The sequence below is a fragment of the Malurus melanocephalus genome, unplaced genomic scaffold, assembly GCF_030028575.1.
Source record: "Malurus melanocephalus ecotype Western Australia unplaced genomic scaffold, MMel_1.1 scaffold_57, whole genome shotgun sequence".
NCBI lineage: Eukaryota > Metazoa > Chordata > Aves > Passeriformes > Maluridae > Malurus > Malurus melanocephalus.
This window is the reverse complement of record NW_026623289.1, coordinates 1,524,036-1,595,436: the sequence shown is the minus strand read 5'-3', so window position 1 is coordinate 1,595,436 and position 71,401 is coordinate 1,524,036. Positions and strand designations below refer to the sequence as shown.

Below are 71,401 nucleotides of genomic sequence, written 5' to 3'. Positions count from 1 at the left end.
AGTGTCATCCCTACAATATGAAAACAAAGACATCAGTGATTTCATACAGGAACAGGTTGAGAAAATAAAAAGAATTTGTCCATTGTAGGGCTGCCTGGWAGGGAGAAGCTCTGCATCCTGCATCTGGCAGGTGAGATGCGTGTCAGGATGGCCAGGGGGTGCATTAGAGCTCAGCAAGACCATCAGAACCAAACTGATCTCAAGTAAGATGACCCCTGCAGTATCAGCAAAGCCCTTACACGCTGCCTGATCTTTGTGGCTTGCTGTAGTCTCCTTATTGTAGCTTTTGGGCTTTGAGATGCCTCAATCCTGTGTCCCATCTCATGACACTCAGTCCTCATGATATTGTAATAAAAAGGGTCTCAGCTGTTCATACGACCAAAGAAAAGGCCTAATTTTATCTATCTATAAAGTATTAAATATAATCCTAAAAAAAMCCCACATTTTTGCCTTTGAATTGAAGCACTGATGTTACTTTGACTTGTCTCTCCTCATATAGCATTAGGAAAACAAAAAGAGCCAAGTTTTAAAACATTTTCTATTGCAAACTTTTATCACTTCACACAATAATATTGCTAGACAATTTCATGCAATAGTTTACCAATTTGTAAGCTTTTTAATAGTGATCCAAAATTATTGTCTCCCAATATYGCCTGACTTTGGAGGAGCCTTGCCAGTTTCCATCAGCCAGGAAATCTGTTCCTTGGGCTCATTCTCAGAACATTCTGAACATCTTCWGCAAAATATTAGGCTTGAGGAAGAGAAGAAGTTGTCACTCTGAGATAACRCCAAGGTAAGTATATGGGCAGCAGTAAGCAAAATTCTACAGCAAAWTAATTTTCATGGGGTTGCACAGACACCCAAATGTCCACAACCTGACATTTCAGCATCCTCATGCCACTAACACAAAACAAAATGGAAAGACAGTCTTGTTTTCTCACCCCAAGATGCTCTGTTCCAGCTGCCCTTTCATACCAGAGCTTTCAACATCTTGGTGCAAACCCACCCCACTATTTAGCTTTCATTCTCCTTCCCTCTGGCTCTTCCTGCACTTCCAGAGGGACAGAGGAGAATCACCCTGGTCTCCAGAAGGTCCAAGAAGCATCACCCACGAGGCAACAAGCAGCATCACAGCTCGCCTCATTCTAACACTATCACAAAGCACAAAAAACAAGGCATCGGAGGTTCCTCTTGGCTGGTTTGCTTTACTAACGCTGTACACAATGAGAAAACAGCAGTGCCACCATCCACCATAGCTAAGGAGTTTTGTTGGTTCACATATTTCATGTAAATCATCAGCTGATCAGAACTATTTACTTATCATTAGCACCAATTAAAAAACAACACTAAGGAGCTCTTAGTGACACACACCAAAAAAAAACGTTGTGAAGGGGATTTCAATTGCTCTATATCACTTCTCACCTTCCAAAAACAATGTGGCCTTAATGCATCTGTTCAGTGGGGCCTTTTGCTGCCCACTGCCAGTTACATTCTGTTTTTCTACAGATGGCCCATACAAAGAGAAGGATGATTTCTTGCTCAGACAAGCGTCCGTCTCCATCCCCCAAGGCCTGACACCTCCCTCACCCCCTCCCTCAGCAGTGGATGGGTTCTGGGCACAGCGTGGTTACTTGCGTCTTCTTTCCTGCCTTGTGGAAGGAAAAAAAAAAAATCATGGAATAGAGTCGAGCTTCCTTTTGTTTTCCTCCCCCAGCATCCCTGAGTCACCAGYGGAGGGTGCGTGGTGCCTGCGGTGACACACCGAGCCCCAGCACGGAAACCAGAGCGCAGATCGCACACGAGCGGCGGGAGGAGGCACCACACAAACAAGGCACGATTGTTTYCCTCGCATGACAATGTGATCCTCACAAAAGAAACATAAAGCACGCTCTCCACCTCTCTCTTTCAAGCCCACGTTTTTCTCCAGGTTACCGAATCCACGCCATCGCCCAGTCTGCCGGCAGGGTGCCGAGGCTGTTCCCCGCTCCTGCTCCCCGCTTCCCACGTGCTGGACCCTTGTTCTGCTCTGCACMGGGGGGATCACAAGACAGGACCACCTCACAGACACCTCTGGTGAGGAGTCAGSTACTGGAGAGTTTGCCACCCACGCAAGGTATAAACAGAGCCTCCTCATCCTGCATTTACAGAGCTCATCTGGAAACCTTGAACCAACCCTCAGAAAACCCTGTGTGCCTCACAGTTTCTTTAGAGACTATGAAAAGTAGGAAAAATGTTTGTGCAGTGTCTGCTTTTGGTTTTTGATAGCCTGTTTCTCCAGCACAGACAGAAAGAATAAAAAGAGCTCTATAGGGAAGAGATTGCACTGAGGAATATTTTTAAGTCACTGATCAGTGAAGGAAATAAAGGGCCTTAGAGCTTGTTGCTCACTTAAAGCAAACAAAAAAAAAAAAAGTCATTGATTTTATTGGGATTCCTCTAGGCAAAGCATTTACCTAAAATACAATATCTTTTTATTGTACCACTGGGAGCTGGATGTAAATATTTATAAATCTTCCTTTGAGGAGGTTAGCACTCAGCTGTTCTAAACAGCTTTGTGTGCTATGAAAGTCTTGAAAAGCAGACACTCCTCATATTTAAAAGATGCCTTCTGGGAGGCCAGGGCCCACATTTGGGTAAYACCACATGCCCTCATGGATGAAGCCACCCTCCCTAACAGGAGTCTGAATTACCCCATATCAGACCCGATGATAGTGTGTACACCAGGACCTGCTGGAGCTGGACCAGCCCCAAAAGGGCAGAGCAGAGCTGGGCATCAGTGGAATCCCCAGGACAGGCTGGGGGATGCAGCTCCCCATCCCAGATGCACTGGATGCTGTGCCAGGCAGAAACACAGGGGCTCAAGGATACTGCAGCTGGTGGGGTTGGCTGCTGGCCACTGCTAACATGAGCAGAGGCTGTGAATTTAAAATTCATTCAGGTATCTCTGCACTCACCATGCTCTCTTTGGACTGCAAAGCCAGCACACTGACAGCAAAATGCAGCTGTGCTAAGGCAGTGGCTGCAAGTGGGGTAAAGAGTGCAGGGAGGTGCATCTTCCATTACAAAACCTGATCTGTCTGAAGGACTGGACAAACTCTGGCCCAGAAGGGGTTTGAATATCCTACAACTTGTGGGGTTTTTTTTGTAATTGTGTTAATTTATTGACCCAGGATGGAGCCTGCATGCTGTGGAGAGCACACAGGGCTGGCATGCTGTGGAGAGCACACAGGGCTGGCATGTGACCTGCTTGGTGCTGCTCAGCTGCACTGAATTAAAGTAAGTGTCACTAGGGCAGTATAGCTCATGGTTCAGGCCATGCAGTAATAAATAGTGTCTTTTGAAACTGTTTTCTCCTGTACATTGAGGAAATATTCTCTGTCTCTTCCAGTACAGGAATTAGGGGTAGGAACTGAAATTTGCTTCAAAGTGGAACTCAGCTTCTAAACAAGAAAAAGCAAGTTGTTCTTCAGATGGCAGATGGCCTTATGGGACCCCTTGCTGATGATGTTTTAGATTATAAAAGTCTGCTTGCATTCAAGAGGAAGCTGAAGAAGTTGCTGGAAAAGAAACGTACAGAATGTTGCTACATGCACACTGCAAACCAAGTTTAGCTCAGGAAGCCCCCGAGCCGAAAATGGTTGGAGTCTGGAGGAGTATCTGATGTATCTATTTTCTTTTTACTTTTTTCTGCACTTAACCCATTTATGATGCCCTTCAGAGACAGGGTGCTAGGCTGGATGGACCTATGGCCAGGACTGGTATTGCCAGATTTATGGTGTTTTAATGCAAGCCACYCTGATCCAAGTCATCTTTACACCAGTGTGACAGTGTCTGTACATCGGGACAAAAATAAACTATGTGGGACCCATGAAAAGGAAGAGCTGGGGGATGAAGGAATATAAAACAAGAAGTGAGAAGAGAAGCCAGCTCCCAGGAGCAGCCATGCCACAGAATGCCAAGTTTTCTCTGGATGATGCCCTGGCCCTTTCTTCCCTGGGCCGTGATGAGGACTCCTGGAGCAGGATGGTCACAGCCCCCTCACCAGCCCCCGAAGGGAAGCCATCTGCAGGGACATAAAAACACAGAAAGAAAAGGAACAATTCCATTTTGGTCCAGGGTCTCACCACTCCCTTTCCACATAGACAACATTTTTTTCTTTGCACTGATCATTTTGTCCTTGTATGTCTTGGAGAACCCACCCTGGCTGGAGGAGCAGAGTAGCACAGGTGTGTGGAGTCCAACCTTGCAGCTAATCCTCAGCCATAAACATGGGGAGAAAAAAGTATCAGGCTACTTTTTTTTTTTYCCCCTCCATATTTTGAAAATGGTCACAAGAATTAGTTTCCACTTCTTCTGCCCCCCATGTTGCCCCTGCTTCCTAAGCATCGAGCTCTCCACACCTGGGCACTCCAAGTAGCACATTTGGAGGCACTAAAGGCAGCATTGCTTGGCCAGCATCACTCTGAGGATGTCTGTCCTGCCCAAGGAGGCTCAGCAGCAGCACTGGAGCCTCCTGGCCTGTCCCCATGGGCAGGGAAAGCTCAGGAGCAGGAGTTACTGGGACTGCTGACCATGTTGGAAACAGTTTGACCTTTCAGGAAAGTCTAAGAATAACTGATTACATGTAAACCAGCATGTGGACATGTCCAAACACTGATGGCCTGAAGGGTGTAACAAAGGAAGCCAGCAAAGGTGTGCCTTGATGTCAGAGCAGCACAGCTCTGCCCCTGCACCCCAGTGAGTCTCACCAAGGCCACCGAGCATGAGTGAAGCATGAAACCCATCTGACAACAGGCAGTCAGTCACAAGGAAGCATCTTCCTGGGGGCTGTTGACATTATTATTCTAGATCAAGAAGCAAATCCTACATGTTAGTTACTTAGCAGATGAAGTTACCATGCCAACTCATATGCTACCTTTTTTTTTTTAATTATTATTATTGCAAGAGTAGGCAGCACTCCCTTGAGATTTCACAAAAGGGGAGGAAAAATGTCAAAGTGCCAAGAATATAATGGAATTTCTAGCCTCAACCCTATTTTCCATAGATCTGTTTTTCAGCTTACATCCCGCTCTTTCTCATGTCAGCAGCGAGGCTAAGCCAAGAGACTCTCTGAATGGTAATTTAGTGGCCAGCCCACGATATTGTGGTGCTACACTCCAGTAATCCGCATTTCTCTACCCCCGCTTCACACAATTTTCGGRGAACTAATGCAAGGAGTTGATGCCAAATGATTGCACAGCCTTCCCCCAACCTCTCCTTGACTTCTCTGCATTTCTTTCTTTGTTCACTGTTTCTCTCTGCCTTCCCATCTGTCTTCTTTCCTCTGCTGGAAGGATTTTTATTTCTGACAGCTATTTTTTTTTCCTCTGTTGTTTTTCCCTGTTTTCCTTCACAAAATATATTCCGATCTCTTCCCCCCAATCAGTGCTGCCTTTTCTAATCTCCATCACCTCTAGGGTRTTCTTGCAGAGTGTGGACCCTCCAGGACAGCAGATGTGGGGCCCACCAGTGTGACGCTGGGAAGCAGGGAATTAGCTGTCCACACCAGTAAAAATTTCAAATACACACTGGTTCAGCCTGAACACRAGAAAGCCTTTGCCTAACAGACCTGGTGTGTTAAATCTTCCTGGAGCCAAAAGCCTCCCTAAATTTAGTGCACTTTTTTGTCTCAGGATTAAAAGCCACTCAGTTCCGAAAAGCATGGGTGCTGTAGTCTCTCCCAGGGAAAATCCAGTGATGGAGGATATGTGAAAAGAGAGGGGCTGCAGGGAGGAGGTTGGGGGGAGGATGTGGCTGCCAACTTCCYACACCTCTTTGGGAACCTGCGTAGGATTGGTGTGCTGAGGAACAACAAGGCTCTGGAGCGTCTGCACAAAGAGGTGGATTGAGTTGAGTGCAGCCTCTGCTGGCAGCGCCTGCTGGCACAGCTGCCAGTCCTTGGCACCGCGCTCCGCCGGAGCAGCACGGGAGCCGCTCGTGCCCATACACCGAGCGCTGGTTGTGTCAACATTGCCGTGTGTTGGGACACAGCCATGGGAAGGATTCCTGGCAGAGGCTGTGCAGCTGCTGGGGGGAGGCAGGAGGGCTCTGGGTGCTCGCTATTCCTGCAGCAGAGACAGGCAGGGGGACACCAATTGCCACTGCCAGATCCTGGTCCAGAGCTTATGCCCCTTGTTATAAAAAGACACTGGAACCCAGGTTCCACCTTCATCGGGAGTCAGCTCTTCCTCCTAAGAAGCAGAGCASAGACACTTGCTCTAGTTTCACACCCTATTTTCTTTAAGACCTCTATGTCAACCAGAAAAATGGGGCACAAACCTTTGTCCTAAGTAATCTCTCTTTCATGGCTTTATCCTGCTTATCTGTCCACAGCCCTGTTCAGTAAAGTCCAASGATGTGATATGGGCTGTGACTCAGCAGCTGGCTTGTGGCCAGAACCAAACAGGATGCGTTAATCTGTCCTGGTCAACATTCAAKATCAAGTCCTACCTTTTATCTTACTGGAGGATCTTGGCTATTSACCATTGTATTCAAATGCTGTCAGGTGCACCAGCCATCCAGAGGTGCTCTTCACTTGTTGATGGACAACACAGCAGGTAAATACCAATAATTACTGCAGTTCTAACTTTCTACAWTGTAGTCTGATGCTTGGCTTTGCAAGGTCGGGTTGTATGCATTTATTTGACTTTTTCTGTTGCCACTGGATTCCACAGCATGTGGAAGWCTGACTCAGGACTTCCCAAAAGTGCCCAGTGTCAGCCAGCTGTGCTCCCACCAAAGACAAATCCACACTAACTTCATACCACCAGCACCTCACAGATATAAGAAATACTTTGGAAATATCAATCTGAAGCAGAAGCAACCCTTAGGCTTTGCAGAGGCTGCTCATGGGGATGAGGRCTATCCTCACGTATCAATGCTGCTGAGGGCATGGAGAGATTGGAGGCTGCCATTCAATGAATTACACCAGTGCCATTACTGGTTTGYACATAATGACCTGAGTCATGGCTTGTGGGGGAGATTATTTTCATCTCAGTGCAGTGCCATGGCACCGTGGGTTGTATAAGGTGATGCAGTGTGTAGTAAATCTGAAATCAAACTGCATTTGCAGTGAGTAACTCAGAGCCCACCACTGCTGCTTGTGTGGAGTGTGAATTGAGTGTCAGAATATGAYGGTGAAAAAGAAACAACAAAAGCCCATTAGGGAAGGAACAGAGAAAATTAGTAAGGAAAATCAAAAAGGCTCGTTGGTTATRTTGTTTCAATCTGATAAAAGTCAATAACTTTTATCAGATATTTTATCAATATTAGAGAGAAGTGTTTAATAATCAAAGAAGAGGAGGTGACTGACATTCCTCTGTGATGTGGTACAAAGATAATCACCATGAGGCCAAATTTTCTACATTTTCAATCTAGCAGATGAGGCCAGAGAGTCAATTAAAATACAGGAGATAAAATGTGCTATAGCCACAAAAGCTATACAAATTTGGCTTCATTGTTTATCCTTTGATTTTTAGCAGGCTGGGAAGATACTTGTACTAGGATTTAAAATGTGATTTACTGCTCCCRTTGCTATTTTGCAATCATAAAGAGGGAGGATTTACACACCTTAGTGTCATCTTCTGTCATCCTCATTCACACCTTCCAAGAAAAGGTGTCTCAGGTGGCTGATTAGAAAACAATGCAGAGGAGTGGAGGAATGCCCTTGGAGTTTGGTTAATTTAAACACATCTATGTTTGCTCTTCTGAGGAATTGCTAGATAYGGACCAAAATCCAAATTCCTGCATGAGAGAGGACTGCAGCCTGACTCAGAGCAAAGCTGTGTGGTTCCAGCACGCCTGCCAGGCACTGTCCCAGGAGGATGGTGCCAGTATCCCTTTTGGAGCCAACAAAGCAATCCCTGGTGCAAGGCCAGGCAGCCACCTCTGGCTGGGCAAATTTGTACATTTCTGGCTGAGGGTCTGGCTGCCAGRGTGTGCTTGCATGATGGAGGACACCAAAGAAGACACCAGGCATCACCTGCTACCTCCTGTTGTYCAGTTCTAACCACAGAATGAAAGCAAAAAGTGGAGAGGGCAGGAAAGGTCAGGCAAGATTTCATGTACAACACTTAAAATAAACCCCAAAATAACAAAACAAAACAAAAAAATAGAAAACCTAAAAATTTAGTTGAATCATAATTTGATTTCTCCTTTTCCCTCATCGGATTCCTCAGTGTGGATGTTGGCCTGGGAAACCAGGCAAGAGGGATGTCACACAGCATGGCACCAGCCTGCTCTGGGACTGCCCAGCTCCAAGGTGGAGCATCTGCGTGGCCAAGGCAGAGCTCTGCAGAGCTGCTCAGTGCGTGGGACGAGGGTTTGAAGCAGCTGGGTGCTGAGGAAGGAGCTGCTGTTTCCCTGCAGGGAGAATGGAAAAAGTCTCCCTGTGGGAAGGGATGGTGCTGACAGCCACCAGGAGCCAGGAACTCATGTGGGGCTCCATAGAAACAGGCAGAAAGCTCAACTCACTTCCCTCTGATGACCTCAAAATTACATTTTTAATTGTTATTTCTTTCCTATAGTGGCAGTGGGAAGCCCATCTGGCACTGGCAGTATTGAGAAGCAGCCAAGAGTCCCACACTCCAGGGTGAGGCCCCATCCCTGGGGTGGTGTGGGTGCTGTGCCCACAGCAATGTGCTGGGCAGGGACAGGCACCACTGCAAAGTGCAGGGCTGGCTCCAGGACAGTGCCCAGGCAGTGGGAACAGCACTCCCTGGAGAGCCCAGCTGTGGTGGCACAGCTGAGAGGGCTGCATTGACACAGCACTGAGAGCTCCATCCATCTTCCAGCTTTCCAGCTCACACCAAACTTTCCAGCACATCCTCGGCTCTACAGACACAAATTTGGCTCAGTCCTAGCAGAGATGTAAACTGGAGTTTTCTGCATACCAAAGCTGTGCTGTGACTTGTAGGGCATGGTGTGTCCTCAGAACAGTGTCAGTAATGTCGGGTCAAATTAAACCACATCTTCTGGTGAAAGAAGAGAGGTTGGCAGGGTTTGCCCAGCTGGGAGGTCGTGCAGATGATGCCAATTGCTCAACCTCAGCTGTGCCACAGCATGTTTGATGCTGCAGAAACCCCACAAACATTGCCTGGAGGAATCTTCTGTGGGCCCAGGRGTAAAGTCACAGCTGTGCTGCCTTGAGGTTTGATGGCAGGGAGGTGGGCAAAAGTGGTCCAAGGCAGGTTGTGGGCATGAGGACTAGGAGAGCAGTAGGGTGTGGGCTGACAGGTCCCTGAGGAATGTGGTCTCTTGCAGTTTCTACTTTTTTCTCTCGTTCCTCTGCAAGCACTGGTTTTGATCMCTTTTCCACAGAGCAGAGAGAAAAGTTGAGTTTTAAGTTTGTAGCATGGTTTGCTTCCATTCCTGCAAGATTTGTTGGGTAGAGTCAGATTGACTTTCAGTGACTTTCAGACCCAGAAGGTTTCTCACTGACACGATTCAGAAAGTAAAATAAAAAAGTATTTTGTGCTTTAATCCTCACCCTGCTGGCACTAGAGCATTGCAGAAGGAAAGAAGAAGAGAGAAACACTACAGGAGGGTGAAATGTTCATTGCAAGAGTTGGAATGAAGGCAGATGGGGGTGTCCTGGGGTCCTTTGCTGTCCCCTGCACACACACACACGTGCGTGAACACAACCATCTCTCTGTGCAAGCGSACGCAGGTTACAACTACAGCGTGTATTTGGGAGATGTAGTGGCACGTGGAGATAGAGAAACACCGTGTAAATCTGAAGCCTTTGTTTCTCAAGTTGGAAGAAAGGCAGTTTTGTCTCCCCAGGTCCAACACCGCCTTACTGATTTTAGATGCTGGAGCAGATAGAGGCAATTAAGCAGATCTTTTGCTKTCAGGTTTTGGCTCCAGCACTGCGAGGATTTTGCAAGCGCACCCTGGGAGCCGGGACACCCACACATCCCAGCGGGAGCTCTGCCCTCCCAGCGGCACGAACCCCGCGGCGGAGGGAAGCGCACCCCCAGGCATCTTCTCCTTGTTTCACCCTGGATGAATCCCAGCTTCCCGCTGACATGCAGTCAGCCCAGCACTGCAGAATTACATCTGCTCCACTTGCCTTCTTGTTTTTTTCCCTGGGGAAATGTGATGTATAGGCTTTCTTAAAGGGCCACACGGCACACGCAAAGCCACCGGGGTGTGCGCCGGGGCCCGGGACACCKGCGGGGTTCATCGGCCGGGGAATCTCTGCCGCCGGCTCCCGGTGCCGCTGCCGGAGGAAGGGAAGCACGGCCGGGGATGTGGACACGGGGGCTGAGCGGTTTGAGGGGTGTTTGCCAGAGAAGGGGTGCGGGAAGAGACGTGTGGGAGCCCGTGGGCGAACGGTGGCCGTGAAGCACGGCCAGCGAGGGCAGCGCCAGTGGCCACGCTCCCCGCAAGCAGCCAACTCCTGTTTGGCAGCACGGTGGCCCATGGCCCCAAAAAGCCAGTCCCCACGGGGGTGCCTGCACACGAGAGGGCTGCCCCGGTGCCCCTGCAGCTGGAACTCGATGGAGACGCGGTGGGTGRCTGGCACTGCCACCCTCTCCGGTGCCACATGTGCTGCCGTACACTGCCCTTGCACCCGTTTCTGCGGGAGCCACAAGGAGAGGGACACAGTCTGACAGAGAAATTCAGGGTGTCGCTGTCACCGCTTTAAATCAAATTAGACTCCACAAAAAAGAAGATGGTGTTTTTGCAGCAGCACCTGTTAGGCTGCTACACTTATGGATCCATTATAGCTCCCCACACCAAAAGGTTTGAAAACATSGCTAAATAAATCCCCTTGGACTGGGAGAGAAAAACACTGCCGGTGAAGTGGCCCACTTGAAAGGACAAGCAGGAGTGACAGACACCTCTCGGGGCAGAGTGCTTTGGGGATACTCAAATTATACCCCTGCACCACTTGACTGCCACGATGATATGCAGTGAGCAAGAGCCTTTCCTGCCTTTCTYCTTGGCAGCTGCCCACACTCCTGCTGCTCCAGGGCATTCTGGCACTGTTTTCTACTGGTYTCCAGTTTTCCATAGGGATTATTCATTTATTAAAATAAAGGACAGACTCCTAGGACTGGTTTACAATAGTGTCATTAGGCAAATCGCAGTCAGCCGGAAGAGGTGCTCAGTGTTTTGCAGCAGCAGGAGCAAGGGTTTGCAAACACTCTAATAAAGTGGTTAGGAGMCACTGCCTTTGTTGGCAGCTATGGTTAACTAATAACCAGCTATGGCTTAAACAGTTTACTCTGAACAAAGTCACATCAGGATTTCTGCACCAGCTGCACCCACCACACCATCCACACGCAGAAACAATGCTCAACTCTCWCCACATGATGGGAAAGACTATGAGGGTCAAACTGATGGACTGCATGTGAAATAGTCTGGAGAAAATCAACCAAMCAGAGTGACTGGACTCTAAAATTCCCCCTGCACATGGCTCAGTTATAAAACTTTCAGCTGTCTCATGCCAATGAGGCCCCTCTGCCATCACCAACCACCCACCCTCACAGGGGCAGCTCCTTAAGTGAGTTATCTCCACAATGATGAGCCCCTGCAAACATTCATTAGCACAATAGAATCGAGCAGTTTCAGCAGATTTATGGGTTTAGGGTTTATGGAGTCATTGATATGTGAATTAAGCACTGACTGACTGAGACTAACTCTTCAAAAGGAGTCATTATAATCTCTATAGAAATATAATGATTACAGTGACAACATCTTCAATGAAACTTCAAAAACACTCATTTAAAAAAAATCGTACAGAAATATATATTTAAATAAAGCGCTAGTTCTCAGATTTTCCCATCCACCAAAGGTAAAGAAAAGTCAGCTTTGCAGAGGTCAGGCTTCATCCAGGGGASATGCTGAGTAAAAGTTGCTTCCCACTTCCCTGGGGCATTGCTATGGGCACCACAGATCACACTGGTGTGGGCAATACAAAGGTGTGATGCACGAACCCTTTGACACTGGAAGAAAGCCAGGGACYCATAGTGTTAYACAGATCAGGACCAGCCTGCATCTTTCCCCYCTCCATYGAACCAARCSTGGGATTAACCTGGAGAAAATTCARCTAGAAAAAGGCCAAAGAGGTTTCTTACAAGACTCCACTGGGTTTTTTTCAGGGTCCTTGTGCTTTAGAATGTCCTGCAGCAATGTGGCAAACAAATTTTAGCCTGTCTTTGGTGAATTTTTTTGAGCACTGTGGAGTGGAAATTTTGGTGCAGTAAAGCAAAACCCCGCAAAGAAGCACAAGATCCTGCTTTATMCAACCTCCCAGTCATCTGCAGCAGAGGCAGTGCTGAGCTCCCAGCTCAGKCCTTGGCCTCAATGACACATTTTCAACAGCCGACATCTAGCCGTGTTGACAGGCACAGCAGGCAGGTGCCTTGGCTCCAGAAGTGGTCTGCTCTTAGTCACCTAATTTAAATGACAGAGTAGTCTAACTCTGCTTGAATTGCTCAGCAGGGTTTAATTCCTTCTCAAAGGCTGCTATCCACCGGGAACATTCAGCCCCAGCCAGCTCCAAGGGGAAACTCTCGCTGTTAAGCCTGATGCCCCATCTCCAGGCGATGGGGCGGGTTCTCCCCCTGCTCTTATGGACAGCAGACTCCATCCCACCGAAGCCAGTGGAGTCACACCACAGTGAAAAGCYGTGGCATCAGGCTGGTGTTTTGGCAAAGCGTAAGGTGAATTAAGAGCAGAAGCACAATCACGTAGCTAATCTGCTGTCACTGTCATGCACAAAGTGCTTCTGCTCTCTGAGTTCTGGTTTGGCAGCTCCTGTGATGACAGGGACGAGGGCACCCTGCTCAGTCGGACACAGCAGCTTCTTCCTGAAGCCAATTCGCTGTGACATTTCAGTCTCAGGGCTGGGGTGATGGACTCCACCCTGGCCACACTGATGCTCGCTACAGAATAATGGGCTACGGAGCGCACAGCCTGCACAAAGAGTTTTTAGCAATTACCATCCATCTACTCATCAGCTCACACTGATCACAAACAAGCAGAAGGAAATGCTCAGCAGGCACCACCACAGCGTGTACCTGATGCACCAGMTGAGCATCCCCAGGAGCAGAGCTSCTGCCAGGCTGAGGGAGCACACAGGGACCATCCCAACTTTGGCTGCACCCTGCAGCTCTGGGGCCACTGGGGGCTTCTCTGTGCCTGCTGGCAAAATGTTCTTGTGGGGCTGCTGCAACAGGAATCAGGAGAATGGGGAAGGCTGTCTCCCAGCCACGCCATCCCTGTTGGGCTCATGTGARTTCTGGCATGCTTCGGCACAGCTCCTGGCATAGCACATGGGCTGATGGCTTGCTGAAAGTGTTAAAACATTTTCACTTCAAAAGAAGAAAATCAGTGTGAGAAATCCGGCTCAAAAAGGCCTGTTCTACACCCTTTCTGGGAGGAGAGGAAGGAAAACTTTAATGCTTTTCTTCCAAAAGCACCTAGGGTGAACTTGCACAGCAGTGGCAGCTCTCTTGAAAAATCCTCCTGGTCCACCTTTCTGCAATAAAATGAGCACTGGTGATTTTGTTCTCTGGTGTGGTATATACTAAATCAAGTGGTCTCCTTCCATGGATACACAGAAAGAGTGTAGGACAGCATTCCTAGGTCTGGAGCATCTCTCCCAGATGTGGTAATACTCTTACGTTTGCAGAAATACACCTTCCAAATTCTCCCCCTCAAACCTGGGTGCCAGCATCCCTCCTGMAAAAGCCAGCTTCCAAATCACAACCTGCTTATTCCCTGCAAATGGACTTGTCACCTTAAGGCTCAAACCTCCCACAACCTAAAAGGAGAAAGAAAAATGTTTCAGGTGAAGCAGTGCCTCTCATTTCCCTGCAATCACCCTTGAGGAGAAAATGGCTGCATAGGCACATGCAGCCTCCAAGCACGTCTTTGCCTCATCCATCATCGGCGATGCTGTTAAAAATATCAAGCCTCTGTACTGCAATAAATCCCTGCAGCTCTGGGGTCTCATCCCCACATAGGCTGAGATTTCAGCCCCACCACAGAGCAAATGAAACCTGCAGAAGTGGAGAGGGGTCAGAGCATGCCCCACCAAGGCTGTGCCAGTTGGGTTGCTGAGGCTGTGAGAGGGTATCTGGCGCAGCTTTCTGAATGTGCATGAAAGTAGTGTTCCCCTGGAACCTCAGCAATGTATTTTTCTCCTGACCTTTGGAGCTGATGAAAAAATCCTCGGTGCTGTGAAGGGAATTGCAGGACTCTACCAAATTACTCTCCCTGCCCCTCATCTCTGCCAAGGAGCACTGCACCTCTGGAGTCTCACTGAGCTCTGCAGGTGTTACTGAAGGAAAAGAAAAAGAAGAAAACAACAAATATGAACAAAAGACAGACAAGGGAGGAGGGATCAATTAAAGCCCAAGCCAAATATTTCAAAGGGTCAGGAGGCAAAGCAGCAGTGTGAAAGCCTCAAAGAGGTTGGCGRGTGCAGAGCATTAGGGAGCTGTTAGCCAGTAACACCCTCTGCAGATCTGCACATCCTTCACAATATATCTSAAGAAATCAAAAACTCCTTGAAATATTCCTATAGCAAGAGCTCAAGCAGCGCACCTCCTCCTTACTTGAGGAGGGCAAACTGAATACATGCATTTCACAGACAGAGAAGCTGAGGCAGAGGGCACTCATGTTGCTTCAGAGGTTGTCTGGCTTCACTTGTGCCCATTAAGTATGGATTAAGCCAAAGCAAGGACAAGACAAGCAAGCACAGGGCCTGGGGATGTCTGTGAGTGCAAATACCAGCTGGGAAGAGACCCCTGAGCCCCAGAGGGAGGGAGGGAAGGAGGGAGTAGGGGTCCCATGCATTCCCTTTGGCCACAGCCGGAGGGCCAGTGCTCCATGCATGAGGCAGACAGGGCAGGAATTCTGCACCTGAACTGCTGCTCACAGACACTTGTCTGAATCTGTCCTGAAGATCTCAGACAGAGAAACTCCAATAGGCATAGAACTCTCCCCACTGCAGAGTAGGGGGACAGTTATTCTATTCCTTTTTTCATCAGTCCTTAACATAGCTGACRCATACTGTTTGGCCTCTCTTGAATTAAACAGTCCCAATGCATTCATTTCCTCTTCACAGCCCTTATTTTCTAGACCACTGAAAAGTTGATCTGACCCTCCATAAGACTGTGGCATTTTCTGCACCCCTTCCACCCCACTTCTCTCCAGCCCTATTTATAGCCATTTTTAACGTACCTACAACTTCACAAAACCCTTTGCAAAAGCCAAAACTGAAGAAAACTGGTTAACAACTGCAAAATACAGTGCGTTTTTAAATTCCTATGACTTTCTGTGGACAGACACCTAGAAACAGCATTGCCCTGATGGCATTTCCAGGAGCAGGAGTGCTCYTTGAGAGCTGCTGGGAGAGAGCACCAGCAAGGGTTGTAGGGAGAGAGGTGACCTAGACTGTGGGATTCAGAGCTCCCTCGGAATTGTGTTTATTACTCCCTGCAGGCCCTGGTGCTGGCTGTGTTTTGGGGTAGCTGACAGCTCCCAGAGAGGCCTGGATCAGACCCCATCCATGCTGGACCTGCTCYGGCTGTGCCCCAGTAACAGTGACACACCAGGTAAATATTTTGTGGATGAGGCAGTTACAGCCCRGATGGAGAGAGGTTTAGTTGGACTTTGTGTCCAAAGGGGCTTTCCACCCCTCAGCCTGTGCCTGAATAAATAGCTCATTCCTCTGTTTGTCAGCCTACCAGGTGGCAGAAACGTTATCAGTTATGGTTTTCCCCAGTACAGAAGGGCAGTCTCTGGTTTACACATGACTTTGAAGGGSCCAAGGGCAGAAAGCTCAGCGCTGCACTGCCTGGCTGAGGGAGGTGACAGGCAGGACACCCCTGCACCATGGGACAGCCACAAACGATGCTCTGTCCAGTCCCATCTCACCATCAGGGCAATTTCACACCAGTCCATGCCACCACTCTTCCCTGTTCAGCTGCTCATAATTATTCCCATCCCACACACTTTCCATCTGTTGGACACACAGTCTCTCTCAGAGGTAGAGGAGACTGTTATCTTCTGTTCTGTCCCTCTGTTCTCCTCTGTCTAAATGCCATTTATTGCATCAATCCATCACTAACCTGTCTGATGTCCCTTATCACACTGATAGGTGACATGCTGGCAGGGTCCTACAGCAAAGAAGTGCACACTGCCCATGGCATGGTGGCATCTCCTGATTTATCCCTTTTGCTTTACAGCAGGACCTTGGGCACCTGGGACTGCCTGGTGTGCCCAGCCTGGCAGCCTGACTTGCCTCTGTCTGGGCACTAAAGGAGCCCAAGGGTTAAATAATTTTACACCCCTCAGTGACAAACCAAGTGACTGTGTTTAATGTTGTTTAAACCTTCAAGGCCCCTTTTTTCATGCTTATTTGCTTTGAGTTCCCTCCAAGGTTCCCAAATGCTCTGAGAATGGAGGKATCCAGGGCTAGCAACCCCATGGAAATAAGTGCCTCCAGGGCAAAGYGAGGTTGTGAATATATAAATATTTAACCAGGGGACACAGTGCTCCCTGTCGCTCACTCACGTCTGGCAATCATTAGTGGGACCAGCCACCCGTGACCTGCAGGAAYAGGGCAGAAGGGGGTGAAATGCAGCTATTCCCACACAGCAGCTCTGGGGTTGCATTTGAAGCCCCATACCCAGATAATGTGGGGCTTCAGCCCATCAGGACAGGACCACATCCTGAAATCCTCCTTCCCCCCATTGCCCCAGGCCACCTCAGGGCAGCAGSTCACCCTCAGCCAGAGGTAGGACCTCTGGATCAAGGCTCCATCTCCACCTGAAGGCAATAATTAACTTGGAATGTTTTCCCCACCTCTTCTTTTAAATGCTCAGACATAGTGAAAGTGAAACAGTGCAAACATTTTCCGGAGATCAAACAGGTGAAGGTGCTGGAGCTTTTGGGCAGGTGTGGACAGACATTTTCTTCTACTTTTAACAGCCCTTTTCAGAGGGTAAGGAAGGATGGAGAGCAGCACCATTCCCAGAGGGAGCCCCTCGGCCAGCACATACTTGAGGGATGATGCCCCAGTCAGCTGAGGTGAGGGAGCTGACCTGGACCTCAGTCCTGCAGAGCTGCCCACCTACCGCTGCATCTCCCCTGGATTTTCTGCGGCACGGAGCTRCTCTCACTTTCTGTGGATCACACCTGTGCTATCCCAGCTTGCTGTGGAGGGGATCACTTCTGTCAGTACTGGGGTATGTATTTCTCTCCTCTCCCTCTCCTCTCCCTCTCCTCTCCCTCTCCTCTCCTCTCCTCTCCTCTCCTCTCCCATGGGCTCACACCTTTAGTTCCTTCTTCCCTGCCTCTCTCCAYCACACAGCTCACCCCTTTRACCATTGCTGCTGCTCAGCACTAYCTGCAGAGACCCCATGCGAGTTTGAGCTCAGGTATCAGCCTCCTTCCCCCTGAAATCCCTGGGAAGTGGGGTTCYCTCCTCTCCCTCCCACCCTCTGTATGGGCTGTGAAGGGTGAGATCCTGAGCCAGGCAGTGAGTGGTTAAATATTCCCATGAGAGTGTGTGAAGCAGGGTCTGAGCCCCACTGTGTGAGCAGCTCAGCAAACCCATGGGAAGATGCTGTCCCATAGCTCACAGCCGGTGAAATAACCATGCACAGGAAGCAAAACTCTGATTGAGGAAGGATAGATCTGTTTCCAGAATCCCAACATGTCTATTGGCTGTAATAATTTTTCAGTTCTGCCTTCTGTGAGCTGGACAGACCCGAGACAGGCAGTTCCTGTGTCACCTCAAGCCATAGCTGTTTCTAGGGATTTGAACTGTTCACTCAGCTGCTTCAAGSCTGCTCTGGAGAAATGTGGCATTTTCCATCCTCAGGGCTTTGCAGTGTACAACAGTTCCATGAATGGGCTGTGTCAGCTGGTGGCCTGATGGGAGCCCCTTGCAAGGGAGGGACGGTAAAACCTCTCTCCTCCCCCTTCCGAAGCACCCGGACCTTAGGGTTGGCAGAAGGGAGCTGGCCTTTCTGCAGCACGGCAGGAGCTGAGCGAGTGCAGAGGATGTGACTGCAGCCCAGCAGCACTGACAGGAGCACTTCTGCCAAAATCTGGAATCTCCTGCAGCATCCCCTGCAGCTCGAGCAGGGTTTGCTTACCTTGGAGATGCCCATTCTTGGCATGTTGGGATGCAGTGCTTTGAGGCAGGATGAGTGATGTGARCCCTTCCTGCATTGTACAGCCTTCTGTGCTGTAACCATGACGATTCAGAGTGCAGAGACAGCTGTGGCTGTGATGGAAGGGGCTAGAGCAGAGCTCAGCCACCTGCTGGGAACCACTCACCCCCCGGGCCACCTCCAGCAGCAGCAGCTCAGGGTTTGAGCAGGGCAGAAGTGACAACAAAACCCAAAGTTGTCTTATTTACATCAGAAAGTGGCAACACCCCAGTGAGATTCAGCAAGATTATTATTCCTGCATGRCTGGAAATCCACCTAGAAGAATGGAAAGTAAAACTATATTTGGTTACCCACTGAAACGGTGTGAYTACACAGGTTTCAACATCTCTGACATCTCATGATTCCTTGGTGCTGGAGAAATAGTTGCCACTTKCCTGGTTTAGGGAGTTAAATGAAGCTTTCCAGAGCACCTGGGATGCAGGCCAGCATCTGGTGTTTGTGGGTAGAGAGGTTGTTTCAGCAGCCATAGGCTACACCACCTTGCCCTGTCCTTGTATTTAGTCACTGGAAAGGAATGGGCCAGATTTTCAGAGCAGGACTGATTTTGGAGACACAGAAATACTGTGTTAAGAACACCTTTAATTCTGCTGTTTTATGCATTTCAGTGATTACAATCAACCTGCTTGGTAAACCTCCTGTTGAAAGAGAAGATAAATAGAAATATGGAGTTAGACACAAGGAGTGTGATCTCAGAACCAGCCTCTCTGACCAGTGCAAGGGAGCAAAAGATGGAGGTCATTTCTGAACTGAGCAGCTCAGATTCCCAGAGCAGGGACAGTGGGTTCTTTGAAAGAGGTATTAAAACAATGCTGAGCATCCGGAAGTCAAAACGAAGTTCAAACAAAGAGAGAAGGAAGGAGGATACTGGCACTTGGAAAGCAAAAGCACTTCTGCGAACACTCAAAAACTACGAGGAGAACAAACCCACGGTCTGTAACGGCGTGGAGAAGATTGGTGAAATRTATGAGCCCATTGAAGCAAAACCTCTTTCAGGTAAGACACAAAACTACCARTGTCATTTTCTTGGCTGGATAAATRTAATGTTAATTTACAGTGTGCAARGCTTGGCCCAACAGAGGTGCTAAAGAGTCAGGCATCCCTTTACAAGGGAGAGACAACTGCACCCCTTGCATGRACTCGTTGGATACTACTGACCCAGCCTGGGCAGGCCTCTGGCACTGAACATGCTGCTTGTAGCTCCAYTGCTTTAGTTTAGCCATATCAGCAGCCTATCTATCAACCTGACAGTGTGATGTTGCCCATCATACATTTCAGTCACCAATCTGCTACAATTTGGGAGCTGCTGGTCTGACAGTACCTACAAGTGCAGGGTGCTATTGACTGCACTGCCCCTCTGGGCAATTTCTGCTCTTCACTCTCAGACTGCTGGTCCTCTGACTGTGCTCTGTAGGGTGCTGCAAGGCCTTGAGGGCAAGAAAGTTGGCTTGGCAGTGATCTGGTTTGGAAGCTCCACTTTGGCTCCTAATCTTAGAGATCCTTGTTGCAAAGAAGACTTCCACAGATACTTTGCTCTCTTGCATCTACTTTCTGCCTGTCCTCCTCACAACTGCAGTGCTGCAAGTATTTGTTGTTTGTCTTCCTCAGGCTCGTTACTCTCATGTGTTTTGTCAGCATTATGTAGATATGTCTCAGTCAAATTATGAAAACTCCCTTCAGCTTAGCTCTCACCTTACCCCAGGCATGGGCAGACTGCAATGAACATGGTTTGAGCACTGCTCTCCTCCCCCTTCTCAAGGCAGAGGTGCTACAACGTGTTCACCTGGAGATAGACTGAGGTGGGACAACATGACTTGACCTTTCCTCAGTCTCAATTTCTAGAAAGAAATCCTTGGTATTCTACAGGGTGCCACAGGGATCAGATAGATGGGCTGCCATTGCCTCRCTGCTGGGATGTGCCCTACTGTGCCATGGAGTGATTTACTGCTTTGCACTGATACCTTGTGAGGATGATAAGCTGGATCGGAGCCCATCTCGTAAAGTCTGCTAGTCTGATCCCCAAGGGTCATAGATGAGGAGCAGCAGAAAATGTTATCACAAGCTTTGTGATCTCCTGCAATAAGCAAGCTGAGAAATTGCACRAATAACACCCATTCTCTTCCCAATAGCTTGTGTTTGGCCTGGACTAGAGCAGCTCTGTCAAAAACACARCCCATCCTGAGATAAGTATGGCAAATGATGGAGACTCCACCATGTGCACCATTAAGCTGCAAAATAGTTAATTGCCTTTCAATTGTCTTCCTTCAACCACCAGCTGGCTGATCTTGTATTGCTAAATTAAAGATCCATTTAGCACCCAACATCACCTCCCTGAATAATTATCCTAGATGATGATTAAATGGTGTTTTCTCACTTTGATAAACAGAACAGAATGTATTCCTCTAGTCTCTCACTGCATGCATTTGTGTAAACACAGGTTTTATATTAATTTATCTAGAAGAGACAAAATTAATGGGTGGAATTTGCCTCTCTTCTGAGTGCAGAAGCAACTGTAGCACCATACAGGCATTTAAAGATCTATGTGTTCTCTGATGCATCAATAGTTGCGTTACATAGCACATTTCGGTCTTCATGCATATATTCTTATGCTACAAAGATTACTTGGTACATATGGTATAAAACCTGTGTGCAGACAAGCTATGAACCAGTCCTTCATATCTTTGAGTGCTCTCCACTCTTTCCACATCTTTTTGTGTGTGTATGTCCCAGAAGCAGTGGCCACACRTGCCTAAATGACACCCTTTCCCTTCTCTTTAATATTTGCCTTATACCTGGTATCAGAATGGCATCTTCTTTTCAGAGCATCTGTTACGATGCTGGAGATGGCGAGAGCTTCCTGGGGTCTCTCAAATACTAACRGTGCTCTTGGATCTTCTCAACACATGGCAAATACTTCTTATCTCACTGGTAAACAGGCACTGGTTCTTGCATAAGCAGGACTTTGGAAAATGGGAAACTCAGTAGACCTCAGCTACTTTGGGGGAAGCAGTATTTGGTGACTTTCCCCCCAGCATCAGCCAACACCAGCCAGGTCTGGTAGTGGGTGCCAAAAGCARAGGCACTGGGGAAAACCCACACGAGACCTGAGTGCCTGAAGCACCACAAATCCACGGGTTTTGATGCCCCTCCGATGCCCACAGCTCCCCAAACCCCTCAGGGGCAGCAGTGTTCTGCACTTGGGAAAAAAGCATCACTGGTGCAAGGCTGTGCTTGGCACCTGATTGAAGGCTCATGTACAGGAGGCTCTCTCAGGACCCCAGCATCTCTGAGGATGGGCTCATGGGGAGGCTGGGACAGACACAACCACGGAGTGAGAAATCTGACCCAAGAGCTCAGGACACCCAAAGGGGTCTGTCCTGCTGTGCTCCCTCCCCGTGCTCCAGCCAGAACCTGGGCACTGTGCCTGCCCTCTTGGGCAGCAAACTAAAATGCCATTTCAGACAGAGGTGCCAGGGATGGGCTACACCACCATGGCCAACTCAGCAGCAGAGATGTGCTGAGCACAGGGATGTGCAGGGAAAAAAGACATCCATGCTAAAGGAAATCCTGCTGGTAAGGTATATCCTGAACCATTCCTGCTACCAGTTACACCTCACCTCCACACTAGCAGAGGGGTAGAACCAGAGATGGTTTTACACAGCCTGAGCTTCCAGTGTCCCTCTGTGCAGCCTCGTCAGCCATTGCTTCAGGTCTTCCTGTGGGGCTATCATCAGGATTTTTTTTATATTTTCTGCCTCTGTGACCAGCTGCTTAGGGATGTGGCTCAATTTGCAGCGATTGTTTTCCYTTTGTTTTCCTCTCCGGTCTCAAACAGGAGTTGGAGAGAAGGGAGGCAGGGCTGGGACTGACTTTCTCAGAGGCACTTCTGGGTCCTGACTACTCTGAACAGCCCCTTGCAAGTCTCCCTGTGGGGCAGCTTGTCCTGTTCCCAACCCGTTCATATCCTAATGCCTGCTTTGTCCCTCTTTCCTTCCTCTTTCTGCAGTAATGGAAATCAATGAACTTATTCAGAAACGACAACTTTTAGAAGCATTTGCAAGCATCAAGTTAATGGAAGATGAGACAATCTCTGACTGGGATGCTGAGAAATACAGAGATAACCCCCAGGAGTTTGTACGGAAATCCAAGGATGTGGATTTGCTTTATAACTCCATCTCAAGTGTGATCCWGTCCATAGTGGAGGAAACACTGGAGGATCCCACTTTAGAGCACACCATGCTGACCTCCATGGTGACTTTAATTGCCCGTGAGGAAGCAGCTCATCCCARCACAGACACTTCAGTTTGTCCCGGGTCAGACTTGCTCGGCAGGCCCAGAAGATGGAGGGAGCAGTGGAGGGAAGCTATCAATGAGAGTGCAAGAAAAAGAGTCCTGAAGGCACCCATGGCATCAAGGGAAGAAGCAAACTCTTGGCTTGATCTCCACTTACATTTCCTTCAGGAACGCCTGAGGGAAGATTTACTGAAAATCAAGTTATCAGTTAAAAAATGCTATCCAGAGGAATACCAGGTGTGTGACACTTATGTGGAAGCTTTTCACAATGCCATTGCCTCCCATTTGCAAGAACTCTCCCAGGGACCACTGGACTTCCATGAACTCTACACCTTGCTCAACTGGGTGGCCAACACCTACCACAGGTGAGCTGTTGTGTTTGCCACAGTGCCTCTGCCTCCTCCAGGGAACCACAGGGCCATGGGGCACTCCAGAAGCACCGAGCAATTCTCAGTTTTCCAAGCAAGCGATAGAGGTGCAGTGGAGCCAGATAGCAAATCTGTTAATAGAYGGGGACAAAGATCTGTGGTTAAAGCACTTGGTGCTTTTTACATTATCTACATCACCCCATTTTCCCCTCCCTCTTGCTGCACCCACATGCCAAGAAGCTCCTCCTTGCATTGATAAACCTGCTCTGATAAACCTGCTCCTTTCTGCAGATATTGTGCAAGATCCAACAGCTGTTTAGTAACTTTTCCAGGCACAGGAGGGGCCTGTGGGGGAGGTCTTTTTCCTGTTTAATTAAAACTCTGATGCATTTGGAAACGGGCCATGTTAACCCCCATGCATGGGGTCAGAGCCCTCTTGAGACATCAGTGAGGATGATWAGACACATGAAAACAAAGGCTCTGTCTCAGATGTGTCTGGTAGTTGAATGGGAGGGTTTTAAGATGTCTTACAGCTCCTTGCAGTTCAGGGCTCTGGAAGATAAGCATGTGGAAATAGTTACATCAAAACAAAATTGTGTCTGTCCTGGTAGCTGTATTTGTCCTGGTAGCTGGTTTCCAGGTATAGCCTGAACCAAATGTCCGAGGAAGGGACAAACACAAACCCACTGGCAGCCTTCAAATAAAACAAAGGAGTAAAGGCAGGATTATGAGCACTGAGCCAAACAGTGGGTCAAAATGATCAGAAAGGGGGCAGTGATGGAGCAGGGCAAGCAGCAGCACACTGTTGCCCAGAACACCCCTAGCCTGGGGTAGTTTTTGTGTAAGAAACATTTGCACTGCAGGTGGTCTTTGTTTTGAACAGCCCACAACAGGTTTCTTCTGTGAACTTGTCCAGTTGTTCTTAAAACCCCATCCACAGCGTGGTGACAGTGTGTAACCACTCAGCATCATCAATCCCTGCAGATCTCATGCGAAGGGAAATTCCTGCATGGCCCCACCCCAGCATTGCAGGAGAGCAGGGAAAGAATCAGCTTCAGCAGCCAGGTTCTGCACCAAAGAAAAGTTCCCCCACCATATTTCTCTAAATTGCTGTGAAAGAGTTTATTGAGAGTTTGCAGTTGTTTTGGGCACTGCTTGCAATCACCTGGCTGTTCTAGGCTGTTTCCATTTGATTTTCCCATTCAAAAAACTTAATTGTCTCCTGGGATAAATAAACAAAAAAGAGGTTGACTGACCCAAACTCATTATTGATGTCACAATTCAAACATATAAAAAAAAAACCCAAAAAACAGAAAGGTGGGAATAAGCTCCTTGAGCATAGATTTGAGACAGTCCTTTCAGTTGTGGTGGAGAGTTAGCATTTAAATCTGTGTTATCCTTYAGAAGGAACAGCAGGCTCTGGCAGCAGCTGGGCTGTGCAATGCTCCACATGTGGAGATGTGTCTCTCTGGGAAATCTGAACCATGGCTACGGAAGCATTGACTCCAGGACACTATCAGCAGGCTGAGCTTATTTTCTGCTGAGCAGTCACTCCGCAGCAGCCTGACTTTGTACACTACAATCCTCACTTGTATCTGAGCCTAACTGTTGGTGCAGTGGTGGTGTGGCAGTGGGAACCCCTTTTTGGWGGCTGAGCAAATGCTCAGGCTGTGTGCAGGACATCACAGCCATGTTCCCTGATTAACAAGATGGCAGCTCAAAGCTTAYACCCCACCTTCATCAAGAGCATGAATGCTTTCTTCTTTCTCTTTTCCACCTTCATCATCCTATAAGATGTGGTGCCCCCACGGTCTGTGACAGGTTGCATGAGTAGCACATTCAATTTTACAGGCTAATAACGTTTTTTTGCCCCAGAGACAGTAACACAGGCACTCCCTCCCTTTCTCTGTTTCTATGCTAGTCAGCCGGCCTGATTACATGTCAGTCCGGAGGGAAGTGAGTGGCAAAGTCAGCTGAGCCCTCTTTGGAGCCAGACTCTGTAGCTGGACCCCCAYCCACCCCTTCCATCTGCGGGGGAGMATCGTTCGTGTCCCAGACACGGGAGCCCCTTCCAGGTCCTGCTCTGCCACCTCCCCTGGCTCGGGACAAGGCAAGAGAAAAATCTGACAGGAAAAAAAGGCACAGAGAAAAATCTGACAGGCTGACAGGAGCTGTGATGTGACACTGCAGAGGAGGCAGGGAGATGGGCTAACTCCAGAGCAACCTGCTACTACAGGAATTACCCTGAAAGGCATTTTGTGAGCTCAAATGAATCAGCTTCATGTTGTTTATTTTAAAAAGTAAATTCTCATAGCACTTTTCGTGTCCAAACAACTCAGAAGTCTCATGATTTCTGAAGTGGGCTGGAACCTTAGATCATTTTGGGTTTGAATAATTARGATTTTGAATAGAAAGGAAAGATTTTCTTGTTAAACCTTGAAAACAGGCAGCACAATTTAAGCTTTAAGTATATTTCTCATGGCTTAATAATTATGTAGCTCATGCTGCATGAATATTCCATCAGTTTATTCACACTCTGAGGCATTAWAATTTGTTCATTTGATTCTTTCCAGTGAACTCTTTCTGGGTCATCCTGACCTCAAACCTGAAGTYAAGACAGAAAATCTGTCCCTGCTGTTAACACCAACTGATTGGGAGAAACTGAAAAGCGACTACATTGCTTCAGCAAAGGTGAGAGTTTTGACCTAGTCCCCAGGTGCCCCCCAGGGAAGGTACAGGAGCCCCAGCCTCRCAGACAGAGATCTTGGATGACTGCACTGTCGTTTCCACCCCCACCAGGTACTGGGTGCTACTGGCCCCACACATAGTGGCCTGTAATCTAAAGCAAAAMATTTCTGAACACCAACTCAGGGACCCAAGCCGAGCCAACAGCCCCACTCAGTGTGGCAGAGATTTACTGAAAGGTCATAGCTGGGCTTCACCAGATTGAACACATTGCAAAGTTAGGGGTAAAAGCATGTTAACTGCTGCTGTCACTGTGTGGGATCCCCTCCAGCATGTTTGAGGTTTGCTATTGGCAGACTTTTGGAATCCCCACCAGAGGACACACTCATGGTTTACGTCCTCTGATAAAGCCACTTCCCAGTTTTTTTGCTGCAGTCCTTGTCTGGCACCCTGTTTAAGACTTTCCTGGCTCTTTGCTGGGCTCAGACATTTTCTTGGAAATCATTTCTGAATCAGGGCCCAGCTCAAGGTGAGCTCAAGGTGTCCAGCTGAATGAACTCAGTATTGCTCCACCATGCTGGTGAAAGATCACTTTGTTTCACTGGCAACAAACTGATTTATCAGCTGGGACTGAACAATACTGCCAGCTTACCTGTGTGCACCACCAGAGAGGGCTGGTTTGATCTTTAATCCTGACCCAGTGCATTCCTTGTGCTGGAGGATTTTGCAATCAAACACCTGACCCACTGTTTCCCTGCCAGGGGAATGACTCTCCTTTGTTTTGGGAGTACCTCGCCGACACACAGCACAGCTCCTGACTTCTCTTGGGGTTCTGTTTAGATGCACAGGTCAGGAGCAAGGCCTGTGCCTGCTCAACTTTCCATGCTGTGTGTGTTGGACACACATACCTGCTGATGGAGCAAAACACAGCGAGGTGCTGAGCTCCTGTTTGCTTCATTATCCTGAGCTGCACGTTTCCTTTCTCTGTTCAACATTTAGGGGAAAATCAAAAGTTATTTTGGAAACATCCTGAGACTGGAGGTCACGGAGAAGTGGGAGAAGGAAGTTCATTCAGAAGAGAAGGAAAACCTCTACCACGCCTCACTCTCTTTTGATATTCAAACGGTATTTAATAAGCTGGGGGAAAGGAGGGGGGTTCWCTGTGGCTCCAGGGAAACTGGATTGTTACCTTCTGGGGTGGAGGTACCGCCTCCTGCGATAATTTATGTAAGTCACGCACTGGCAGAATACATTAGAGCAGAAAATGCCGTTTATTACAAATTTTAGCTCTCCCGCTTGCCCTCTAGCTGCAAATTAAACCCGCTGTCAATTGTGTCAGCAACATAATAGACAACTGATTTTAAAGTCCTTAAAGCTCTTTGATTAGGAAGAAGAAAGAGAATGGGGAAAAAGGTGGAAACAAAAGGTTTATTTGAAAAAGCCTTTGGCTTAAAGAGCAACTTTGTCCCAGGGCTGTGGAAGCCAGGGAAAGGCCGTAGGCAGTGACAGCCACTACAATTTAAACAGTACAAAAAACAAAAGCTCCTACTAGCTTTAGGGACTACAGGGTAATAAATGAAGGAGGGATTTGGATTCATTCTCATCACTCAATTGGTTGAGTCACCTCCATTAAGTAATGCTAACAAAAAAAGAGAGGGAGAGAGAAAGAAATAAAATCAAAGAGTTTTGCCTGCTGACGTGACTCTTTTTCCATAGAGGAATATTACACATTTTGTGATCACAGGGAAGGCAGGTCTGAATTGAATTAGCAGATGGATAGGATGCCTTGGGAAGTACCAGAATRGGACTGTAACACTCCTCACTCCAGAAGCACAGCTGGGGTTGTGGGAATGGGAATATGGGAGGAGTTCCAGTGCAATCAAGAGTTCAGGATGATGGCTGACCCTCTGTGCTGCCCTGGTATCACTTCTGAGAAGGGGGCATGTGTGRACCTTCAGGGATGGGGCTTATAATCACCTTCATCATGGGGGCATACCTGGGAACAGCTCAGCTCCCCTTGGGATTTGGGCTGGGGATTGATCCCTCCCCCAATTCCCCCCAAAAGAGGAGGATGACACCAGGACACCTTGGGACTCCACCCAACACCACCTATAACTCACACTCAGACAGCAGAAAGGCTGGAGGCCATTAGGAATGAACTATTCTATTGCAAATCATTTGATGCTTCTTGGCCCATTCTGCATTATAATTTTTAAAACTTCCAGAGGTTAATGAAAACCTCCTGGCAACAAGTCAGCTGTTTGCCCCTTTGCTAGGTGAGCTATTCTCACTGACCAAAGCTGCATGAGACCCTTGTGAAGGATGTTTCACCCGTGCTTGTCCCACTCACTGGAGTATTTTCATTTTCTAGATCATTGGGGAGCACATGAAGTTATCTGGAGCTATCAGCAGAAGCCTGGAAACAAAAATGCTTGAGTTGTGCATGGCAGAGCTGCTCRAATTCATACCAAGGTCATCACTGCTCTGGGCAGCACTTTCTTTCCAAATGAGTTCCACATTGGTAAAAAAACAGGGAAAAGGTCCACGTGCCTGACCAGACACTGGATCTGAGCAGGCACAGGGCTAATCCTGGGAGAATCAGAGATCACAATAAGCCCAGTAATGAGCAAGCTGCAAAACAACTTGGAGGGMCTCATAAACAGACCCAGATGGGACACTTGTGAGTCCAAAAATGTAATGTCAGAGTTACGGGAAGGAGCTGCTCTGTGGAAAGGGATGGGACCACTGCAGTCCCATCTACCCTGGACTTTCGTGACACCGGACACTGGTCACTTGCAGCTTCAGTCATGAGCAAGCAGTGGTTATGGATCCCTCAGACCCAAAGCCTGCTTGACCAAAACATCATCTAGGTATCCTGGGATGAGTCCTGCTGAGCAGTTTTCTCTGGCATCCCATGGCTATGGGCATAAAAAATGGCTGATGAGACCCTCTCTGCTACACCAGGGCAAAACACACGGCTGGGCTGCCTCCTCCTGAATCCTTTAAAATTGACCCAGTGTCCAAAGGAGATTGTTGAAATAATGTTTTTTCATTTTTTCTTATTTTCCCTTTTCTTTTTTCTCTCTCTTTTTTTTTAAATTTTTTTTTCCTTTTCTCTCTTGTTTTATTGATGTTTTAAAAAATTGTGTAAAATGCAAGCTGGAGCAGCCAGGCATCTCAGATTAAGGGACCACTGAAACTTAAGCTTTTGCTTAAACAAACCTGAGATGCAAGTGGCTGAGGCCAGATCAAGCAGGCTCCTTTACCATGATAAAAAACGGGACCACCAGGCAAAGCCTGCCTGAGCACACATCCTCCTGCCTTCAGCAAGGACCTATAAAGGCTATAAAACAGCTGTCAAACCCATAAAATTTGTGCTATACAAAAAACAACCATGCTGAGGTTTTTTTTAGGGGGGGAAGGTAGGTGTGCTGCCCTATTCCCATTCACCTTCTGTCATAAAATCAGCCCTCACTAAATTCTTTCCCTGTGTGTTTAAAGGGCACATAATATATTGCCCCAAAAGCCAGAGAAATGAAGGCTTAGACTTACAAGCCTGTGTACCAGAGCTGCAATTAAACCCTCAGCRTGAGGAAAAGTCAGAGATTTGGCCTCCCAACATCCCTGGCATCTCTCCAAGAGTGCTGCGTACCTGCTCAGGCGAGCGCATCCTAAACCCATAATTATCTGCCATCTATTCCCCTCCACTGCACACACATGTTATGACAGCTGGAAAAAACTTGTCTGCATACAGAGGGGACAGGTTGGGCCAGCCATGGGCGTCTCCTGACACCACAACACACAGGAGATGAGGCATCCTCAGAGCCCCCACCGTTAGTGTTACCTGGGTGTATTTTCCTACAGGTTCGAGCAGGAGTTCACRGCGTGGAGCACAGCCCGGGACAGCCCCATCTTTGTGCCCTATCTCATTGCCTACATCAACAACTTCCACGACCTGCTGTAAGTCTGCTCCCCCTGAGCTGAGCTATCACATTTCTGGGGTCTGGGAGGGTGGCAGGATCTGGAAAGGAATAACCAAGATCTCCTAGAGATGCACCGGTGGGTGTTCAGCCTTCAGCACTTCCAATTCACAGGAGGATTTTCCCCAAGAGATGCAGATAAAAGCCAAAAGGGTGAAGAGATAGAAATAAGGATGGATCCAGTGCTTGCATGAAAACTTTAAACTCTTTTTCAGGACATCTTTTTTGGCCTTAGAGGAAAGTTTTTTCCATTTTTTGTTCTGGAGGTTAGCAATTTAAACCCAGAAACACAGTCTCAAGGCTTCCTTTGGCACTGGGCTGGAAGAARCTCCATGAGAGCACTCAACCCAAAAATAAATGCCTGCCATTGCTGCTGGCATCTGGAACTTCCAGGGCTTTGCATGAATTAGTTATTTCAAGCCATGTGTTGGAAAGTGCCTCTGATGAGCAGATATCATCAGTTCTGAGTGTCACAGATCTGACTGTCACTCACCCCAGAAGTGACATGGTGGCAGCGAGTGCATGGTCCAGGGTCTGGTCCATCAGCCCCATGCTGAGGCGCAGGAGTTCATCAATATCTGGGGTCCTTTCTGCCATGCAGATGTGCTTTTTTTTTTTTTTGCTAGCAAAACAACACAGGAGCAGTGCRTGGGCTCTGGCCCCACCGAGAAGCTGGGGTTGTGATCTCCAGCCCGTGCTGCTGCAGCGCTGCCTGGCACTGCCCCGGCAGGGATGCTCTGTGCCGGGCATCACTCAGGGGATGGAGGGGATTTCGTGCTCGGYGTCTCGCAGGGGCCGGCGGCTCCCGCCGCAGCGAGCACTACCGCCGGGAATCTCTAGATGGCACGGTCTCTCCAGCAATGCTCACCTCGCCGAGGAGCTGGCTTTCCCTGCCTTCTGCTGCCCCTGCGGGACAGTGCTGCCCTTTCCCTGCTGGACACTGCGCAGGGGAAGGGAGATGCCAGCCCCAAGCAGGGAGCTGGCAGTGTTTGGGAGGTGGATTGGCCCCCATGGGTTTRTTTCTGAGTGAAGTTAAAAATTCATCAGCCTGAGTGATGAGTTGTGGGGCAGAGATAGATGTCCTGACAGCAGGATTTTTTGAATGCTGGATCCAGATTTCAAATATTCAACTGGAGTTACAGTCCTGAGCTCCAGCCTGGAATGACAGGGATGGTGTTGGGTGCTTCACAGACCTGCCAGGGCAGCCTCAGACATATAAATCTGGGCAGTGACAGGAACCTGCTGTTCTCTGTGTTTGCAGCAGTGGATGTGGCACATCCAGGGAAGCTCGGGCATCACTGCTGATGCCCTTTTTTGTTGTGATGCTGCCTCAGTTGCTCAGTTCCGCCCACAGTGGGACAGGGGTGGAAAGTGAGAAGAAAGCCAGAAGTTTGCAGTGCCCCTAAAGCACATAATGGGAATTTCACTAACCTCAGAAGTTTTCTTCCTCATAGGGTGAAACATTGCAGAAGTATGCACTGTCCTTAGGAAATTCCACAGATTTCCATCCCCGTAGTTACCATCCCAGCCACTGCTAATAGATGTTGTGWGAAGTGAATCAGACAGGCTCTGGAGGACACAGGGTCAGCAGTTTTTCCTTCTCTGGCTTTATTATTTACTTTTCTCTTCCTCCATAGCCCTCAGGTACCTGGAAATCATTTAGCAGAGGTGCTGCTCRAGTGAAAAAGCAACCAGACTACGCAACTGCTCCGCATGGCTGGACTGTCCCACCTGATGAGAAAATCTGTGGGTTTTTTTAACCACAGTTACTCAGCTATGATTAATTTTCAGTGTACAGGATTGTGCAAAAAGAGCCATTATTTTGCCCCATTAAGTGTTTTGAAGAGGAAGTACTAGAAACACAAGTTTATTTAAAAATAATATCCAACATGCCAATCTAGATAAAACGCTTAGGGCACTGTAATAGTTTACATTTTAACATTAACTAATTGGTGATCTCTGTCTCTCTGTAGGTCASGGTTAGAAACAGTGTTTAAAGTCAACACAGAAGAACTGCAGAAGATTTTGGCAGCTCTGACAAAGAACTTCGCAAATATTTTTTTAACCAAATTAAGAACAAATGCACAGGTAAGAGGATCTTGGCCACATTATTTCCTCAATATAAGGGTTGTGTGCAGCAGGTTCGGGTCATCGGCCTTCCCTTGTCTCACCAACTAAACCTCATTTTGCAGCACATTACATTATGGTCCCTCCAAAATTACTCATGTCTAACACTTGTAGAAATCCTCCTTACAAAGCAACAATTCCAGCATTCAGGGAATTTTTTTGCTGTGAGCAATGATACATTTGTCAAGCTGTTAATAACTATCAAATGAAAAGGRTATTTAGCAGCCTCCAGTCTCTCTGGCAAAGCAGTGGGGGAAAACCTTACCCAAAGTGAAGCGCTGGAGAAGCCAGTTGAACACCACCAATGGGACACTTTTCCTTCTATCAAATAATTTGGATTTTTCAGGACTTTGACATGCAGATTTGTAGCTCTACCATCATTAGAAACCTCTTCAGATAGAACAGAATTCATTCCARTAGAGGTGGTTTTTCCAGGTTGTTCCCATGGTGACAAAAGACTGATTGTTCCCTAGTGAGGATGCTAAAGGTCTGGGGTATGGATTGATAAACTCCTGCTGGTATCATATAAGAGATGGGGTAAATCAAGCCTTTGTTCCCATCCCTTTTCACTCGTCTTAATTCACTTTCTAAATCCCCAAACGCAGCTTCCAGAAACCAAAACAGTAATGGAACTTCTCCAGCATAAGCCAAGSCCTTCTGGCCAAGGGGACTTTCCAGTGACTGCAGATCTTGTCCTGGAGCCTAAGCAGCAGGCGAGGAGAGGCCCAAAGCCAAGGCATTGAGCAAGAGAGCTGAAATGCCGTGAGAACTGAGAGAGGCTGAGGCAAAGCATTTCTAAACAGCTCTCCAGCAGGCTGGGAGCACAGCAAGGGGGGAAATAATTGGGAAGGAGATTGCCAGGAGCCTGAAAACAGAGATCCTGAGAGCTAGGAGGAGAGAAGGGGACATGCCAACAGATTTCCAACAGATTCACAACAAAGTGACTTCTCATTTCCACTGGTGCAAACCCATGTAACACCGGTAAACAGGACTGCCCACCACAGCCTGGTCTAGGCATGCCAGAGTTTCCTGTGATTAATATTCACATCTCTTTCTTCACCAACACATTTATTTACCTAAAGCAGTAGAGCTGGTGCGTCAAAAGGTGGCACAGAGCAAGGAAATGAGGTATCMTAAACAAGCCTTTAATGCTAAAACATCTGCTCTGGGAATGATGCTTCTCCCCTCTGCACAGGGATGCCTCCCCAGAAAGGGGAGACATGGGTCTGAATTCCCTGGGGGGGAGAGAGAAACCCAGCCTGCTCCTGGTGTGAATTCATGCRGAGGGTCCCTCTGTGCTTTCAGTTCAAGCCTGAGATCAGCATATAGCTGGGTGCCCTCAGCTAGAGCATCATAATCTACTCTGAATATACCCGAGCCATCAGTGAGTTGATCTTTTTTCAGCCACTCCTCAAGAAAATCCTGACCAAGAACTGGATTTTGGCGACGGAAAGGCCGGACTCACTGGCGTCAGCAGTGTCGCAGTTCTCCGAGCACCTGCAGCACATGAGGGAGCCCCTGGGGCAGGTAGGCAGCCAGTCCCACATCTGGGCACAGGGATGGGGGCTCACACCATCATTTTCAGGCTGTGGTCAGGCATGCAGCCTCCTCTACAGCAATGGTTGTTTATCACTGGGGCGGCTGCAGAAATTAGGGAGTTCTGCTATTACTGTACTTCCACATGAGAATAAAGAGCAACTTTTCATTCTGTAGTTTAAATACAGGAACTAATTTTGTTTAAAGAAGAACAAAAAGCTCCATTGAGGATTACCGGACATTACAATTCCATGAGTTGCAGGCTTATATKCTCCGTTCACATCTATGCAGTTTGCAGGTGTGAAATAAATGTGTAGCTGACAACAGCTCTACATTTAAAATCTGCAAGGCCCATGAAAATTGGCTTTTAAGCCAATCCAAAATAGCCCCCTCTGCTACTAAGAATCCAAACTGCCATCATGGGCTGTTTCAGGGTGAGGGGTATTTCCCTGGCATTCCCTTGGGCACAGCCATAGCTCTGTGCCAGATCAAGGGGCTGTGAGCTGCTGACTCCCTTTGGCAGGGCTGGCCTGGCCAATGTGTGCTGATGTGCTGCCTTCCTGTACCTCCTCTATACCCTCAGGTGCTGCCAAAAACCTGAGAGCTTTCCCTGCCCTCTCTCACTGTCTTGGCCTTGCACAGGAACCACAGAAAAACCATGAAGTTTGTTTATTTTTTTAACCAGGAGCTTCTACAAGAAGTTCATAAATATGTGGTGAAGGAATATATCACACAGGTCATCAAACCCAGATGGAGAATGAACAGGGAAACACGGCAGCAAGTGAGCAGAAAGATGAGCCTGGAAGCTGCAGTCATTCACAATACACTCATTGATCAGGTATGTGAGTTCTCTCCTGGCATCCCCTGGCTGCCCCAGTCCCAGAGGTGCAATATTCCCCCTTGGCTTCCCAGCAAAGAGGCAACAGGCTCCTGAGGAGGCCAAGCCTCAAGAAATATAGAAATGTTTAAAAAAAACAGCAAACGAGGTGGTTACTGCAGGTTCATGGTGTGGGTTTCCAGCCTCTCTGCATGCCCAGCTGGCAGCTCTCTGATGGCAGCACCTGGCATTACAACATGTTCCCAAGGGTGCAGAAGCTTTGCATAGGGTGGTTCATGTGCTCTAGGATCACATTCATCCCACAGCAGCTTCTTCCTGGGCCTGTCCCCTTGGACCGTGGGATACACTTTGTCACCAAAGGATTCCTGCCCTGGATACAGCTCATGGAGATGAGTCCCAGGAGAAGATTTGTGAGAAAATATATAAGGAAAAGAAAGACAGCAGAGAGGAAAGGTTTCACCACCCACAGACCCAGYAACAAGATTTGATTGTTGCAATTTAGGTGTCTGTTGGTCACAATGATGGTCACAGTTGAGGCATTAACCTTTAACATTTTGGTCTCTCACAGCAACATCAGTCTGAGATTTTCAGGGAAGTCAAATTTGAATTAATTGGATTTTGCAGAAAGTCAAGCATCCAGGGCATAAATCTCTTCTCAGKGATGAGGCACATGAAGTCATCAGGCAGCAGGAGGTGAAGTCTCTGGCATCTGCTGCTATGCTGGACCACAGCCACAATGCCCTGCTCAGGGTCTGGCTTGCTTGGGTGCTCSTGGGCATTGGGAAGCGCAGGGTCAGGCCTGGAGAGCTCCTGGGGGTGCCTTGCCATGGCCACCCAGCAGCCTGCTGCCTGTCTGAGGCAGCCTGTCCTGCCTGCACCAGTCCTGGCTCACACCAGTAAAAACATCCCATTGCCGCTGCTGTGCTCTCACTGCAGGGAAAAAGGCATTTAGCAGGTGCTGCTGGTCCTGATGTCCCCCTGTGTCTCTTCACCCACAGGGCTCTGATGCTGACTGGCTCCTCCCTGCCATAAGCCACATTGCCAATATCATTGGAGAGAAGAAGGAGGACAGGATCAAGGTGTATGCCAAGAAACTGTGCCAGGATTATCCGGATATCAGGTACATGGAACTGCAGATGCCAGAACTGTTGGGCTCCATCCCAAACAGCACCAGCTCTCCCTGTGCCTTGGTCGAGCTCTTCAGCTTCTCTGTGTTGGGGACCACATGTTAGAGATCAGGGTGCCAGTAACAGCAGGAATCTCAACTTATTTTCCTCTCTTTGTGACTGCATACTTTTTCTTTCTTTTTTCCGTGGGCTGTATATTCTGCACACAAATTATCTTCAAAGCCTTTACATTTTAGAATAGAATGGGATGGAATGGGATGGAATGGAGTGGAATGGAATGGAATGGAATGGAATGGAATGGAATGGAATGGAATGGAATGGAATGGAATGGAATAGAATAGAATAGAATAGAATAGAATAGAATAGAATAGAATAGAATAGAATAGAAAAGAATAACTGTTTCAGTCAACAAGGGACCTACAACAATCATCCAGCCCAACTTCCTGATCTCTTCAGGCCTGACCAAAAGTTAATGTAAACTATTTAGGGCATTGTCCCAATGCCTCTTGAGCACTGACAGGCTTGAGACATCAATCAYCACTCTAGGAAGCTTGTTCCAGTGTTAGACCACCCCCTCAGTAAAGAAATGCTTCCTGATGTCAACTCTAGAGCTCCCCTGACACAGTTTTGAACCATTCTCATGCATCCTGAATTCCACTTTATTGTTCTAAATGAATCTTGTTTCACAGTAAAGCTCCAGTTTGCTTTTCAGTGTAGCACTAGTATCAGCCCTGTTTGCCAATTTGCAGGCTTCAGAATTGGAACAAAAAGTTTGTCTCCTGTTCCCAGGCTCAGACCTCAAAGTGAGGCAGCCATTGACACAGTTCAGCTGCAGTTTCTGAAACGGCCTCAACACAACCATTAAATTTTGGAATAAATTACAAATTCTTTCTTTTGTACTTTCCACTTGCTGTTCCAAAGCTGCATCTGGAAAATTTAAAACTACTGGAAAAGTAAAGAAAGTGACTAGCTCTGTGCATGGCTAAAGAGCTGAGAATCAGAAGTTACCTCCTCTTCCACAGCTCTTCTTTCAACGACTAAGAACGAATATCAGTGATACAGATTGAAAAAAATTCCATTTCATCAGAGTAATTTCAGGAAAAAAGCCCCAAAGATTTCAGTACTGGCTTACACAGTCCCTTATATGTGACTCTTATGCAATCAAAATAATTKAATTGCTAGAATAACGAAGTGGACCCTCAAATATTGAGAAAATTGAGCACATTAAATATCTTTTCCTCTCCCCCAAAWTGAGGCTCAAAATTCTTTGTAACTAAATTTAACTTGAGTGGGTCAGATATGCTTCAGGCTTATCTGTGTGGGGAAATTTAAGATACAGGCATGTAAAGGAACAATTGTTCCTGAGTAATTTCCTAGGCGAATGCACCTATCTAACAAAAAAAAAAAAACCAAATCAAACAAAACCAACCAACTTACCAAAAGCCCAAAAGGTTTAATCCCAGTGGCCAGACCAAGCTGAGAAAGAAAAAAAAAAAAAAAAAAAACCAAATCAAACAAAACCAACCAACTTACCAAAAGCCCAAAAGGTTTAATCCCAGTGGCCAGACCAAGCTGAGAAAGAGGCAGTGCCTGTTCTGGGAAGGATGGGGGAGATAAATGATGGCTTGTCATCAATGATGGCTATTTGAAAACCATTTTCCAGTCAGAAAAGCAATTTACAAGGCTGTGATTTCTGGTACTTTTTCATCATTGGCCTCAGACCCAAGCCAGGTTTTAAAGCTTGTCCTCTTGGTTTATTTAATTTCTGACTTTCCATTATTGAGTAACATTGTTTTTAACAATGAAGTTTGGAAAATGGGGYGGGACCTGCTGGACCTGCATTGCTTCCTGTTCAGGTCCCTGTTAATTTTTCTCTGAACTCTTAGAGACATTGATGAATTTGTATACACTGAGATTACTGGAACAGGTTCTGTTTCCAAKTTGGCTTTCCTGCTCTATTCTAATTAGTGCCTGTCAGCTTCCTAAATATTAGCACTTCCATTACTCAGCTCAAAATAATCATTACACAAAAGGTCCACAGCCTCTCTGGAAAACTTGCATAAGACGTCACAGGCATGGAGAGAGAGGAGGAAATTCCCTGAAGCACCAGCAGCAGGAGGGAGTCTCACCAGTGTGGTGTGGCAGGAGCTGCTGCTCACTGTTTTGGTACCTCCAGAGGCACATTCCCRTGCTGGTGGCTCCTCCAGTATGGTGAGGGGTCAGTCTCTGGCACTTTGCTATAGCCTTGCTCTCTCCAGCACAGCTGTTTTTTGCTCACCTCTGGGCTGGTTTTGCTGGCCAGGTGTGAGTGAGGTCTTGTTTGTTTTCTGCAGGAAGGAGCACATCCTGGCCATCCTGGCGCTCCGGGGGCTGGGGCGCACCAGGAGAGCAGCGATTTTTCAGCAAATCCACCATGCACTGGGCAGCTCTGATGGAGGGGAGAGCCACTCACTCTTCRCTGAAATTGATGTTCCAGTAACCATCTGCTGCTTCTAACACAGGACCAAAACAGCTGTCAGCATCCTGCCTCCTCCTACCCTGCCTCTACACCTGATCTAGAATCTGCTAGCCCACCTTCGTCCTCTGCAACCCAAACTTTTGACTGCTGTGGAGAAAGGAGTAGTTTCCTGGACTTGCTACCCCAAGTTCAGAACCCAGAGGTAACAGATGCACCAAGACACCAATCTCCTGCAAGAGCTCCGGGGCAGCAGCTCCAGCCCAGGCACAGTGACCACCTCATGCTCCATTACAGATCCTGTTGCTGGGAGGCCGCTTCACTGTTTAGTACAAGATTGAATATATTTTCAGAGAGCAGGAGAAAACCAAAAGCAGTTCACTCAAAACTATATTAAGGCCTCAGTGCTATATTAAGGCCTGGACTGTACTTTGCATAATTACACAGCAGCAGAGCAAGAGCCTTCCTCCTAATTAGTGCCCATGAACAACCGAGGGGCAGAGCTTGGGCAGGGATGTGGTAGCACCCAAGTCTTATTTCCTCCTCCACAAACCAGCTGGCAGAGCTGGCATGACACAAGGTCATGACGTTGTGACCTGGGCCACAAACCACTACCTGCCTGGRGAGGAAAATGCTGGGTAACCAAACCCCGTGGCTGGGACACACAGCACATGGAACACTCTGCCCTCCAGGATGGCTCCCATGGCCCCTCTGGAATTTCAGCAGATTTTTCTCACTTATGGGCTGTCTTTCACAACTCCTGTTGGACTGAAGATCTGTTCATGCCATTACATCTCCSTGTGTACAGACATGCCTGGATTGGATATGCCATGTGGAGGGAGGCTCCAAGTTCTCCTTGATTAGGGGAAAGTGCCACCGTGCCTCTGGTCCATTTTCTTGTGTGTTTAAATGCTTTTTAACAAATCTGTTACAATCTGACTACAGTATGAAACCTAATGTGAGATGGACAGATGGTGATACAGATGAGATTCTCATCTGGTGTAAACCAGCATCATCCCATTGATGGGCATGGATCACCACAGGGTTAACTCCAGGAAGGATCCAAAGCATTACATCCAGCATCTGCAGGAGGCACTGAAAGAGACATTCAGCAGCCTACAGCTGTATAAATTTGATTTTATTTAATTCAATTTACCCTTTAGGTTGCCCTCTGCAGGATTTAATCTAAGACTTTGCAGAGAYGTGTTTATGATCTATTAAAATGATAAATGTGGACATGGCATAGGCTTGAACACTATTTTTTCTTGMAGCAGAGCTTACAACATCAGCAGTGAGACTCTTGTTTCCTTTGCTTTGGGTTGCAGCAGTGTAAGGCTAAGCCTGGCTGAGCAGCAGGGTCTGGTGACAGGCCAAGGGAAATTTTCTGATGGATAAGAAGTGCAGAGTGCACCTTTAAATCACAATCATCACATGAAAATTTTTCTAAGATGGAATTTTTACCTCCACAGTCAAGGTGTTTTTTCTAACARTGGCTTTGAAATACAGGTATAAATTGAAAGCTTGAAGCAGGAAATCCTGTGAGGAATTTTCTGCCCTGCATCATTCTTCAATACAGCTCATGACAATTCCCATAAATCCTCTGTATTTGCTATGGAGAAGACGAAGTAAAATATCTTCTGATTCTCATATTAGGTGTGCAGCTATTTCCCATCCCAGCAGTAGGAAAGGGCATCTGTGCTGAGAGATTTACATTTATTGTTAAAAGGATTGAACTAAGTGGGAAAGATACAAAGAGGATTTTGACTTTTGCATACCAGGTCTGAGGCTTCTAAAACTGCACCCCTGGAGTCCAGGATTTGAGGCATTAAAGCCTCAGCGAGGGATTTTGTGCATCAGAAATTTCCCTCTACCATGTATGCATCTCTCATCCAAGCACCTCCAGCAAGGCATCTGTGGCATTTTCCCAAATGCATTATTTAAATGTATCCTGGGGTTTTCAATCTTCTTATTTTACTGGCAGACCCTCCACAAAGCAACTGCCTTTCCTCAGGCCCCAGCTGCCTGTCCCTGGGATTAGATAAGGTTTCCGTTTCCTAATAAAAGCAAGCTGCTCCCCTGAAGTCATGGAGGAAAGCTGGGCACAATGGTCTGCTTTTTGTCACAGCCTCTCCTGGGACACTCAGATCCTGCAGCCTGGCATCCTGTGAGCCAGTGCAGGCGCACAGCCAGCTTCCTCTGGGAGTGCTGCTCTGCGGCTGCTTGCTCTTGAGCAAACCAGTTTAAGGTTATAACCCCATTATGGCAAGGCCATGGCTCAGTCCTGCCCCAACAGCTCTGCAAGTGGAGAGGGGTCTCCAGGATGGGTGAGGAGCAGGGAGGCTCCTGGGCTGGGGGATGCTTGGTTTGGGCTGCAGAGCAGACCCTGGAGCCAGCTGAGCAAGGAAAAAGGAAGGCATGTGCTTTCCAAAATGAGCTGCTGCTGTCCAGCTGTCTTCTGTGGAAGTCCCAGTGTTCATTATAGCCATATTTCACATTCCAAAAAAGAGAAGAAAGGCCTACCAGGGCTTTTAAATGTRGAATATGCTGCTCTTGTGGGAAAGGGCCAAGAAGTTCAATTATTATCCTGTTATTTCCTTCTGCTTGTTATTTCTCTGTGAAAAAAACAACAGTCATCCCTATTCCTATCCCAGCACAGAGTTACATTCCCTCCAGGACACACTTYTCACTATTACCCCAGAGGGCCCAAGCTACCCTGTGAAGATGCATCTCTGGTGAATAAAGCTGTCTCAAAAGTGTCCCACTAAATGGAAAAACCAAACTCTCTCCAGATTTAGCATCTCAGGAGAGAACGCTGCATTTGGGATGGTGGGGGGGACAGCAGATCTGGCACAGCTGAGTGTGCTGTGTGGGTGGTAAAACATTTTTTCCTTGTTTCAGAGGTCTCTGATGTTTCACAATGCTGTTTGTTTCTGGTTTGGGGTGAAAAGCAAAGGGTCAGTGAGAGCAACCAGAGTGCATGAGATGGCGTTTGCCATCTGAGACCAGCCATTGTGTGCCACTATTTCAGCAATTTTGCTCTGTGAAGTTGTCCTTCCATGGAAGGAAGATATGGAAACAGGCTCACACAAAGCAAGAAAGGAAYAGTACCAAGATATTGCAGTGAATGCCCAGGAGGCTGTCCCTCAGCTGGGGATCATGATCAACCAGTCAAAATATTCCCCAAAAACRCCTTTTAGTGCAGCACCCCTATAATGTTTGGCTCCCTGTCCTGTGGTATCTTTCAGGAATGAGATCTCAATCTATTAAAAATATTAAGGATGACCAGTGAGAAGCAGAGTCATGTATTTCATCCACTTTACAGGCTGGGTGATGTGGCCTGACAGCACCCAGCACACACAGCTGGCATAAAAWGAAGTTCCATGGCATTGTTATTTCAGGAGTGGCTAAAAAGTAAATTTGTGTTAGTTTTAGGTTTAACTGCTTTAGTAGTTAGATAACACACTTCCCCCAAATTCCAGTGTTTAGCAAACATTTATGTTCAGTATTTTGCATCTTCCTCTATGAAGTCTTGTTGTCGTTGGATTTACTGTCCCAAAGCCAGTCATTTTTGTTCTTTGGTACTTGGCAGATACAGGAGGGCTCTGATCAGCATCACCATGCTTTTCCACCCTTTGGAGACAATTTTATGTAACACTRCTAATGACACCATGACATTACTACTGGGATTGGCCCACCTCCCCCATAAAACCTGTACAAGAGCTCAGTCAGGTTGCTGGAGCATTGGTTTAAACTATTTGCTATCACTATTACAATAAAAATACCATATTGGGAAAAGGTAAAGGCTGAYGTACATTAATGGGCAGCAGAAATGGATTAACTTTTAAAGAAACACAAGAACATTTTCTAGCCCCACAGCCACATAAATATTGCCTGAGGACACTGAACATGTGAACTTTGGCTCCTTGCATTCACCTCTGTCACAGAGAGCACTGCAAAATAGCCTCTAATACTCTTCCAATGTAGTACTCTGAACTTGTATTTGTGAATTCCTTTCATGCCATTAGAATACATTTTCTCACAAAAGAAGTAATAYGTAAGACAGAAAACTCTGGAAAAAGGCCGTTGTAGTATTTTTGCCATCTTCATGCCACCTGAMAGTCTCGAAATGCCACTCTAAGGCTCTCCTGCAAGCTGCACAGAGATTGTAGCTCTTGCTAAATGAGGCAGAAAAAGTGAATGGCAGATTAAAGGTGAGCACCTAAGCCCCAAGACATCTGACCACGCATAGTTTATGTCTGGCCAAGCATGAAATTGTGCCTGGCAGCACAAGTAGGCCCATAGTCTGAGCTCCATAATGAGTGTGGGACTGGGGACATGCCATGGCTTCGTTAGAGGCTGCAGGATTRTGCCTTGGTTCCCAGGACTGTGGGGAGACTGACATCGGGGGAGGCAGAACTGCTTTTGTGTGAACAGTGTTACCCAAGTGCAGAAAAAGCCAGAAGGCAGAAAGGGGTGGTTACACAACTTGTCAAACCATCCCCTGGATGCACTCACCCCCTGGGAAGGGGATGGGCAAACTGGAGCTAAGAGAGAGGCTGGGAATCAGAAGAAAACCCAGAAAACAGGAATTATTTCACCAACTGGATCCACAGAGGAAGACAGCTTTGCTTAATATTGGTCAGTGCAGAAGAGTAGCCTTCAGCTTTTTACTGTTCATGGACTAAAGAAGTACTTCCATGGGAGGCACAGAGGACAGATGTGATAATTTCAGTTGGTTAAAAAATTGCTGCTGAAGGGAAGGATTGTGCTCCTCTCCATTTTCTGAGGGGGTCAGACATAGAGAAACAGGCTTCTACTGCAGTAAATAGATTGAAGTTAGACACAGCAAAACAACCACTGACAGGGCTGGACTGCTGAGGACAGCGTGTCATCCCTACCTTTTACAGAATCACAGAATGGTTTGGGTTGGAAGGGATGCCAAAGATCAGCTGGTTCCAACCCACCTGCCATGAGCAGGGACACCTTCCASTAGCCCAGRTGGCTCATATCCAACAGCACTTCCTGGTGAAGCACATCATGGGTATTCCCAGAACTGAAAAGAAGGGAAGATCAAACTAATCACAAAAGTCTGGCACCTTGAACAAGGCACAAAGTGCTGGGGATCATTTCCTTAGTCAGGGAGCTCACAACTTTTCAATACTTTTTCCAAAACTTGGGGAAAAACTATTTCCTGAAAGAACTGTGCTATGAATAGAAGCCCATTGAGTGGATAAGAGGCAATCATGGAATTAATCATCAGGGATTCATTAGGAGGCACATGGTCAAAAGTCTGGTGGCTTTTGTCTCCAAAAGCACGTCAGACACTCGTGGACCGTCATCTTCTCCTCATAGCTACAGCGCAGGAATGAATTACTCATGCTTTCATCTTGAGAGTCCTTTAAACAAAAGGGCCTTGAGCCTCCACAGCACCAGCTAAAGCCCACAGTGCCTCTTTCCCTCCGTGATCTCAGGGCTGAATCCACGCTGTGCCTGTCCTTGCTAAGCAGCTGTTAGTCACCCTCCGAAACAAAGACCGTTCCCTGGGATGACAAGAGCGCTGTCTGTGAGCAGACGTGGAGGGAAASAACAGCCCAAAGGCCAGGCTGGATTTGTCCACAGTATTCTCCCAGCAAGGTCAGGAAAGAGAATTTATTTGGAAGCACCAYTGCTTATGGCTGCTGAAGGACAGATGACACACCATGTCAGCTCAGGAGACCTTCTTCTGGATCTGCGCAGTGTCCTGGTGACACAGAGACAAAAGGAAGATGGTGGAGTGCAGGAGAGGAAGCACTGAGAAACTATTTSTGCTGCTTGTTCCATACATCTCCTGCCCCTGACCTAGCCTGCAGCCCACCCCTCCACTTTCCTTTGCCACCAGATGACAGCCCCAGGAAAAGGGACACTCGCACAGCTCTGGTCCTGCGCCCGCAGTATATCAGACTTGTGACATCCCATTTCAAATTCAACTCTGTACATTAAAAAAAAAAAAAAAAACCAAACAGATCTCTTTTCCTTTTTTTTGTTAACCATATTACTTTTGGTCCTTTTTTCACTACCAGACAGCACAAAACGGCCTGAACTCAGCTCTGGAAAAAAAAAAAAAAATAGATCCATGGGATTGTACCAAGCTGTGATTTAAATTTTAATATAACTATTCTGTGCAAGGGAAAAAGCCACCCTTGAGAGGATCCTGAACTTGCAGCACTGTCCAGGACCTCAGAGGAGCTGCAGCACTCCCAGGCCCAGCATGCCCTTGGCACAGAGCTGCAGTGGAGGCGGGGATACTCCTCGGCAAGAGAGCCCCTGCCACTACCCCATCATGGAATTCCACGYGTGACATTTCATCACTGCCTGCAGGGAGGAGACTAAACCTGAACAAATCATTTCCTCTGATTTTGGCCCTGACCCTTGGGTTTGGGATTTCTCATTTCCACTAAAATGCCTTTTGCAAGTGATTAAAAACTGAGACAKCTCAAGGTTGTGTCTCCTAAATGAATTAGTTTTTTAAAAAAGAGGATTTCTTTGCCTTGCAACAGGGCAAGAAATGGACATCTGATTTTGTTCTATTAAACATTCAAAACAGGAGAAAATCTTGAGTTATAAAAACCGCCTGCAGACAGGCATGACAACTCACAGAAATATTGTTCTGTTTCCCAGAATTATTCACCATCCATTGCAAATAACAACTGCTATGTCTCCACAATCATTTGACCTTCAGCCTTTATGCGTGGATTTAGATGCTATTGTTTGAGTCACAGCAAGAAAAATGAATTGCATTGTTGCTGTTACAGCTGTATTTCTGTGAAAATGCTTATGTGGGATGTACCAAACAGAARCCTCAAAGGAATATTATTTTCCTCAGTTAAAAAACATATATGTAACTGCCCTYTCAACCTCGTGTGAGTGAAGCAGCTTCTTCCTGATGCAGGTGGAGAGAAGCCTGAAGGAGTTAAAAACATACACACAAGGTTTATATACTGCATCCAAATTATTGACTTTACATAGACGTTACAGCATTGGATTTCATATCCAGCACTCACATTTACTCGCGTCAGATATTTTCCTCTTTTCTCTGAAGGTGATGTTCAAAATAATGATAACAACCCCATCCATTTAGGAAGTAGTTTAGGAAGGATTATGTCCGGCCACTGTGTYATTGGGAAAAATCCCAGGAGAATGAATACGTACAAAACACCTCATCCAGCCCTATGGTGCAGRCTGTGCCAAGGCACAGGAGGCAAAAAAAAGGTTATTGTCCTGAAGATCCAACAGATGTTTTTTGAGACAAGGAGTATTTAATTGCCAGATTAGTGGGRATTTCAGTCCTCGGGAGAACTGCAAATTTCATTCAGAAATATGTTCTCTTTACAAAGAAATGAAGGGCTGTTCTTTACTGCCAGTAAATTTGGCAGCAACAAATCTATTGATTTCAACAGTGAAAGATAAGTAATGAGCTCCTTACTGAGTCAGAGGGTTTGAAATACAGGCTGTCCTCATGGCTGGTTGGATTTCCCCTGAAAACTTCCCTCTGTGCCATTCATCAAGCCCAAGTTTTCTTGGGCACGAGAGCATAATGCAGCAGGAGAGAGGCCAGGATGAGGAAGGGGCAAACCTTGAGGTCCCACAAGGAAGTTCAAAACAGAAGAAGTTCTTGGTGTTTCACTTTCAAGACTTCAAAGAGAAGTACTGCTTTTGCAGTTTCCTGGGTGCTTTTCCCCAGGACTTTCCACCACCCTGTAATGGGAAGTTTATGGACAGCCTTTCCTGCTGGGCAAAAAAAGAGATACACCAAGGGAGAGAGCCCCGGGGCAGGGAAGATGCCTGGGCTGGGGTAAAACAACTGCACTGAAAAGACATCCTGCTTAGTTCTASCAGGTCTAAACATGATGCTGCTGCCATTATGAGGCACAGTTGGGATTTGGTCCCATCCAGTGACCTTTCCTGTGTTCCATTCCCTGATCTAAAATTAGTTCTCTCATGCCCTGCACACAGCCCTGTGCCAGCCTGGGCACAGCCGAGGGTGACAGGAGCAGATCCACCAGCTGAGTGCTGGTGAGAACAGGCATGACCCAGCCCCAGCTCTTAAATACACATGGGCACATTCCTCCCACACCACGGGAGCTGCTGCCACAGCTGCCACAGGGTGGTTTAGGCAGTTCCAGGGCTCAGCTGACAGAGCAGGTCTGTCAGGACACCCAGCCCTGTGCTGCACAGCACAGCTGTGCTATCACATCTGGAGCACTGAGACATTTTGCAGAGATCACAGGTGCCTGATGCTGCTCGGGATGTGGCTCCCTGAACCATTTCTTGCAACTTAACTGGTGAGGYAGTTCCCATTTGCCTTCCCTCAGCCCCTGGCTATGCCAGCCTCTGAGGGCATACAAGCAAAAAGTGTCCCCAACTTAGAGACCCCTATTTAATGCAGRAGTACTGTAAGAAAGGCAACTTTCATCTTGGAAGCACACACACACRAGCTTGTCTGGCTTCACAGAGAGCTGATCCTTGTGTCTTCATGCTGAACCTCAAAGGCATTAGGAAGTTGTAAATGGAGAAGCAATGTTACAGAAAGAAACAAGAGTATGCTAGAGTAAAGAAAGGACTGCAGGGTGCTGGAGTACCTTAAAATGGGTGCTAAAAGCAGTGGTGCTTTTCTGTCAGAGGATTGCTGAACCGTCTCAGAAGCAGCAGTGTTTTTCAGAACATCAGTGCTACAGACACCTGGGAACCCACCACAGTGGCCCCAGCCAAGAGCTCTTCCAGATCTGCTCCGAACCCAAAGGCCAGGGCTGTGACTCCACAATATGCCCTCCCTTTCCCAACAGGARTGGGATAGCAGGAAGTGTGAGCTCCCACTCCTCTGGGGTGAGTTGTGCTGAGATGACTGGACTTTCACACCAGGAAAAACATTTCTTGTTTCCTTCAGGTGAAAAGGAAAAAACTACAGTCTTCCCTCAACACCTGCTGTTCCTCCCCAAGTCACCACTTGCCAGATGTTGAGGATTCCCATGAGACTGCAAGTTGAATGAAACACAGAGACAACATCACTCCCTCCAATCCATGGAGGAGGGTGACTTTTCGTAGGCTATGAAGATGCCTGGCGGAAGGTCCAGGGATAGCAAACTGGGAACTGCTGGCTGCCAAGGTTGTCGGGTCAAGGGGACTTCCCTTCCTGCTCATGGTATCTCCTGCCCACTGTGAGCATGTCAGCTGTCCCCARGCAGAAATCTCTGACATGAATCCCTCCTCCCTCTCCATGTCAGAGCAACCACATAAATGCACACCTCCCTCACTCAAATATCAGGGGAGGGTGCCAGGGCAGCCTCAGGGACAGATGCCTCCTCCACCAGAATATCACACCAAAGGTGTCATCAGCCTCAGTTATGACCACTCCTCAAGCAGAAATACCAAGATGGGGATGCAGACCATGCTTGAATACAAACCCTTCCTTTGATGAACATTTAGGTTTGAGATCCTGGCCCATTACTCAGACATGTAGTATCAGGAAAGCTCTCTGTGGTTAGTGTGGTCCAGATATGACTCSAGAGGACAAAACTATCATCATGTGAGGCTGGTACCAGTGGTAGCAAAATTCCCAAGAGGGGTTCACACTGTTGAAGCTACCAAATCACAGCTTTGCTGCAGGTCAGACCTCTGACACCARCTTCCTTCAAACAGACCTGGGGAAAAGATGGGTTTTCACCACTTGGAAAGGAAGACAACAGAGGCAGAACTCTGACAAAAGGATGAAGGTACGCTGCTGCAGTGGCTGTATCTCCTGAACATGGTTAGTCAACACAGCTCTGCTTGGTTTTCACATCTGGACTCAAAAATGCACGAGCAGATCAATCTTCTCAGCACAAGACCARGCTTCTACCTGTGGCGACAGGGTCCATGTTGCAAAATATTTTGCAGGAGGAAGGAAACTTTCTGGATCTTAGAACTTTAGGTTGGGTCACTGCTTCAGTACTTAAAAAATACTTCTTATTGTTTGGCATTAAGATCTTGGGCTTACATGTTGCATATCCTGCATATGGAATTCTTTGCAGAAGGCCACAAGCAGACTTCAAAGACAGCAGAGATCTGTCCCTTGGTGCACTTCTGTGATCATTTTGAGAGCCAAAGGGTGTTGTACTTAAAATCATATAACTTAATACATGCATAATTATCAAGGGTTGTGAAGCACAAATTAAAGTTGGGGCAGGAAAGTAGTTCATGAAATAAGAGGGAAAATGAGAGGTTATATCCTATAGTCTCACAGGTGTCTCAGACTGGCTAGAAACAACAGCCCCCACAGACTGAGAAGTTTCAAACTTGCACCCCAGGAGGTACTCTCCATWCACTTTTGGGCCCTAGGGCATCTAGAACAAGTCCAGTTAGCTGCAGTCTAGGAAGTTGTCACTTCAYTGACATATAGAGAAACAGCAAGAGAAAGCAAAACTTCATCCCGGTGATTTCTGCTGTTTTCTGGGAGGAGAAGTCATGGGTATCCAGTCTTCGACCACCGCTACTTGGTTATGTCTCTTACACAAGGCATGGCCTGTCAGGGGAACTTTTCCCTCTGTGGTAAGTACCATGTGATACAATCCACTGGTGAACAGGTCCAGTGGTGCCYACACTTCCCATTGCCCAGGTTCTGCTCCGTCCCTCACCACTACCCTGCTCCTATGCTGCAAGACCAGTATTTGGCTATATCATTACAGCTCTTCTGAGCATGGTTGCTGATGGAAAAAAAAAAAATCCTGTTTTTATTACTTATAGTTATAACGAATAGGGGAGAGGAAGGCACCTCAATCAATGGAAGTAATATTGTTGCAAGCAATTATTTTATGACCTGAATGGTTGGAGTTAATATGCATAATAGTCTTGAGAGCTGGATCCACCACCTCTAGACTGCCAACCTCCTCTGCCCCAGCTGCTGAGCAGTGACAGTACCTTTGAAGCCAGCAAGTTCCTCCTCATGGCCCTGCACTCAGGGAGAGGAACTGGGCCCCCTCATGACCTGGCTGACATTGCTCTGACCTGCAGAACTAAATCAGCCTGCASAGCTCAAACTTTCATTCCTTTTGCTGATCCCAAATTTCATAAACTTTTGGAGAGAGACAGATTAATGTGATGGTGTGACCTCTTGGTCTTTTACCTCACATTTTAATGAGGATCCCAAACCCTTTCCTGCTATGCCTTTTTGCACGTGCCCCCACTTCTATAAAATTATGCCACAGTAAACAGAAAGAAAAGAGCCATTTCCCAGCACAGGAGCAGTGAAGCAATCAGCTACAAACAGCTCAGGTCATAGCACACGCAATCCCCACCACATGCTACTTCACATGCCTCCCCCAGCACTGCAGGGAGGTCAGCCACCCAGGTGACATCCTCCCCTATTCCCCTCCTGAAGCTGCTGCTGCTTACCCCATCCCACATGGAAAAGCTGCCAGATATTGCCTGACCCTGATTTCCCAATCCAACACCACACTGAGAGTATTTTCTGACTCTCTCAAGCACCAACTCAGGCACCTCTACTTGGGCTTGTATGGCCCACTAGCTGCAGGGGATAGCACCCATATTCCCAGCAGAAGGTATCAGGAAATGCCTGCTTACTCAGAAAGCTGCCAACCACCTGCACCYAGACCTGCTGCTTTTCTACTCTGAAACATGCTCAGCTGGAATTACTTAGTAGAAATGAGTTCAGCTCGTAGAAAATCCCACAGGACAATTACTAGTTTCCCTGTCTGGTAATAAAGGTAATGAAAACAAGTTTGAACAAAAATCTCAAATACCATTCAATGTATAAACATGTAAAATTAATGGACTCCAGAAGAGCACYTTTACCCTCATGACAATCTGCTTCTTGACACACCTTTAGCTGGCATTGAGAATAACAGCTTTTCATCATCCTGAAAAAAGGAAATAAACCACACTTCAAAAATAATTTTCTTATAAATGCTTCTTGTTCATAATAAGAAGCACTTACTTCAAGTAAGCAAATTTTTCATTGTCTAGTGCAAAGAATTCGTAACTATTTTTTAGTAGAGATACATCCCATTTGCAGGCTCTTGGTCAGCTAAATTTGGATATTAGGGCTGACAATGAGATTGACTTGATGCTCTATATAAAAGAGGGGAACAATCCCGTGCAAGTCACTGTTCAAATTTAAGGAAAATAAAGCTGCAAAATAAAGTTTCAAATCTCTGAAGTACATCTTGCTTTTAAGTGTAAGTTTCAGGTAAGAAACATCCTGTGTATTAGAGAAGTCAGGTATAATCCCCTGGATTCCAGGGATTGCAGACTCCAGATAACTTCTTAGATAGCAAAAACGATAAACAAGGAGTATCAGTGTAGCMTTGTAGTTACACACTGTGTAGTTACAGAGCACAGAAAAATTCCTGGGCAGCATTGGAAGAAGTGCAGCCTGGTTTAACTTGGTTACAAGCCACCCAGAACTACTCAAGCAAATTCAAGATGCCTGTCTCAGGAATCAGGCTACATAGACAAGCAACGTCATGCTGGTATATCAGCAGGAGGTCAAATTTGGTTTGGGGAAATAAGGTTATTAATTTAAGACCAAATTRCAAGAACTACTTGTTCCACTCTCTTCTGGCAGAATTGCCCTGACGCTACTAAAAGTAAAGGGTAAAGATGAGGCCCAGTAACAGATCCCACTACATTAATCTAATTTAGATCCCACATAAGTCATTCTGTACAAACATTTATCCAAGAAAACAACCCAGGATGCCCACAGATCTGCAGCTACCTTTGATAACACCAGCTGAGTGTCAGACTCCCTTGGACTTTCCCACATCCCTCACTACAGGAGTGTCCAACAGTCAGGGCCCCAGTGCTAAGCTGGGGATGAAATATTTGTCTGAGCCAAGTGCAAAGACCCCCTAAATATTTAAAGAGTGRTTTCAAGTTGTTCTGTGTCACTGAGCCACTTCCCAATGCAGATTYCCATCTGTGACAGACACCCCTGCATCCTTCAGGAATCACATAATCAAAGATGTGAGGAAACAGGCCCAGGTTTTCTGCATCCAGAACAGCATCCTCTGCTTTCAGACAGTCCCAAAGGCTGCCTTTCCAGCCATGCCCCGAGCTGTGTGTGTTTGTGTGAGTGCAACCCTTGGACCACACCAGTCATTCTGGTTCCTCCCAGGAGCCATATCCCTTCTCCTCCTGGGTGAAAAGAGCAGCATCAAGCTCTCTTCCAGCTGSAGTGTACTGTCCCCAAACCAGCCCTAACTGCAGGTTTCAAACCCTGCCTTTGCTCCTTCCACATTGGTATTAGAAGAGGTGATGAAATACAAAGGAAATTCTGCACATCAGGGCAAAATTTTGCACTGTTTCATGTTTCCAAYGATTTCAGACTGGTGTGGCACCCAGCATTTCCACCCCATGACCATGGTTATTTCTGGTCACTGGTTGTCAAGGAGTAAGGGGACCCAACCCTGGGGCAGTCCCAGAAGGGAACCCTCCACCCAGCTCARCCAAAGCCTGGTCTGACATGAATCAGGGTTTTCAAGGGACCGGAGATCATGGGTTTGCCCATCAGGGCGGCCCCTCTGTTTCTGTTTCCTGTTTTGGCAGACATTGGGGGTGAGGTTTTTCCCTGCTACCATGGGCTTCTTAGAAAAAGGAGGCCCAGAGAGGAAAGTGGCAGATCAGCAGACAGGATGCCGGCCAAAAAGCATGGACCAGAAGAAGCATCTGTTCTCCAGCGCTGTGCCAGCTCAACTGGGCACCTTCTTCCAGTGTTTTACCACCCTCATCATTAAATAAGTCTTCCTAATCTATAATCTAAATCGACCCTTCTTCAGTTCAAAACCATTACTCTTGTCCTATCACAAAAGGCCCTGCTAAAACCTTTGTCCCCATCTTTCTTAGAGCCCCCCTTCAAGTACTGAAAGGCTCAGTAAGGTCTCCYACCCACAAATGGAACAGTTTCGGAGGCTTTGGGGTAAGGAAAGAAGCCTGTCTCTCCCAGTCCCTAAGCAGGGAGTCAATCCCCACTCTGCCGGTGATGGATGGTATTGATGTCTACTGGGACTGCCATGAGTCTGCTCTGGGGGAGGCACGATGCAGGACMCAGACACAGGTGGCTGTTCTTTCAGGAGTGCACCTCACCCCTGAGAGCCTGCTGGTGGCAATGCCCTGCTCAGAAAGCAAAGCTTTCAAGAATCATGGAATATCCTGAGTCCAAAAGGATCTACAGGGATCATGAAGTCCAGCACCCGTTTCTTCACTGGACAACCTCAAAAGTCACACCATGTGTCTGGGAGCATTGTCCAAATGCTTCTTGAACTCTRACAGGYTTGATGCYGTGACTGCTTTCCTGRGGAGCCTGTTCTATTGCCCTGTTCTATCACTATTCTGGGTGAAGAGCCTTTTCCTGATATCCAACCTAAACCTCCCCCGACACAGCTTCAGGCCATCCCCTTGGGACCTGTCACTGGTGACCAGAGAGAAGAGATCRGTGCCTGCCTCMTCTCTTCCCCTTTGTGAGGAGGCTGTAGGCTGTGATGAGCTCTCCCCTCRGTCTCCTCTTTTCCAGGCTGAACAAGTCAAGTGACTTCAATTGCTCCTCATATGGCTTCCCCTCCCGACCCTTCACTATCTTTTTTGCCCTCCTTTGGATGCTCTCTAAYAGCTTTATGCCTTTCTTCTATTAAGGTGCTCCAAACTACCCCCAGCACTCGAGGTGAGGCTGCCTCAGGGCAGARCAGAGCGGAACAATCTCCTCCCTTGCCCACCTGATGATGCGGTGCCTGATGYCCCCYCTGCACATGGTTGGCCCTCCTGGATGCCAGGGCACTGCTGACTCATGTTCAACTTGCCGTCAACCAAGACCTGAGGTCTCTTTCCTCATTCCCCAGGCTGTTTGTACATCCAGAGATGACCACCCCAAGTGCAGAATATGGCATTTTTGGAGGCACCTGCTCTCTATCCGAGAGAGACGGTGGGTTTCCGAGCCTGCAATGGGACACATCACACAGAGAAGYCCTCGGGCAGTGAGCCCAGGGTGCYGCATTCACCGGTGTGTCGGGACAGGGCGCCGGGGTCAGCTCCTCTGCAGGGACCGGGCCAGGCACTCCGCTSTCCGTGACTTTCCCCGCCAGAGGGGATTTCTGGGTTCCCTCTGCTCGGGGGGAGGTGCAACTGGAGTTTCCCAGCAGCCGGGTCCCGCCCCCACCCTCCTCCCTTATAGCCGGGCTGCCCCGGCCGCGACACAGACCCTGTGATAGAGCCGGTGACACCGGTGACAGTGCCAGCGCCGCTGTCCCGCAGCCAGCCCCGCCGCCCGTCCGCCGCCGCCCGGGAGCCGCCGCAGGGTAAGTCAGTCAGTGYTCCGTGCCGCCTGCCCGGAGCTCGGGTCTTTGCCCTTCCCCGTCGGGCTGGCGTCTCTCCCGCTTCTCCCGAGCCGCTGTCCCGCTCCCGACACTCTTGTGGCAAGTTCGAGGAGCTCGGAGGCTCCCGGCTGGGTCTGAGAGCGGGGAACGAGGGGCAGATGCTGAAGGGTGGGTTGCCGGACACAGGACAGGTTTTAGCCCCACCAGAATTAATTAGAATGGGGAATAAATCGCACCGCTGGCAGAAGGACAGCAGCTCCGGGCATATCCCAGGGCTGGACACCGCCAGGGTGTGTGCCTTGCAGTTCCATTTTGACAGCTCAGTCTGATTTCTGCTGCTTTTCCCCAAAATTTCAGGGCACAGGCTGCGAGCAGTGACTACTGTAAACCGTTCCCTCAATTCCTATTCCTCTGCCTTCCAACAGCTTTCCCAAAATCCACATGTAGGTCTTGGGCACCAAAGCATGCTATACCCAGATCTGGTACTGGGTTCCAGATACAGCGTGGCATTTCTGCCCTCTCCTCTTTGTCTCTATTCCAAGGAAGTGGTTTTYCCCCAAACCACAGGAAAATTAATTGGATTATGATTCACTCATCTTGGCTGCACTGAAAAAACACCATTTCAGAGCCTGGACTCTGGATGGCCCCTAGCAGCCCCTGTGACTTGCACCCTGCCAGGGTCTCTGTGCTAAGCTGGCACATTACTGAATTGCCATGCTTGCCCTTTTGTGACTGKTTTTTCCTAGTCAGGGAAGTCCCACAGCCCCTAGGACTTGCCTTTTCCTGTAGCACTGAAAAGCCTAGAAATTCCCTTCTATCCTTGTGCAGCAGCACCATATCCACTGCATCAGCTCCTCAGCACAAATTGAAAAGTTCAATCCCGGGGTTARAATCCTTGGTGTGTTTAAAGGATTTCTTTTTGAGGCTGCTGCAAAGAAAGGAACACATTTTCTGTGACTGGAGCATATGGCTGACCTAGAAGCCATGGTCCTTCACCATTATACCCAAGTTCAGAGCAGAAAACCTGAAGAAACATTGATTCTCCAAAGTATCAGCTGCCTGCCCCCACCAAGGGATTTTGAGGCTTTCCAGTTCTGAGAGAGCAGAATCAAAAGGGAGCAGAGAGTTCAGGTTTGGGTTTGCTTCATTCACCCTCTCTATAAAAAGATGCCTGAAAAGCCAAAGAATTTGAAAGTGCTGAGAGAAGCTCCCAGGGAATTTGTTTATCTTCTCAGTTGCTGTTAGCTCTAGCAGAGAACTTTGCAAACTCCAAGCCTTAAAGGGGGATTGGCTTTGGAACAGTTTTATGAAAACAAAACTCTAGACAGCAGCAGCTGGTTTCTCTTTCAGCAGCAACAGTTCAAAGTTATGTTTGAACTGAGATTCGAAGCAAGAAGAAAAAGAAGATTATTACAGTGCATTCTCTGCTTTTTCCCAATAACAGTATATATATAAAATCTTTTGCTGTTTGAAAAATTCTCACTAAYATCAGGACATGTTGATTTACAGGACTGTTTTCAGATTTACTGTGTGTCAGTAATCTAGGGAAATCAAATTCTCATTTGGAAATGACTGATGCACTGCAAAGCTCTATATCCACATGGTTTAATGCTGGCTTAAAGCATGTCTCACACCAGGTGAGATGCCCTGGAATCATCTGCCTCCTCTGCCACTGCCATTCCCCTGAATCCCTTGRGTTCCCCATCACCTCCAGCCCTATAGGGGCACCTGGTGATGCTGAGGCACATGGATTGAGTCTCTYGGAGAAGCTCTGCTCCTACCTTGGCTTCTTTACTGGAGACAATTTTTGTTTCCCCTCAGCTCCCCGYTAGGAGCAGAGCTTGGCCACCATGAGGATGCTGCTGGACCACATTGGCTGGTGGGTGTCTCACAGGGGTCTGCAGAGAGGAGTATGGATTTGAGCAGCACAGTGAAGTGTCAAGATGGGGTTCTGGGTGGCCCAGCTCTTCTATGGACTGGGATTTCCCAGGCAGAACCAAGTGGGAGCCCCCAGCTTCATGGTGTCTCCTTTCAGTACTTAATCCAGACAACAAAAATTGTAGGAAAAAAAACCAAAAACATCTCCTAAGAGGGGTCCCAACTTGCAAAGATTGGGTCTGGCATCTCTTAAAATTAATCAAAGACTCTTTCTTTGATTAATTGGCAGTTTATTTAGGTGWCACCACTTGGTCTGAGGCACACTAAACTAACTGCACTGCTCTCCGGCCTCAAAGATGTCTTGGCCCTGTGCAATTTTCTTGTGTGGGCAGGGATGACCACACTTCCATAGGGAACAGATGGGGAGAGACATGGCTGATGCAAAAGCAGAGAATGAACTTTGCTAGATGACTCTGGATTTCTGAGAGGCTGTGGGAGAGTGGGAGATTTCCACTCAAATGAGATATAAATCCTCATGATCTAGGATGTCAGCAGGCTCAAGAGGACCACAAATCCAAACAAATGCTTGTTAATACTGGCAGCAGCTCAGGAAAAAGAAGTCAAGAGAAAGATCAGCAAAAAATTTCAGAATAGGGGTAATTAATAAATYTGTTCCCCTGAGTGCTCTCTGGTACACCATGAGCTGCCCTTTGCCAGTGAGCTCATTCTGCGTGAAAACTGTTTCCTTTGAGSAGCAAAAAGGGGAAATAGGAAGCCACTGAGCCCAGAGTCCAGACTGGGTCCCTTTGTATTGTGACTTTGCTCCAAGTGTTTCCCTCACCCTTGCAGCCTGTCCTAGAAAAGCTCGGAAGTTGGTGCTGTGATCAGCAGAGAGCTCGCTGTATCCCACTACAGCTGCACCAGCAGTCACAGCACCAGTGTCCCAGTGCTGCAGGACCTCTGGACAAGGTGGCAGAGAATGTTCTGTGAGCTGTGCTGCTCTTCTGGTTGGAAACCAGAAGCTGAATATACTGGGGCAAAAATAATTGGAGCTAAAGGCTCCCCTGGCACAAACCATATTGCCACATCACAATAATGAGGATGACGATGATAAYAGTAAATTAGTAATAACACTGCGTTGGGAACAACGTCAACTCTTGACCTCAAATAATTACATTTCCTAAGATTTGAATTTGAGCTCTGTGCCTGGGAAACAATTTAGCATTTTTCCTGCTAAAAAAAAATTAGGCTCCCGCTGGAGTTTTAACAAGCTTTGATTTGTGAGAAGAGCACAGGCATRCGGGAGCAGCCTGTGGCCATGTGAGCCAGAGCTGAGTTCCTGAYGTGTCCTGTCTGCTGCAGTGGGCAGGAGCACACGCTGATGGAGGCAGAAGGTGCAGTGCTAGCACAGGGTGCCCTGCCTGTGCCCCCCAGATGTAACCAGTACCACCTCCTTTTAGCTGAGTGTTTCTTGTAGAAATTGGGTTTTTTCTATAAGAAAGTTTCTTAAAGGCATTTCTTACACTAAGTGCTTGGCTGTCTAACAATAAAGAGAAGACATGGACGAGGAGTTTTGGTACCATTTGGCTTTTAGATTGAGGCTGCATTTAAGGGCAGAAGTGGGAGCTGGGGTCTACCAGCATTTCCTGCTGCAGATACAAACATAGGTTTACTAGCAGTGGCACATGATGATCACTGGGCAAGAGTTCAAGCTGGCCAAATGTTAGTGAGCATGGCAGCTATTGCATTGACAGYCTTCGGTGCTTGAGGCTGGTTCTTTTTGAGCATGACCAGGACAAAGTTCTGACAAATGTTAAAATTCAGCTTTTAACCAGCTTAATCATTCCCTTATGGACTCTTGGATGTGTTGTGTCACTTTGATGCCTTTCAGAGATACATTGCATTCAATTTGGCACTTAAGAAGAACCAAAACTATTTGAAGTCCATCTTTGTGATCATCATTCATCAAAATGAAAGACCTTAGGCTTTTGGAAATGGAAAAGTACTTTCTTTGGTTAGAAAACAAACAACAAAAAAAAAAGCCCAAYAAATACTTTGAAATAATAGGAGAGAGAGAAAAGACTCAGCTGAGTTTGAGTCTGTGCTTGAACAAACAGGAAGAAGGGGATTTGGCAGAATTAATCTAAACACAGTGTTGTATTGGGAAATGCAGGTTAGGAAAAGAGCTCTACAAAAATTTACAAAGTCCAAGTGACTTACAGAGCATGCCTGTTTACCATTTTTTTAGTTTGGTTGGTTAGTTGTTTTTGGGGTGTTTTTTTTGTAGTGGAAATGTAACAAAAAGGAACTCTTTTCCACTGTTTTCAAGATTCTAATGGGGCATCCTGAGTAGCATAGACGGAATGAACTGTGGGGAGTTTCCTTCCTCCTCCATTCCTCAGTGTATGTGCTGGGAAAGTCGTGGGTGCACAGATTCAGCCATGGCACTGCTGCTGGGTAACCTGGGATCAGCTCAGGTTTGAGTGTGGGGCTAATAATGCCTTGGTTGTGCACTCAATCCCTGTATGGGCCATTCACTTAAGAGTTTGAATTGGTGATCCTGTGGGTCCTTTCCAGCTCAGACTATTCTGTAACTCCTGTCAGCTATACTCAGGTACTCAGGCCCCCTTTGTTTGCTCATGTGACTGTGCACACACCCTTCCCTCCCACTCTTTCCCAAAAGAGTTTTCATCTTCATTGTGTTTAAAGAGTCCTAGCATTACCAATCCTGAATGTGGCCTGGCATCCAAAGCAGGGGGAAGGAAAGCTCTCAGCAAAGCCAGGCTCTCCCTGCTCTCTGTAACACCCAGCTGCTACCACTACCTTGACTCTTCAAAGCTCTCCAAGCTGCCAGAAGCCAGCAGGAGGAAACACATCTAAAATGAGAAGCCACAATCTTCCAACCAGTTTTCCCAGAAAGAAGTATCATGTTTTGTATCAGCATGACTCAGGATAAACTTAACCTATCAACAGGATAAACTTAACAAGGGTATTTGAAGATCACTACATTGTGGCCTTATAACTGAAACCAAATTCTTCCTTTATCTAAAGTCTAATTTTTCTGCCATTAGTCAGTACAAATAAACCCAAACTTGCCTGAGAGTTCTTCATACGGAAGTGCTTCAGTCTCCTAGGCAGTCTCTTTAAATAAAGTGTTGTTAAAATGAGGATCGGAAATGAGTCACTTTATTTATTTGCAATAATTGCGTAATTATAATCATAATACAAATGGTTATAGTTATGCAAATAAATATGTAGTAATATATTGAATTATGGAGGGACACAATCCTAAATATGAATTCTGAAAAGGTGTTGTAAAAATAACAAATTTCTATTGTTAATTATTTGTAGTGTAGGAATGTTGGTGGTAAAGAAGGACTCTGGCAGGATAATATCTGTTTAAACAAGACTAAATCACCTTCTCATGCCTTGTTCCCACTTTCCCTGAGAATAGCTCAGGAAAAAAACTCCCCGAGGAAGGTGGGAATTGATCCCAATGTCATATAGCAATATGAGAGTTTTGTGGTTGCTTTGAACAGGCCCAGGACTTTTGTCCCACCTGCATCATTCATGTGGTCCATCCACACTGATGTTCATAGTCACATGGCATCCTATGGGAGAGCTTGACAAACTCAAGGTCTCAAATGGGAACACCTGAATCACCCTTAAAATGACTCTTTGATTTTCTATAAGTTAGACCAGAGAGCTGCTTCCATTCTCTTTGTTACCTGGAGTGGTGGTGCTCAGGGGCTCACATCAGACACGTAGCATTCTCCATGTTGTCCATACACATGCCTTGCCACACTTTCTCCTTGGTATTGTTCTTGTTAACTGTTATAATCTGATATTTCTTTTTTTTTTTTTTTTTTTTTTTTTACAGGCTAGAAGAAAAATGATGAAAATGTTACCTTTTTTCCAAAGTGGTCCTTTTGGAATACGCAATGGATCAGAGGGTTGCATTGGTGCAAACAGTCAGTTTGAAAACCCTTCAGCACCAGCAGCTGAGCAGATCCCTGCCTGTCCTGAACATTCTGCAGACGAGATCTGGTCYAGGGACCAGGAGAAGATGAGTGAAAGGCCAGAGGCAGCCTGCAGAGCTTCACGTGCCTCTTCCACCACCAGCAATGAGAGCTGCATCTCTGCTGGGGAMAGCCCTGAAAAGGGGAACAAAGGAATAAAGGGAATGCTTAAAAGTGCATTTAAGATAGTAAAAAAGACCAAGCCACCCAGTGGTAAGTTCTCCTCCATTCTCCTTGTACTACCTCATGGGCCATAGTTACCTCTAGAGGARCTGCATGAGGTGGAGAATTGTTCCCTGGAGAAACAAAGGTACTGAAAAATTGAAGTGACTTTTCCAAGAACTGGGGGGGAAACTGGGCTGAAGGAGATAKGACCTAAAGTCCTAGTCCTTTGGTACCAATGGTACAGTTCTTGAGGAACTGTCAGTTTGCAGGTTTTCTGTCCAAAATAAAACTTATTTCTGCCTCTCATGGAGGCAGAGAGACCTGTGGGTGGGTGAGCAACCAAGATGTAACTCTCAGTTCTGTTCCTCCATCTCCTCCTACAAAGTCTCATTGTTTTAGTACAAATTATTTCCTTTCCAGACAAGCCTTTACCTGTCTAGTTGGCRTCTCTTTCTCTATGTGTCAAATGTTTTCTCTAACTGGTGATTTTCTGTCTTAGYCTTGAACTTGCTGCTGAAAACAAGCTTTTTGTACATTTGTTCTCACCCCTATATTGCCCCATTACCAATGTCTTTTGGTTTGTTGGTGTTTTTTTTTTAAGCAACCAGAATTTTTAAAGCAATCAGAATTGCAGAAAATATTCCAGATGAGACACCCACCAATGTGTGGTACCACATATTACCATATTCCTCACTGAGTACATCCTGGGGTCAAAACTGACATGTTCACCATCACCTCCCAGTAAGGATTTACTAATTCTCCAGACGTCTCTCTTCCTCCTCCATCTCAAGCTGATTCACATCCAGCTTGCAGCAGAAAATCCTATTTGTTGCTAAGTAACTTTTGTTCTATTGAATTTTTATCTTGTGTTTCATGCCATTAAATTTCAGTCCATTTACTATTCAAGTTACCCCATTGTTCCTGTAAAATACACGAACCCTCAGTTTTCATAATGTCTCTGAACTTTGTGTAATCAGCAGATGTCAATAGGGCACTCCCAGATTTTGTTCCATAATCTCTAAGGACAATATGAAGTAAGATGAGTTTCAAGAATAATTTAAGATTTATCCACCCAGTGTCCTCCATGCAAACATTACACACCTAACTAATCTTATTTTGGGATATAACTTCATTTTAACTATCAATTTCCCAGGTTGCACTGTCTCAAGTAACAGAGACAATCTTCAGAGAAGGTTGTTCAATTGTATTTGCCTTGCCTACTGAATGTGAAATTGTCCCAAACAATTTCACAGGTCAGGTTGTCCCAATCTATTTCTGGAGTGGTATTTCCTTTAGCACATCTTATTTAGTTACATCTTTCCATCTACATTATTTCTAAAACCATGCTTCTGGCTTGAGATCATAGTAATGGGAGGAGGGATAAGCAATAACTAAATAAATAAATATCTCCACAAGGCTAAATTTTGGAAAAAAATATAGATGAGTCATGAATAGCTATCCATATGCAACACACTGTGATGAGTATTCAAATTTCCATTGCCCCAGTTAAAGGCAAGCTAGAAATAATCTGATCTTTAAATAAACAGATTTTCTATATGGTGAATGAGCCYAAGAGCTAGCATTTTGGAAATATAAGCACTTAAAAAAAGAAATTCCAGAGCCATAGGTTTTTATAAAACAGAAATTTAAATCTTCACTCCTGGGTAAAGAAAGTATGTTCTTTTTCTACCAGTCAAACAAGTCATKAATCTCCTCGGAGAGCAAAAGCTTTGTGATGCCATTCAACATCTGTTTGTCCTGGAGAAGAGCCTGTCTTGCAAAAGTGAGGAGGGACTGAACACCAGCCAGAAAGACATCGAGTCTGTCTATGAAGTTCTGAAGCACAAAGTCTTCAGCATCTTGAAAGATTCTGTGCTGCTTGCAAAAACAAACCCAGACCTGCTGCAGCAGGCAGTGGAGGCTCTGAAGGAGCAGGAGAAAGAAGATCAGAACTACATGTCAGAGAATCTACCTGACCAAAATATGCAATTCAGACCTAGAAAATGGAAAGAACTTTGGATGGCTACAGTAAAGGAGTCGGTAGAGGCTCGAATGAAAGACACAAGCCGTACTCCTAGAACTGAGAACCTCTCTGCAGTTGGCCAGAACCTCCTGCACATGGGAAAGACAATGAAAGAAGATTTAACAGTGGTTGCCAAGTACATTAAACAGCTTTATCCTCCTGAGTTTAATGTGTTCGGCATATACGCAGAACTCTACCACAATTATTTTGCCTCAGAGGCAAAGAAAAATGCTGAGTCTCATCTGGAAGACAAAGATATTTACCTTCTTCTCTCATGGGTGCACAACTTTTATCCAAAGTAAGTGAAGCTTTTATACATCCTTACCCCTGGTGATTAACACAGGCTCATTGGCTGCAAAACCAGGCATTTGCTTGATTTGTGAATTGGTATCACTGCGATATAGTCCAGTACCTGGCTAAGTTCTGGTGTCACTGATGATGTGCTGATTCACATTCTGGCCAGGATAGCCAGAAAGGACATACTCAGGACTGCTAGTCTGGTCTGTAAATGATGGMTGTTCCTGCTATTCTGGCTTCTGGGCAACAGACACACAGATGTTTAGGGCTTCACTTGTGGTGTAAATTGGTCAGGTTCACTGTTTTGATATSTATTCCAGAGGCCTCGGCTCACTCTTGGAAAATTTAGAAATTTAGGCCCTTTGTATCAGAGACAATCAATAGAACAAACTGAAGATGCAGTTTTCCTGGGTATGGAGGATGTTGCTTAGGTGTTACCCACTGTCCATCTTTTCCTRGCCTTTAGGACACCACCAGCCAAGGGTCCCCACAAACCCTGTGTGTTATAGAACTGAAAACACTGCTTGTTGTGGCTAATAGTACTGGGTGGTGAATTAAGGGCACTCATTTTTCAGGTGGAAACCAGTAAAGACACCAGCAATGTTTCTTCTGTTCTAAAGTCATTCAACCTTCACCTCCACTTTTTCCTTATCGTATTTACTGATGTAGTATAATGATTCAGTGTTGATCCTGGAAGTGTTCCGCAGCCAGTGTTATGCTCTAGGTCAGGATATTCAGGCCTGAACCAGCCTRTGTTTGGAAATCAGCAGTTGTGAGGAGCAGGGCTCAGCCAGAGCAGTGCAGCTGACACTGGGGACAGTGTTGGCCAGGGCTGCAGCTRCTTCCAAAGTGTTCCAGAGGCCACGTCCAGGTGTCTGCTGAGGGACCACCACCAGACCATGAAACACCAGCTTTTCATCAGCTCCTCTCTCTATATTGATGGAGAGAGGTCATGCCCAGGGACTAGATCCTCCTGCTTGCTTTGTGTCTCCCATCCCCACCAGAGCACACTGGCTGGTACTCGGGAGTTTGACAGACCATGACTCCCAGGGTTACTTGTGGTCCCACCCTCACAGATTTCACCTCTGGCACATATTCATAYAGCTTCTCCAAGTCCTGCCTGGACTAAGGACAATGTACATTTCCATCTGTTTTTTCACTGATATACTCAAAAAGTGTTAGTGATTTGCATCAACAACTGTCTTGAATTACACTGCCCTTGGAAAATAGGATTGTTTGGCTTTTTTCATTCCAGAGAGATGAGAAAAGATCAGGCTTTAGCCATGGAGTTGGATAAAGTTAAGCTTGGAAGCCTTTTGCCATCAAGTCTGAGCAAAGAGCTTGAAAAGAAATACCTTGACAGTGAAGAGGTAAGAACCTGTTCCGTCACTCCTTCCCTTTACTGCTCCCATATGACTCCTCGGAGAAGCTGTGACTTGCCCTGCCTGCACACTTCTTCACCAGTGAGCCACACACCCTACACACCCTTCCAGGGAGAAGCAAAAGCTTTTGTTTGTTTTTGAGGGACAGGTCACCTTTCTGCTAGATGGGACTCGCAGAGCAAACTTCTGCTTAGCCCTGAAAGCCATGAGAAAAGAACTGCGCTGTTCTTATAAACCATGTGGTAGGAACAGGGGGAAAATACAACAACAGATCTTTATGGGCAATGCTCCAGTTGTCTGATAAGTCTCCAGAAGGATTTATAATCATTCTCACAGGAATCTCTGAAGGATCTTGGATTATTCCTGGTTTCTCAGAGGTAYCAGACCTTTGGTGAATGCCAAGTATGGAGATCTGGTCTTTAGAAATCTGTTTCTTTGATGGAGAATCACCTGGTCTGCAGAAAAAAAAAGTGCCTGTTTTTTGTATCATTCTTCCCTTAATGGAAACAAGAAGCAACTTTTACAGTACTCCCATAGCTTATGRTTTTTGGCATCTGGGACTGGAATTCCTGGAAAATGAGAAGATAAGTTCCAAGTTTAAATGTAGTCCATGATGGTTTGCATATGGCAGAGGTGGTGTGAGGTCTGCAGAGCGCATGAACGGGGCACTGGGGGATCAGCAATACGTGCCAGACACTGCACAGACCATTTCCAAAGCCTCACTGCAGCACAGAGGGGTCTGAGCAGAGAAAACTTCAGACCATTTTGTTTCACTCTTCAATGCTTGTGTGGCATCAGAAGTTCTCATGAAAAAGGATTGCAAAACCAGGTAGCACMGAGTGTGACACACAGGCAATGCGTGGTTGGGGGAATTTGGGCCCTAGCACACGTAGCTGCTACAACCTTCGTACTCACTGCTCCCCTCCCTGCCTTCCTGATCCCCCTGATGTGGTGGTGTGATGGGCAGGGACAGAGATCTTGATCTTCATTTCTACCTTGAAATACTCAACTCACTATTGCATAGGTGGATATCGTGAGGGGGTTGCTCTTGTAGCTGTGAAGTCGTGGGTCAAGCATCTCCTAACAATGAGCCTTTTTTTCCCAGCCAGGGCTGAGGAAAWGTCTGCTGAGCCAGGCAAAATGTGGGTGGGCAAATAAAACCTTCATAAGTYAGGAGCTGTTGCATGGATGTTGTGGTAAATGCTGTTGTTCTTCCTTCCTTAAAGGTTACTGTCAAAAATTCACTGAGCAGATGTTTAGATAAAGAAATCCAGACATGGAAAGAAGACAAAGAACCAGAGAAGCTAAATGGGCATTTTCAGAGTGAACTACTAGGAATATTTGTTATCCAGGTAATTCAGAGTTATGTTAAAAATAAACAATTGCATCTTTTACCTACTTAGGATTTGAGACCAACTATGGTCAATGCAAAAATGGAAAAGGMTAAGTCATTTGTGTAGAGTGGTAGCAGAGGTGTATGGCACAGGGATGCCCAAAGCTGTGGTCTGACGTGGGCCTGAGGTATCATGTGATGGAAGCAAACTCCTCTGTAAGCAAAGCGAGAAGGAAAACAGGGAGAAGGAATTTTCCCTCTGCAGTCTCTTCTGTACCTGCAGCAGCAGAGAGACAGGAGACAGGCTGTCGATTGAGAAATGGAATTTGTTTCTTGCTCCCAGGGAGACTATCCCAGCCAGAGCTGCCCCTTCCCACACTTAGCGCTCTCCCTCTTCTGGCTACAGATGTTTAGTTGAGTTTATTTCTAAAAAATAAACCTCTCATATGTTGAGGTCATTGTCATTAAATTGTTTCTTTAAGTGCAATCTTAGACATCTTAAAAAAAAAAAAAAACAAGAAGGAAACAAAACCAAGTGTCAAATTGCCTACTTTCTCAACTGTTTTCTAGACTTTCTTCATGCTTCTTTTGTACTGACCAAATAAGTAGCTGCTTTTTATGGTCCCTGGCTCAACTGGGGCAAGCAGGAGAGCTGGGTGCATTTACCTCAGTAAAGGATCTGCAGCGTCTTGACCCAGCAAACCCAGACTTTTTGGAGCAGGTGACATTTTAAAATTATCTTGCTTGTTTGTTAGAGTATCTACAGTGGCCAGAAGCGAGCTGAGGACATCAGCAAGGCCGTGGGTGAGGAGCTGTCCCGCCGGCTGCTGAAGGAGCTGCCCACCTTCCTGAGGAGGTGAGGTGATGAGGGGGCTGCAGGCAGCGGGGTGGGCACAGCACCTGGGCAGCCACTCACCCTCCTCTCCTCTTCTCTTCCCATCTCCCCTCCAGCTACAGGGATGCCTTTGAGGACTTCAAGGAGAAAAGCAAGAAGCACAGATACTACAAGCCTATACTGATTGCAAATATTAACTGCTSCTGGAATTTTAGGTAAGGGTCCAAAAGAAAAAACTGCTACTTCCTCTGCAGGCAGCATATAATAGTGTGATAGAGGGRAGGTGCTCCAGAGTGAGCAGAGGTAGGTGCATCGGCCTGCAGACGAAGGTTTGGAGACCTCTGAATTTCTCTCTCTCTCCTCTGAGGACAGACTATTCTGACTTGGCTGATATTTCCTTGCAGAGAATACACAGAGAAATACGTGGCAGAAAAAGATGACAGTAAAGCCGATATCCTCAGCACTCTGGCTGATATTGAAAACAGTGGCTTTGACGTGCTGCTTCAACAGCTGTTTGCCCAGCTGAAGGTACCACCTCCATGCCCCACACCCTCCTGCCCCGTGGCTCTCCTGCCCTGCTATCTGTYGCTCAAATCTCTGATTCAAATCAGCCAAGTTCAGAAGGGGCCAGGGCACAGGATCGGTCCTAACCCACGCTGCTGCCAGAAAACTCCCAATAAGATCTTGAGCTGGTCCTCAAACTGCAGGCAAAATGGGTGCAGTGACACAGGCATGACTGTATAGGTGAACATAAAAYCTGCTGATCTCATCTGAGACAACGGCTGCAGCAGGGAGAGTCTCAACCTGCAGCTGTTTACTCTCACACTGGAGGAAGTCATCACTAACAGCATAAAATGCAATTACGCAGCTTTTGGCTTCCCCATAAAGGTGACCCGAAGGGCGTTTTTGTACTTTTGGCTTCCTTTTTTTTTTTTTTTTTTTTTTGTTTTTATATATAACACAATCTTTTCAAGTTAAGCAATTTAGGTGAAGGAGAAGGAAGTGTAGGAGTCAGGAATGTTCAGCCACAGTCTCTCCTGCTTTTTCTGTAGAGCCTTTTGGAAGGCATGAGAGAACAGGGGTGGGATTTTTTCATTTTCCTATTTATTTACTGTGGCTGAGAAAAATTATGATTGAAAATATCTCATAAGGATTATATTTTTTCTCCTGATGATTCTATAATTCTCTAATCAAACAAGATGGTGAGTATAAAGCAAAAAAAAAGCAGAAATAATAAAAACACCTCCAATATGAAACTTTCAAGCCCTTGGTCTTCTCCACCCTGAGGAACCAAGAAGGGGACACAGCCCCTTGTTGCCCTGTCCCTGTACAGGATCACCACACATCCCTGCACAGGACTACAAGCCATGCTCTCGCTACATAGGATACTCTACATGTAGAAATGACAAATATACAGGTGTGTAGAATTTGTTTGAGGTAACTTAGCAGATTTTCCTTTTTTTCAGCCAATGTACAAGAAGTTTACAGAGAATAAGTGGGACTCCAGCAGTGAAATTATGAATGAGATCATTAAAACCACCAGCAAACATATTTCAGACTTCCAGACCTTAAAGGACCCGTTTTACCAGGTAAGTCTGAGAGAAATATTGGAGGTATTCTGGGATGCTGAGGCTGCGTTTTCATCTCTGAGCGTCTGTGGCTTGAGTTGCCTTGGCCTATATTGAGCTGATGAGATGGCCTGGCATCAGGAATCCTCTCAGGAAGGGTTTTCTTCAGCATGCATTTTACCCAGATTAGGCACATAAATATTACCCTTCTCTGACAGAAGCAGACTCCTGCAGCTCTGCTGCACTGTTTGCAGAGCAAAAACACCCCTGATGTAGAGAAAGTGCTTTAGAGACCACCCAACACGTGGCTTTATTTATGGATTTGGTTTAGCAATCTTGAAATACAGACACAGTTGCACCGCTCAGTCTCATTGCTCCTTTGATGGCCCTAGGACKGGAGGGGGTAGGACAAATCCCAGAGAACTGAGCCAGAATCAAATCCTCACTGGTGCTGGAGTATATATGAAATATCATCCTATTAGACAATATTTGATTTCCTGCCTTTGTCTTTTTAGTAGCTGAAACAAAAAATGATATTTTGTACATTAGAGAGAAAACAGGAAGAGCTGCATGAATTCCTTTTTCTCTGGAGTACTGCTACTCCTCTWACACACAGAGATCTTTTGTACACTTTAAACTCTTACCAGAAGGAAATGTTTGGAAACTCCCATATTAATTAGAGCACAGAGAAATTCTCAGCATCTGGGATGTGGCGTAACCAGTCTTGGGAGGTTATCAGMAGGGCTTTCCTGCTGTGTAATCAGCAGCAGGCATTGGTGGGGCATGTCTTAGAGCACCCAGGATGGTTTTACCCTCCATCCACACACGTGGCTTTTTCTGTCCCTGAGCAAAAGAGAGATGGATGATKGTTCCCTCCTCTGCTTCCCAACAGGCTATTGTCGAGAAGATCCACRCCCGTTTGGTTAAAGAGTATATTGTGAGGCTGCTGAAGAGGAAGGTCAGCCTGAAAACGCCAGCACAGCAGCAAGCTCTGGCCCAACACATCTCCAAGAATGCTGCTGACCTGGAAGCCTTCTGCACCAGCAATGTACGTGAGTACTTCTCATGAACACAACAGAACAGGGCACAGACACACTGAAAAACAGGAWAATAAATTCTAGGAACTTTCATTAAACTTTTCAACTCAGTTTAATTTCCTGGAAGGCAGGACAGGACCTTAGGCAGAAAGAGGTCTCTAAAAGTGCCTGTGGGTAGAAAGGCTCCCTTGTCARCACCCTGCCCCTCCTTGCTTGGAGAGACATTATTTCATCCTCCTTTGTCTCACAGGCAGTTTCCTTTTGTAGGTTTATATTAATAGGGTCAGAAGACATAGATAACTTTTTCCGGTTTCAGTACAGCTTCCAYGGAGCCTGGGTTTCCTCTCACCCTTGATTTCCCTCACACTGCAGCCAGGGGCTAAAGCAAGAAGTATGGGGTCTGTGGTACGCAAGGAATTCCTCCACAAGAGTCATAGCTGGTTCACCTCTCTCTGTCCTCTGTCCTACTTCCATGCCTCTAAATTTGCCTGCAAAAAAGGCTAACAGCTAAGCCAAACCCTGTCCTCCACCACTCCACATGTTTGACTGGAGAAGRAACAAGCCTGAGTTTCACAGTGTGTGTGGGAGGTCAGGCAGCTGCACTTTGAGAATTCCAATAGCCAGGAAAAAGCTCCAGTTGGGGGTACTGCCCAATTTTGGCTATAGCCGAGGATGCTAAAGACAAGGTTGTGTTTGGAGCTGGGGCAGAGCAGCACGTGGTAGTGAATCAGCCTTTGTACACACACTGGGCAGTGCAGGAACCCAAGGAAAGGGAAATGGGCYGAGAGAATCTGCTGATTCAAGCACTGAAAATAACCAGGCATCTAAAATCACTGATTCCTTTCCTCTTTTCCTGCCTGGAAACAGCCTCAGGAGCCAGCTTGCACCCCCATGATGTCCTGCTAACTACCTTCTCTTTTCACAGGGATCTCAAGCCAAGTGGCTGAATTCAGCACTCCCCAAACTGGCTGAAATAATCCGACTTCAGGATTTAGGTGCTATTAAAATTGAAGTTGCAACACTTGCCACAACGTACCCAGATATCCGGTAAGATATGCCGAAACAGATTTGCTAATACTCATATGGAATTTTAGGAATTAGCTAGGAATATAGGTKGGGTTCATATGGCCTAATCCTGTAAATATGGGTGGGGGCTGCCTGACAGGCCATGGCAATCCCAGTGCTATCAGAAAGCAAAGGAAATTATGAATAAAAACCTATTGATATATTCCAAATTCTGGCCTGATTTTCTCCTTTACCTTGGAGATTCCCTTTTCTAAYCCAAACATCCAAGCACAGTGTGGGGTCTTGTGTAGGACTGCCAGAGGCTGAGGTGGCACACACAAATGACGTCGGTGTGCTCTGCAAGATGGGGGCCAGATCCAGGTGCAATGKCCCTGACATGTGGAGGTGTGTGGGAGGAAGTAACACCTGCCCRTTTCTCTTCCACAGCAAAAGGCACCTGGAAGCTTTCCTGCATATCAAAGCCAATTTGTCACGCAGTGAACTCAAAAGCRTCCTGGGCTACTTGGCAGACAGCACAGCATCCACACAGCCCAGGGCCCCACTCTTCTCCAAYATAAACGTGTCCTAGACCAAGGTACCCCTTGGCACTGCCCTGTGCTGGACTGTGGGGTGAGCTGGGGATGGAGACCATCCCCTGAAGCGACGCACAGCACACACTGCCAGCTTTTCTGAAGGAAAGTGCTTTGCCCCAGTGTGGTGCTCAGCATCTTTGTGGGAATCACCGTCCTCCATGTGAGGCCGGGCAGAGAGTGCACCCCTGGGATGCCTGCAAGGACAAGGCTGCTCCTTGCACCAGTCATGGATTCCCCCCAGGGTCCCCTTGGTGCCACCACATTCTCTGCCTGGACACTGCCCTGGTGCTCTGACCTCTGTCTACCTCTCAGGGTGTCACAAAGGCTGCATCACTGACTCCCCAGCCAGCCCAGACCAAGCAGGCACCACGTGTGTAGCTTTTTGTCTTTTTAAGGAAATGAAGGAAAACAAAAACTGAAACCAAATTCAGATAAATTGGAAAAGTCCCATGGGAGCATGCTTGCAATCCATCTGCCTTCCTCAGAGCAGGGCAAAGCATCTGTGTTAGGCTGGTGGGAGAGGCACGAGGTTCTTGGTGAGGAGGAGCTGCAGTTCAGTCATGGCAGGGCTCCTGCAGGCCCCTTGRAGCAGCCCCAGGGGTGGGCTCTGACCAGGGCAGCAGCACTGCCCAGGGCCTCGGGGTTTCCAGTGGAGAACTGGCCCTGGAGAGCATGTGCTTCCTTCACCTCTGTGAGGTGGGAGCACCTGAGCCCCTGGCAGCCAGTCAAAATAGGGATACCCCATCCTGTGCACCTGCAGGGAGGGATACCCTGCTAACAGAGGCTGGGAGCAAGCTGCAGGGGYTAAGCCAGCATCTAGTAAAGCACTTTAAGTATTGCTGAAGCCCTCCTTATCACAGAGAACTTTTCCAGAACCCATTAACAACATAGGTTTTGAATGGGACATGGAACTGGTCTTGAACATCATCAATATGTATTGAGCACCCTGTGTGTGTCATCATTTTCTTGCTCACTCTTTCCTCTCTTGCTGTGAAGTAGATCTGATGTGAAAACACAAATGGGTCTCTTGCGAAACTGTGGTTTGTGTTGAACAGGCCAGTTAAGGGGGAAGCTAATCACTTATCAAAACAGCACTGTGTATAGTTGGAGACCTTTCCCTTCTGTTTTCCTCTATTTCAACTTTTGTATCAGTCTCTGGAAAGTCAGTCCAGAGGGAAGACACCCAATGACTGTGCAAATATATCACTATATAATGTATTTATATGCATATGCAGTATACTACCGGTGTATTTTTGCATCCRATTTTATTTTTTTCTCAGTTAGAGATATTAATTGCAATGTTTATAATAAACAGTATCCAAATATGCTGGAAAAGTGATTCATTTTTTTCTGGTTTTGGCTGTTGTTTACTGTGTTGTCACATCTATGTCCTGCTCCAAAGGGCCAATCCTTCCACTACTCCCAGCCTGCTCTGGTGAATATCACCCACTGATCCCAAGTAGGGACAGTCTTACTGGACTATGGCTGGAAAATTATTTCTACTGCCCCTATAAGATGGTCACTCACCAGCAGTGGCCAGTGGCACACATTGGCAGGAGTCCTCTGCCAACAGGTCCTTTGCCAACAGGTGGCAAAATTGTGCCTTGAGTGAAAAACAGTTTTAGTCTGCTGCCTGGCCACAGGCAGCGCTAACCATGCTCTCTTTCCTTAAGCACACTCACACAAAACTCAAATAGATACATGGTTAAAAAAWTAGTATTTAAACACTTATCTCTGCTACAGTTTAAAGCTAAATGCCAAAATGAGTTCTGACTGTGCTGAGCACTCATGACGACTGTCACCTATTGGGTAACATTTTCTTTCCCAATTAGTGAAAGGTCACTTTATTGCTATTAGAAAATGTATTTTGATTTAGAGATCTGTTAAAGGCCTACAGAAATGCATCATACAACTGATTGCACTGATCTTTAAAAAAAAAAAATCCAGCTAAGTAAGTGCCCAAAGGAAAATAGTGCATCTATTTATATATCATAATTAGCATGGGTAGGAGAAAATGGTTTTCATACACATTTCATAAGCCATATGGAAGTGYATTGTGCAAATCTCTTCATCCTGCTATAAAACCTCAGCTTTCATCTCTAATGAGTCCAGGAAACTAATTTATTTATCTTCCCGTATGACTCGACATTTACAATGGCATTTATTTATAGGTGGCATATTACACATAGCCAGGTAGTTTCAGAGGGTTGCACAAATGTCTTCTGATAACAGTGTTAGTTCAGTATGATAAGTAGCACTTTTATAAACTAACTAAATAAA

General features: G+C 46.7%; 2 protein-coding genes across 2 annotated transcripts; both read left to right on the top strand.

Moving 5' to 3' along the window:
* The first annotated feature begins 16,618 nt into the window (after positions 1-16,618).
* On the top strand, positions 16,619-38,889 carry EXOC3L4 (exocyst complex component 3 like 4). The gene is made up of 12 exons (XM_057365745.1): positions 16,619-17,249; positions 18,848-19,235; positions 22,246-22,897; positions 25,474-25,591; positions 26,585-26,710; positions 27,957-28,057; positions 29,450-29,545; positions 31,539-31,653; positions 33,097-33,219; positions 33,914-34,066; positions 35,065-35,186; positions 37,527-38,889. The coding sequence occupies exons 2-12, from the start codon at positions 18,905-18,907 to the stop codon at positions 37,687-37,689; spliced, it is 2,100 nt and encodes a 699-aa protein (XP_057221728.1). The 5' UTR covers positions 16,619-17,249; positions 18,848-18,904; the 3' UTR covers positions 37,690-38,889.
* Positions 38,890-52,852: 13,963 nt separating this feature from the next.
* TNFAIP2 (TNF alpha induced protein 2) lies at positions 52,853-70,128 on the top strand. Its single transcript, XM_057365744.1, has 12 exons — positions 52,853-52,968; positions 58,745-59,096; positions 60,742-61,369; positions 62,624-62,738; positions 63,977-64,102; positions 64,839-64,939; positions 65,035-65,133; positions 65,323-65,446; positions 66,385-66,507; positions 67,379-67,534; positions 68,449-68,570; positions 68,976-70,128. The coding sequence occupies exons 2-12, from the start codon at positions 58,757-58,759 to the stop codon at positions 69,115-69,117; spliced, it is 2,076 nt and encodes a 691-aa protein (XP_057221727.1). The 5' UTR covers positions 52,853-52,968; positions 58,745-58,756; the 3' UTR covers positions 69,118-70,128.
* The last annotated feature ends 1,273 nt before the right edge of the window (positions 70,129-71,401 follow it).